The sequence below is a fragment of the Acomys minous genome, assembly GCF_964271855.1.
Source record: "Acomys minous genome assembly, chromosome: 7".
Classification (NCBI taxonomy): domain Eukaryota; kingdom Metazoa; phylum Chordata; class Mammalia; order Rodentia; family Muridae; genus Acomys; species Acomys minous.
Genome location: NC_140488.1, coordinates 91137710 through 91209798, shown reverse-complemented (window position 1 = coordinate 91209798; position 72089 = coordinate 91137710). Strand labels below are relative to the sequence as shown.

Below are 72089 nucleotides of genomic sequence, written 5' to 3'. Positions count from 1 at the left end.
GAGAGACAGAAGCAGAGAAATTTCACAGCTCTCTTTCCCCTTTAGGGGAGGTCAGGGGAGTGGGAAAAGCTATACTCTGTCAGTCTTTGTAATGGAATCTTGAGGAGTGCCCCTTGGTTGAGGGGGGAGGAGAGATGGGGTTCTTAGGGTTTATGTGGCATTTCTTTCCTCCCTCAGAGAGGTCTTAAATGTGTACAGGGAATATATTGCTTTGATTTCCTGCATAAAGGTTGTGAGATCTGGAACAGAGCAGGCTTTAAGACCCTGATCCTGATATTCACCTGACTGAGGGAATGCAGCTTTCTCAGAATCCTGTTCTAAGCAGTTCTATACATTGGCAGATTGCAGCTATGACAGGAAGGAAGTGAGGACAGAGAATTTTCCCTTCTTGGGTGTGCATGCACCTCACTGTGTCCATGAGTCAGGATTGTAAAGATAACCCATGGCCATGCATAGTGCTGTTTCAAGGACCTCCTCACAAAACAAGGCCTGCCTTTTGGTGAGACTTACTCCACAGAATTTTCAAAAGGCTCCTATTTTCCTAATCTGAGGGGTTCTCTTTGTTTGTTTGCTTTTGTTTGTTTTTATGTGATGAGAACTTTCCCATGATAGAGAAAGTTTTGGAACTGCCTTTCCCAGGGCAGACACCTAGGGGTAGCATGGGGTGGGGATGGGGCCTAGAAAGGGGAAGGCGATACAGCTCCATGGGAGATTCCTTGAAGTCCCCAAATATAAGCCTTGCCACAGTTTTAAGAGATTCAGCCACCAACCTAGTCACATTTACTGGTCCCTGCATTTCTGATTCTTTTTTTCAAGGAGAAAAAAAAGATAGAGTGTTATTGCTGATGCCCTAAGGGGCTGTTGAGGTTCAGATAGAGGTTTGAGGGCCTCCTACCAATACCAAGGAGTGCCCTTGCCAGAAGATGTCAGTTTTCCTTTTAACATGTCTGCAGTGAAAATAAGAGTATTAACTGAAAACCAACGAGGAAAAGACAGACTGATAACCCTCGGAGTATAGAGGTTTGGGCCCTCTGGGATAAGGCCAAAGGCGAGGGAACACTTAACTTTCCCCTGCTCCTACTGGAGATCTTGCCACACCCTGTCACACCTTAGATGCCATTTACTGTTCCTCCTCAGCATAAACAGGCCCCATATGTACTGGGCAGGGCTGGAGGGAGGGAAGCTTGCCTATGGGAGTGGGTGCAGGCAGGATCTTGGTCAAAAAGGTGAGTCCACAGGCAAAAAACAAATGCCCTGGAACAGTTTTGGAAAACTGGTTCATTTATTAGGGGTAGGAGTATTTATACCCCTGGAAAGGTGGCCAAGGTCTCTGGGTCAAGGTTTGTGTTGCTCTGTACAATTGGCCAGGACAGGGGTACTGGAAGATACTCCATCTACATACAAAGAGGATGAGGGTTGGATGAGAGGATTGTATAAGATCAAAGAAAGAATAAAGCCTGATAACCGTGAAGTTAATACATTCTGGCTAGGATTGATGGTGGCGCAACCATCTTTATTGCACCAAGTTAGGAGGGGAGAGGGAACCAACTCCTTCCATGTTCATCTGAGGTATCCAGGGTTGAAGCTCTCCTTAAACCTTCCTCCATAATCCTGGGCCATTAAAGTCCCACAATGTAATACCCACATATGCAGCATGATTTTTACAAAGTCAAAAGCCTGTGCACAAACCCAGTGGGAACTTAATTTAAAAAAATAAAGGTTTTTGATAGAAAAATTATTCAGCGTTGTCTAAGCCACAGGAAAGTTGTGGAGGTTTCTTCTTAAATAATGTTAGGACCGTACAAAACTTATGAAGATCTTTGGCACCATGATCTCAGAGACTGATCCTTAATTTTACTTGATCAATTCATTTTCACTCCCACCTGGAGTAAGAAAAAAAAACATGTTACTGGAGTTTAATTTTGATTTGACACTTCAGGTTGGAAGATGATTGCCTTTGGTTTGCCTAGGTTCTACTCAGGGAGCATGCATTTCTTCCTTCATATACATTTACTTTTCTATCCATATAAAATAATATATATATGTATATATATTCAGAACCTTTCATTTTATCTTTTTATGTGAGTAGAGGATGATCATACACCTACATTAAGTTCAGATCTTTTAATTGAATATTTATAGGTATTTATGAGACCAAATACAAACCTTTAGGGAACTCAGTATAAATATTGGTATGACTGCAGCTGTCAAAAAGATAAAATAATTTTAAATTTATAGTGAAAATTTATATGTAATGTAGCTATATGTAGAATTACTGGTTTAGTTAAAAGCTAGAAATAAAAAATTAAATAAAGGTTTTATAAACTTAAATGCAAATTATACATATGTTAAGATAATAGTATCTATGTGATATTAGTAACTTTATTTATCACCCCCAATTGACACAGGTTGTTTTCAAGACTATTGATTATTCTTCCCAAGCCAATAGTAAGGCCTTATTGGTGAAGAAAATACTTACTTACGCCACTGAATATGGAGAAGTTATACTAATGCCTAACTAGAAGTTTCATCCCTACTGACTAGCGTTCATGCTGCTGCAATGTACTCTTCACACCACCAAAGAATTAAGGTCATCATCAAAATCACTCAGCTACCAATCCTGCAACCTTCAACAGTGACCTGCCGCAAAACATACTGGTACAATAGTAGCACAATATTAAAGGAGTGAGTAACCACCTTTTGCTTAGACTTAAGGCCCATGACGTGAGATAGAGCTGATACCTGCTACTCTTAAAGTAGCCAAGAACATGAGACGAGGTAAGACATAGGCCTAGAACATACCCATCAAAATTCCAACACAAATTTATCATAACATTTTCATAGATTCTTTTTTATTCATTTTCAGGGATTCATCTCTTGATTCACCATGTCCCTCATCATACTTATTTCCTAGTCCTTCCACACCTCTTTGACCATCTCTTTGCCAAAAAAATCAAAATAAGAATAAACATTCGAAAGTCTAAATTGTGTTCTCTATGTATTCACTGGACTATGTTCAAATACTCAGTGCCCTGCCTCTTAAATAGAATGGAGTCTGCTGTCTTTTGGACCCCTGCCAGAAGCCATCAATTGCCAAGGTAATTCTTTACAGATCTTGAAAGAACAATACTCAACTTCCTTATGGGAGGAAAACAAAACAAGCATTGAACTCTGCTGTTAAGGTTGAACTTTGGCATTACAGGAAAGCCCCTCAGCTCAGTACTTAAATGATGGACTCTCTGCTTCAGTTTTGTTCCCTCCTCTCTGCCTGGTTTCCCCAGACCCTCTTAGGTGTGTCACACAGCCCTCAGGGAAATTATAGGCCCAACCCTCCCCCCATTTAAAACTTATTCAGTGTGCACTAGGAGATTCCTGGAAATACCCTCTCCGGTGCTAATGAGATGTGTTTGTAGCTTAACTTTCAACCCATGTCCTTTTTTCATACCTCTAACTGTATCTGGAGTTCTTCCTCCACCCCTTGCTGTCCATAGGATAATTAATGTACTGTGTTCCCATTTTTATGATAGGACTATGAGGCTTCATGTAAATGAAGTATCCCTTGCACTCCTAGCCCCAGTCAATCAAACATAATCACCCTCGAAACCCCTCCTACTGTCCAAGATTTATAAGTCCCTGTTATATATGAAATAAAGGGAGCACCACCATCCATTTTGCCAAAGATCCTATGAGACTCGTTCATTATTCTGGGAAATGAAGGGTTCCTTCCTGTAGGACTTTGGACCCAAAACTTGACTGTGAGTCAGGCAGCCACATCCTGCTGGCCAGCACAAGCTTCCTCCATTTACTGGCCTGTCATGACTAACAGCTGTAGCTGCCTTTTTAGTGCAGCACCCACCAATGCAGTACCCATCTGTGAAAGCAAACAGTGCACTGTTCTCAAAGCAGCCACTCTGTCCACCTACACCAAACAAGGATTCCCGCCACTGCCTTTTGGTTTCAGAGCTGTGAGCCTCTGTTACCAGCTGTTCTCTAAGCAGTCACTGACTTGCCTGAGTCAGGTTAGGCCCTGAGCTCCTCACTGACAACTGGCCTGGTGCTGGCAGCCCAGCTGAAAGATCAGTAACACTTATTTCAGAGAAATCTTTTCTCTTGTACCTCCAGCTGAACTGGAGATCTTCTGGCTCAGATCTTGGTTGTGTGGTGTCCCGGCCTCCCAGGAAATGTGGAACAACTGAGGATATCCAAAAGAATCCTGAACAATAAAAGAACTTCCAGTGGTATCAACATACTTGATTTCAACCTGTTCTACACAACTATAGTAATAGAAAAAAGCACATGGTACTGACATAAAAACAGACATTTTGATCATTGGAATTGTATAGAAAACCCAAATATAAATCCACACACTTATAGACAGCTAATAATTTATTTAAAAAGCCAGAAATATACAGTGGTAAAAAAGAAAGCATCAAAAACAAATATTGCTGGTCCAATTGGATATCTACATGTAGAATAATTCAAATGGATCTATATGTATCACCCTGAGCAAAACGCAAGTGAAGGTGGATAAAGCACTTCAGTATAAACCAGTTCCACAGGACCTTATAAAAGAGAAAGTGGAGGATAGCCTTGATGCATTGGTAGGAGACAACTTCCTGAACAGAACATGAATAGTGTGGTCACTAAGTTCAACAAATAATAAATGGGACCTCATAAGACAGAAAAACTTCTGTAAGGCAAAAGACACTGTCAATAAGAAAAAATAGCAACATACATAATGAGAAAAGAGTTTCAATAGCTCCGTATCTGATTGACAGCTAATATCATATATATAAAGGGAGCACCACCACCCACTTTGCCAAAGATTTTTTGAGACTCATCTATTATTCTGGAGAAAGAAGGGTTCCTCCCTGCAGGACTTGCCTTTGGACCCAAGAAACTATACAGCAACAAACCAAATAATCCAATTTAAAAATGGGGTATAGCTCTAACAGGGAAGAGGAATCTTATGTGGCTGAGAAACACTTAAAGAAAAAGTCAGCATCCTTAGCCATCAGGAAAGTGCAAATCAAAACTACTTTGAGATTCCATCTTACACCTGTCAGAATGGCTAAGATCAATAACACAAGTGACAGCTCATGCTGGCAAGGATGGAACAAGGGAACACTCCTCCATTGCTTATGAAACTGCAAAATTTTACAGCCATTATTGAAATCAATATGGCAGTTCCTCAGAAAATTAAGAATTGATTTATCTCAAGAATCAGCTTACCCAAAGTATACTCCATTCTACCACAGGACATTTGCAGACGAATATTAATAGTTTATTTATAATAGCCTGAAACTGGAAACATTCTTAATGTTCCTCTCCCGAAGAATGGATACAGAAAATGTGGTATATTTAAACAATGCAGTATTACACAGTTGTTTTAAAAAATGACATGAAATTGCTGGTAAATGGATAGGACTAGAAAAAAATATCTTAAGTGAGGTAACCCAGACCCAGTAAGACAAACATTACATGTACTTTTAAGTGGATGTTAGCCTTTAAGTAAATGATAATCAGCCTGCAGTCCACAGACCCAGAGAGTCTAAGGAAAAGGAGGGCTCTGGGGAGCATGCATGTTTCCCCCTGGGTAGGAGAAATAGAATTGATTTTGCATGTGCACTGGGGACAGTAATAATAATAGGAAGGATCAGTTGTGGATGGAGGGAGAGTACAGGGAGAGATGATTGGACTTGGAGGACATTTGTGGAGCAATGTGGATGACTAGGTCAGTATAAACTTTCTGGAATCTACAAAGCTGTCTCTACAGAGGACTTCTAGTAATTAAGAATGAGGAGCCTAGACTATCTATCTTCTGTACCCAGGCAAGGCTTTCAGTGTTGGGATACACACCCAGGCTCAAAATCTTAGACCTACAGTCTGTCCTGCCTGAAAGATGTACTGGGGTAATGGTGGTGGAGGAATTGTGGGAGTAGCCAACCAATAAGTAGTCTAATTTGAGCCCTATGGCATTAGAGGAAAATCATGCCCAACAATTCCTGGATGACCAGAAACCAGAGGGTTAGTAGCCCAGAGATCTAGGTTAGAACCAAATAGGACTAGCAAAAAATCAATGAAATGATCCATAATGATATTTTGTTATACTTAGAGATTTGTGTCTAGTTTAGCTATCATGAGAGACTGCCTTAGGCAGCTGATGGGAACAAATGCAGAGACCCACAACCAAACATTAGGTGGAGAGAGAGCCCAAATTGGAGGTCTCCATCAGTTCCCTCCCCTCAGATATCTAGGAAGCCTTTTGAAGGGGATAAGAAGAATTGTGGGAAACAGTGGCATCAAGGACACCTGAAGAGCATGGCCTAAGGAACCACTCTAGCAAGGCTCATAGGAGACAATTGTGGAGAGTGCATGGGTTGATGCTAGGCCTTCTTCATATATGCTACAGTTGTTGGCTTGGGATTTTTCTCGGATGGCTGACATTGAGAATCAAGGTGTCTCTGACTGTTTTGCCTGCTCCTGGGACCCTTTTTTATCCTAATGTGTGTGTCATCCAGTCTTGACATGAGGATTTGTGTCTGGTCTTATTACATCTCATTGAATTGTTTTATTGATGTTCATGGGAAGTCTGCTCTTTTCTATTGGGAGACGGGAGTGGAGGGAGTGGGAGGAGTAGATACGGGTGAGAAGGGATGAGGCAGGGTACAGGAAAGAGTGGAAGGAGGGAAGCTATTGTCAGAATGTAGTGCCTGAGAGAAGAACAAATAAAAAATAAAACAAAATAATCATTATTATTAGTAATGATGACAAAGAAGATGATGATAATAAAACTATGTACAATGATATCCTATTTAGAGCTATTTATACCCCTCACATTTGACACCATTAATGCATATGATGACATTTATAATTTTGATACTGTGGATAGTCATCTTTATGCTGTGTTTTCATTTTATTACACAGATATTTTTTAAGTGCTGGAGACCTGTAGCATACTAACTAGGCATGTATTTTACCACAGAAATACCATCTCCAGGACAATCAGCTAGAAAATAGTACCTAAAGAGATTGTATGTGAACCCAAAGTCAACATTAAATTCTTTATGACATGAATATGAACAGACAACCATGAGTTTTGTATGATTTCAAAAAGGAGTAGTTAGAGGAAGATTTTAATACACTGATTATGATTAGAGTGACCTTGGAAAAAACAGGGAAAGTATTATTTTGACTTCTGCTGTTTCAAAGTAGCAAAATAATTTCTAAGTTCCCACTCTTTAGGCTCTACACATGATATTTTCAAAGATGCCTTACATTTTGTATTCAATGTATTTCTACATTTTATTGCTGTCAAATCCTTCTCAAATCAGTTATGCATCTTAGAATAAACCTTGGTTCAAATTTTCCTTTCTCCAGTTCTAAATTACTTTTGATCTCTTTGGATTTAGGCATCATTAATCAAGAACACCAAAACTATTCTAGTTTAGGAAAACAAGATGACAAATTATTCTAATGCTCTTTTTTGGTGGTTCAGTCTCTGTGAGCCCCTATCAGCCCAGGTTATATGAGTCCGTGTCCGTCCGTATGTGTGTGTGTGTGTGTGTGTTTCCTCTCCCTCATCCACTAGATGATTCCCCAATCTCCACCTAATGTTTGGCTATGGGTCCCTGCATCTGTTTTCATCCAATATTGGGAGATTAATCTCAGAGGAAAGTTATACTACGCTCCTGTATGCAAGTATACCAGAATACAGTTAGTAGTGTTAGGTGTTTTTTTGCTCTTTCTCATAAGTTGGGTCTCAAATTGGGTCAGTCATTGGTTGGTCAATCCCTCAGTTCCTGCTTCTTATTTATCCTGCCACATCTTGTGGGGAGGAGAAATTTTGGGAGGAATGTTTTGTTGGTCAGTGGGTGTCCTGATCCCTCCATTGGAAGTCTTGCCTGGCTATTGGAGGGAGCTATTTCAGGTTTCATATCCTCTGTTGTTCAGGTTCTCAGCTAGGGTCATCCTCATAGATTCCTGTGAGTTTCCCTTGTCCTAGATCCAGGAGATGCACCCCCCCCCACACACACACAATTTCAATTTTCTCTCTCCCAGTTCTCTCTCCCTCTCCCTCTCCCTCTCCTTCCCTCCCTCTCCTCTCTCTCTCTCTCTCTCTCTCTCTCTCTCTCTCTCTCTCTCTCTCTCTCTCTCTCTCTCTCTCCTCCCTATACTTGATCTCTCCTGTTTCCTTCCCTTCCCCACCCTTCTCTCACCTAATTCCCTTAGGTATCTATTTTACTTTCTCCTCTACATGAGATTCAAGCTTCCTCCCTTGGGCCCTCTTTATTTCTTACCTTCCTTTGGTACATGGATTGTAGTATGATTATCCACTTATAGGTGACCATATACCATGTGTGTCTTTCGGGGTCTAGGCTACCTAAGGATGATCTTTTGTAGTTCCATCCTGCTTTTAATAGACCAGTAGCATTCCATTTTATAAAAGTATCACATTTTCTTTATCCATTTTTCTGATTGAACCACCAAGAAAAGAACATGCATGTGATGGACCTAGGTTTCCTACTCATATGGAACACATGTGTATCTTAGTCTTCATGTAGGTTCCATAAAAACTGGAGTAGTGACTCTCAATGACTCTGTTGCCTACCTTTGGAACACTTTCCCCTATCTGGATTCCTGTTTCTAACCTCTATATGAGATGTGCCTAGTGTTACTGCATCTTGATATTCCAAGGCAGGTTATTATACATGCAAGGCCTCCTCTTAACTGAGGAGAAAAGAAGGGGAGATTAGGGGAAGTGAAGGTAAGAGGAAACCGATAGGAGGAGATGTAGGAGGGGATTGGGGTGTAAATAATAAATTAATGACAAAATATTGTAATGCTTCTAGAATGAATGGTAAGAAATAAAGAAACATTCAAAGAATGAACAGTACACACATGTAGTAGGTATTATGAGACATTCAAGTACAATTGGATAAGCTTTTGAAAGAATAAATGTAAAAATAGAGTAGTGACAATGTCATATGTGGCTTCATAATTAGAAATTTTGAAAATATAGATGAAGAGATGAGTGTTTATTTTATAGTACATTTTCAGAAATCCTATATTCTATATTCAGCAAAATGTCTTGAATTTGAATTTTAATATTTTATCTAGCTATTTTTTATAATAGCTAGTTTGTCTAACCATGCACCCTAAATTTGTGTTTGGTAAAGATGCTGTTTGAAATGACAAAAACAGCATCACATTCCTCAAAGTGGCATTAGGAACAGTCTCCCAATATTGCTAAATTATTTTTAATGTGATGAAATGTGATTATACTTCGAAAGAGTGTTGGTATACACCTCTATTAAAGCAGATCAGGGACATTTATGAAGATAAGATATAATAAAATAAACAAAAATGTTTGAGTGCTCTCTCTTACTCTGTGTGTGTGTGTGTGTTTGTGTGTGTGATTCTATGGCTCAAACCTATGGTCTTGCATATTATAAGTATATGTTGTACCACTAATCAATATTCACAGCTTATGAAACATGATTTTAATGAGAAAAATTAAGTTATTTATATACATTTATGAGTGCCTTTTGATTTTTATCTATTTCCGTCTTAGTCTGGTTCTCCCATTATAGAATTTAGAGACTGGAAATTAAACATTAAAAGCCACTAGGAAAACATAAATTTAAAGAAATATAATGAATCGATGTAGAATTAAGAAGAATTAAAAAATGGAAATTTTGTAACAAGTCTATGAATTAGTAAAACCATTGCATTTTCATTTTTAAAATAAATTCATTCATTAATATTTTTTCATATATGAATGTATCATATATACAATGAATTCCTACTGTTCTCTTTTTTATCTTCCCTTGTTTTCTTTCATCCCTATGAAATCCTTTCTTCTCCCCATAAGTCCCTTTTCCCTTTCTCTATACGTGTGTCTTTGAAACTCTCTATTTGGAGCTTGGTAGAGTCACACATTTTTAATCTACTGAAATCAGTGACTCCCTAATTCTGAGGCTTTTTCATTGGCTAATAGTTCATCAGAAGCAAGACAAAGGCCTCCTGAGCCTCTCTCTCAACTTGTTTGATTATTCTCAGGCTAATTCTTGCATAAGTTTATCTTAAGCAAGTACTTTTGGACAGAGTTCATGAACAGAATGACTGTATCATATCCATATTATGGTATTAAATAGCTCTTATTCTTGTCTTCCAGATATTATAATTTTTTTCTACTCCTTATTCTGCAATATTCCATGAGTCTGAGAGGGGATGGTATAAATATATTGCTTATGGCTGAGAATTCAACTTTCACTTATTCTTAGCTCTTGAACTAATCATAGGTCACTGCATTTGCCACCTTTCACTGCAAAGAAAGGCTTCTCTAGTTATGGCTGGGATTAGCATTTGTCTATGGATATAAATAAACAGAAAGTAATTTTGATGTATTTTTAGCTGAACAACAATTATTGGTTCCTCACTATGACCCTTTTCCCCAGACATGGGCTTGTGATAATAATTTACATTGCCAGAATGGATTCTCTCTTGTAGACCACACCTCAGGTTCTAACAAAGAGTGATTTATTACATCCACAACCATTGTGCCACATTAAACATATCTTGAGTGGCAGGTTGGTATGTTAGTTCATAGACTATTGGTGCTTTATCTCCTCCAGTAGCCTGTATAATAACATATGGTACTATAGAAGCTAGTCAGTACAGAATGAAGCTTCCATCTCAGTTCCAGATTTGTTTTCCTTTATCTTATAAGAAAGAAACACAATGTATTCAGTAATAGGATACTATCTTTTTTCAGTGGATGCCATTTAATACAAAGAGTCACAACTGATTAAAGTGCTGAAAATGAGTATATACAAAATGTTTAGTAATAAATGGTGTATTTATATCAAATTCCCTCTTCTCAAGGCTCATGAAACCTCTTGAAGAAAGGAGAGGAATGATTATATGAGATGCAGGTTTGGAAGGACTGTTGTGAAACAGTATCTTTAGAGCAAGATGAAGCTATTGCAGTAATGAATCACATTAGCCAGTGTAAGATCCACACAAGATCAAGCCAGTCAATATATTAACACGGAAAAGTGGAAGGCATTTGAGGCTCCACACCTAGCTAAGGCACTATTGTTAATTGAACAAATTGAATTCAGACAGACAGACAGAAAGACAGACACACAAACACATGAAGAGAGAGAGACAGAGACAGAGAAAGATAGACAGACAGACAGATAGAAAAACAGAGAGAGAGAGAGAGAGAGAGAGAGAGAGAGAGAGAGAGAGAGAGAGAGAGAGAGAGAGAGAGAGAGAGAGAGAGAGAGAGAAAGACAGAGACAGAGACAGAGAGAGACAGAAAGAGAGAGACAGAGAGAGAGAGAGAGAGACAGAGAGAGAGAGAGAGAGACGGAGAGAGAGAGAGAGAGAAAGAGAGAGAGAGAGAGAGAGAGAAAGAGAGAGAGAGAGACAGAGAGAGAGAGAGAGAGAGAGAGAGAGAGAGAGAGAGAGAGAGAGAGAGAGGAGAGAGAACATTAAGGTAGGAGGTCAACATTATGAGTGTGACTCCAGGGAAAGTGGAGTTGACATATCAGATTTAATTATATATATATGGATTAAACTGTCTACAACAATTAAATTTATAAAATAAAAACATGATTTGGAGATAATAAAACCAAAATAAATGTTTTTTATTTATTCTCTGAGAATTTCATATATTTACACAATATAATTTTGACATATTTAGCCCTATTCCCTTCCTTGGAAATCCTCCCAGACTTTTCCAACCATGTTCCTTCTTCTTCTCCTCTATTTTCATCTTCTCCTTTGCCTTTCTCCTTTTTCTCTTCTCCTTCATAATCCACTGATCTAATTAGTGTTTCCTGTATGTACTTGGGTTTAAGACCATCCATTGGAACATTGCAAACCTATCAAGACCCCCATAACTGCTGAAAATTGTCTCTCCCACCCCTGAAGCCATCACCTGAGACTTTGTGAGAACAATGCCAATTGATGTTGGAATAGTGATAACCTTAGTATTGTGTAGATAACACTGAATGAAGTGAATTCATGCATCTAATAGCCATATCATTCCAGAAGACATCATTTCACAGTGGCGTTTTGAAGAAAGGCATAAACAGTAGCATAGTATATCAATTCAGTCAAAAATGTTTAAAAGCAAGTATGGCAAGAGACCCTCAAAGGTGCAATAGTGACCTTCACATGTTGGCAGTAACCAACAGATTTCTAATTGGACTTAATGCCCTTCAACAGGACCAAAGTCATTTCTGGTACTACAAATTTTGCTGTCTATCCATAGCTAGTTAGGTTATGGATCTTAGAAGAGAATCCTGTACCAACCCTTCATTGGACCAGCATAATTATTAACTACATTCTAATTTTTGACATCATACCTACAAATAAAGTTATTGTGTTCCTCAAAGAAACTTCTCTTTTCAGCAAATGGAAATAATTACAAAAGATATTGAACATAATACAGAGACCTATGGACCATTAAGGGCTTATCTCAAGATATATCTGGAACTCAACTATGGCTTGGGGAATACTGTAGAAGAGATCATTAAGATTATAAGAGTCAGAATACCAGGAAGTCTGCTGTGAGAATGTCTCTCCTACAAATGGCTATCTAAACATTATCTTCAATGACAATATCAATATACATGGTAATGTGGAATGGGGACAGTGTCTCACTCCCAGACAAAGAATTACAAGCAACTAACAAATGTGGAAAGCAGGAGACTTAGTCATTTTTAGGATGAGCCCTTTAATTAGTTATCTAAAACTATTCAACTCTGAAATTTTATACACAAAAACAAGAAAATTTTTCTGGGATTGACTCTGAGGATGTGTGTGTGTGGTATGTGTGTGTGTGTTACATGTGAATGCTGCCACATTCTCTTTGAGTTTTGAATCTGGAAAAAAACTGTTCTTTTGGAGTCTCTGGATCTTACAATATTTCTACCTCCTCTTTCCCATAAATTCCTGAGCCTTGAGAGGAGGAATGTGATACAGATGTCCCATTTGGGATTTAGCATTCCAAAGTCTCTTATTCTTTGCATATTGACCAGCTGTCAGTTTCTATGTTAACTACAGTTTACTGAAAGAAGAAGCTTCTCTGGTGAGGGTTAAGTGAAGCACTTACCTGGAGTTGAGTTTGAACCCTGGGTTCATAGTCCAAGCAGTCTTACCTCAGCTAGATAGCCTGGGTGGTTAATAAGGGAGTATCAGGAGAGGATGGAATTGTTTCTGAGGTTCTCTAATTAGGATTCTTGTTCTGGTTCCATGTCCTTCTGAGGCTCAGTGGTGGGTAGATTGGCTCATAGTGTGAGAAGGGGAGAGCAGAGTCTCAATCTAAAGTTGTGGTTTGAACTCTGTGTTCATACTCCAAGCCCAAATACAATTATTTAATTTCTGATTGTGTTTAACTTTTTTAAAAAATATTCTTTCAGTCATTTTGGTTAATACATATCTACTTATTTCTTCTGATTGTCCTAAATCATTTCTATATCATGCTTTTGTATCCACAGACAGGTTTTATTCTCAACACTGTTTATTGTCACAGTAGTTTTTATTTGTAAATTAAGCTATATAAAAGATTTCAAATGTGATCACATGGCTGGCAACACGTAAGGATTTTAAAAGGAGCCACTGGAACAAATGTAGTTTCATTTTCTTACCTTACCTCTAGCTATTATTTCTAGGCAAGTGATACTTCCTGTTTAAAGGACATTATCAGTAAGGATTAGTCATATTTTTACTTTGTTCCATGATGTTCTTTCAGATACTTTGGACTGAGCTTCTTCCATGTACTTCAAATATGCATTGTAGTTTACAGTATACTATGAAAGTTAATGAATGTTCCAAAATGATTTCCAAAGAATTGTCATTCTTTGTATTCTTAAGTCATAAAATTGATTTTAAAGTCATGTTTTAGGGGTATAATCATTTATAATTAGTATATTAATACATCATCAGAGTGAAAGCATAACAAAGTATGTGTTTAAGATTATTGAGCCAAGAATATACTAATGCCAATTAAACTAGTTGGCTCAATTATCAATGGGACCAAAATCACTGACAAAGACAGCATGTTGAGAAATTGATATAAAAAAATCTCTCATTCTCTTGGTTAACACATAGTACGTTAAAATGTGAAAAAATATTCTTTATTTGATTCATAGCTGTTTTGATATGGATGCTTCTGAGTAGATGTTGAACCCTCAGAATGTGAGAATCTGACAGATCAGTGATTCATAAATGTTAATAATAACTTAAGAATCTCATTGTACTATAGTTTGAGGTGAGATACGATATAAGCATTTGTATTGAGCTTCCCGGTAATGCCAATACTGCTTGCATCTGAAAGTCAGGTAGCAAAGAATAAGAACCCTAGGGATAGAAACTATGGAATGAAATGTATCCTTTGGGAAGGGAGAGGATATTAGACAGAAATAGATAAGAAAATATATGTGAGCTCTGGTTAGCATAAAAAATATGGAAGCCTTTTCTTTTCATAGTATTGCACCCCTTACCTATGGCATCTCAAATAGGGATGTGAAGGTTATCTGAACGCAATGTCTATCAACACACTGCTTCATAGAGTCCATTCATTTAACTAGATGAGTGTTACCATCTCTCTCCCCCATGACTCTATATGTTTCCTTTCCAAAGCTATGCATTTTATTAAAAAGAATCACTCTACCATATACAGGAAGTCTTTTGTTGTTTGTTTGTTTGTTTGTTTGTAGACAAAGTTGTAGAAGCAGCTGTGTATCCCTGCTAGAACCTCTAAATAAACTCTCAAATAGTCACAGATGTTTCAGAAATTCAATACTATATCATGACTTTTAATATGTTTTCCAGAGAAATTTATGAAGGGACACATTTTGCATTTTCCTATGAGTAAAGTATTTGGATAGATAGAGATGCAAATAAAATATCTCAAGAGGCAAGAATTTAAAAAATGATTTTAGATTGTAAAGGATCATGAAATTAGAGGTTTGAGGAAAATGTATAACTCTCCTAGGGGCTGGAAGGCCTTAACTGACATCTGGATTTTAATAATGTAATAATTATGATCAATGCCTAGCATATGCTTGGCATAACATTTTATGGAAATTACTTTATTAATCCTTACAATAATTCAGTAGTATATAATTTTGTCTTATAAAGAAAGAAACTAAGGTTAATGGCATGGGCAAAGTTACATAATCATTAGGTCCCATGAATTTTCCACTGTTGTTTACCAAAAACTAGACAACTTGAAAGAAAAGAGGGGAAATAAAAAAAAAATGATAAGCTTAAGAAAAGTAGAAAAAATACTGAGAGAATGGAATAAACTTCATATTATTCTGGTATATTTCTAACTATGTTTATTTGGAACCCAATTCGACGACATTTTTAATTGTGCTAGATGGCAGATATATCCTACTTACTCACTTTGCAGACTAGTTTGAAAAGGTGAAATTAGAGGTGAGAGCTACACTAAAATAAATTTCTAAAAAGACTTCCTTTTCACACTAGTCTCAATCCCTTAACATTGTTGGCATTTAAGACCCCTTCTTGAAAGCCCCAGAGAGTAATTGTTTTGCTTCATTCTTCTATTTGGAATTTTGAGTAAAAATTGTCCTAGGTATCCTTTCATTGTAAGCTTTTTATACCTTCAACCTTTTCTTCAATTACAGCAAAGCATCATAGTACTTGAAACGTTCAGATTTGCTCCTTAAATATGTGAATCCTTCAGACCACAAAGGAAGGGAAAGATCCATACTCCCCTACACACACACACACACACACACACACACACACACACACACACACACACACACACACACTCACTTAACTTTTTAGTGAAGGATTTTCTGATCCTGCAGAATCCGTCTCTGCCACAAGGTAAGATAAACTTAACCAGATATAATAGGTTTGAGATATTTATGTCACAAAAATTAATTCATGAAAAAGAATACAATACTTCTTATTAACATAACATAGATAAAAAAGTTCCAGTCAGTTATTTTGATACAAAGTCTCATGTCCTAACTTGACTTAAAACCTTTTGTAGTTGTTGGTAACACTGAACTCCTCAGCTACCTCCCTCCACATCTGGAGTACTGGGATTGCAAGGATATGTAATCATGCCTGGTTTATATTTCTGGGCATAGAACTTATCATTTTATGCATGCTAGGAAAGCACTCTACCAACACAGCTATATCTCCAGCCCTAATTTCTTAAGTTGGGAAATTGGTGCTATAAACTGATGATTCTTTGGCAAACAATCTAAGCAGGTCTTTCTTATAAATTCCTTCCTTTCTGAAAAGGCCTCCATTTGATTGCTAAAATTAAAACAGGTCTGCATGAAAACAAATTTATGAACATTCACCTGAAATGTAAAAAGACAGTGTTAGACTGAATTTGTACCAATAGAAGATGGTTAGCTAATGGGTTCCAAGGTAAGCAGGAAGGAAAAGGACCAGATATTCAGCATGACTTCTAATGTTCTCTTCTACTTTCATCTTCATTGGCATGTACCCAAGTTCACAGCTAGGTCATAGTTCAATAACATGCCCCTTCCAGCTCTTTTCACCAAATATAAGTTATAGTTTCTCATCATATGAATGTCTCAACTATGAGAGTAAGCATTTCTGAGATTTTCAGCCTTTCTTTATCAATTAGTTTTCAAGCTAAGTTACTCTGAACCACATACTGAAATGATGGGTCTCTATGATGATGTCCAAATAAACTTCAAATCATTTTAAGATCAAGTTTCTGTTGGTAGAGTATGCCAGACTATATTGACAGACAGTGATAGAGACAGAGAAATAAAAACAATAATACTTAGGCATGGGTAACTTTATTAATTTTAAATGTCTTTATTACCACTGAGAATATTTTAATTTCCCCATATTTCCACCTTCTGTACTTCTGACTCAGACTTTTTAATTATAATAAATATTTATTTTAGAACTAATCATCCTTTCCCTCCACTGTCCTCTAAGGCCTTCACTTTCCTAATTTATTTCTTTCCTTTGTGGATTAAAAAATTATAATGGTCATGGGTATTAATATGAAACATCAATTAACATGAAATCAAAACATCAGTACAACGTGAATAATGAGTATACTATTATTGACTGAACTGAATCCACATATAACACAATTTTAAAACCAGAAAATATATTGAAACTTTGGAATTCAACTTTTAGATGTGGAATTCTTAATTTTTATAGCAGTTGTTCTTTAAAATTCAGGATAAACAATTACCAATCATACTCATTTTGATAATCCTAAGCACAAAATGTTGCATAACACAAGAAATCCTACAAATAAAACAGAATATATATAAACTAGAAGTTTTCTGACCTCATTCATTTTCTTAAGTAGCAGGCAGGCCTCATTATGATATGGTGTAATTCACTACATACTCTTATAGAGCGACCTGGAGAATGGACTTAGAAGTAAAACAAGTAAGCCTCTAAAGTATTTATTTTGGTTCTGATCCCTGGAAAACTTGTAAACCTTATTGCCAACAGTGTCAGAAATACACTTCATAGGTATTCCTGATCTGTCATTGTTTTCCTTTCAGAAAAAATTGTTTCCTCATATCATTTTTTTCCTCTCTAGGAGCAAACAGTCTCAGCCATGCATGTCTAAAGTAATCCCAACATAGAGCATTTTTAGGGTCTAGAAAGAGAAAATCTGTCTGAAAGTGGCCCTGTACTTTATAGGGAATGTTTCATGTGAATGGTAGATTGAGTTTAAAAAAGATGGAGGATACCTTCACACAGCTCAACTACAGAAGATCTTAGGGTTGAAGGTAACCAGTAGCTGTCATGACAGTTACAAACTGAGGACTTAAATAGTATATTAAATTTGTTGTGTTCCTTCCTGAAAACAATACACATTTCCCCCTGTTAACTCTTCCATTGAATTAAGTAGTCCCATACACATTTCAACTAATAAGCAAACATAAACATGCTGTCTGTGGATGTTTGAATAAGTTGGGCTATCATAGACTCATGTATTTGAATGCTTGGCCATAGGCAGTGGCACTCTTAAATGGTGTGGCTGAGTTAGAGTAGGTATGTCACTGTGGAGGTGAGGGTTTGAGGTCTTAAATGCTCAAGCTAAGCTCATTGTGAAAGATATCCAATCTCTTCCTGGTTACCTTCAGATCAAAATGTAGACCCCTCAGCTTCTCCATCACCATGTCTGCCTGCATGCTGTCATACTTCCCACCATGATTTTAATGGACTGAACCTCTGAAATTGTAAGCCAGCACTAATTAAATTTTTTACTTTATAAAGTTGGCATGATCGTGGTGTCTCTTCACAGCAATAGAAACCCTAAGACAGGAAAGTGTCCTTGCTTATAGGCTATGATGAGAGAGTGTGATTTTTTTATACATTAACATTAAATTTTATTTTATTTTTAAATTTAATTTTATTAATTTATTCATATTACATCTCAATGGTTATCTCATCCCTTGTATCCTCCCATTCCTCTCTCCCTCCCATTTTCCCCTTACTTCCCTCCCCTATGACTGTGATTGAGGGGGACTTTCTCCCCCTGTATATGCTCATAGGGTATCAAGTCTCTTCTTGGTAGCCTGCTATCCTTCCTCTTAGTGCCACCAGGTCTCCCCATTCAGGGGACTTGGTCAAATATGGGGCACCAGAGTTTGTGTGAAAGTCATACCCCACTCTCCAATCAACTGTGGAGAATGTCCTGTCCATTGGCTAGATCTGGGTAGGGGTTTGAAGTTTACGGCCTGTATTGTCCTCAGCTGGTGCCATAGTTTGAGTGGGACCCCTGGGCCCAAATCTGCCTGTCATAATGTTCTGCTTGTAGGTTTCTAGGATCCTCTGGATCCTTCAACTTTGCTATTCTCCCATGCTTCTCTCATCTAGAGTCCAAATAGGATGTCCTCCCCTCTGTCCCAATTTCCTGGTTAGTGAAGACTTTCATGGGACATGCCCCTTGGGCTATTATGCAGATATAAATGAGTATATACCATTTAACTCTTTCAGCTTCTGGGTTAACTCACTCATTATGATCATTTCTAGTTCAAGAGAGAGTGTGAACCTAACTCCCTTTTAATATTAAAGACATGCTAAATGGTGTAACACATTCTCTCCTTATCTCTTATATTCTCTCTCCCTCCCCGCCCCCTCTCTGTGACACATTCTACATGTCTGATAGACTCTCTAATACCTTTTTGCAACATGAGTTTTCACATTGCTAACCCTTTTTGTTTTTCTTGCTTCACTGATTCAAATTTGGGGGTATCTTAGGGTTTATTTGTTGTTTGTTTGGTTTTTTCTGTGTTTATTTTTTTTCTGTGAGAAAAGACTGAACAAAAGCAACATGGTGAGGGAAGGATATATTTCAGTTTATACTTCATCGAAGGAAATCAGGGCAGGAACTTGGATGCAGGTCCTTTAACAGAAGCCATGAAGGAGTGCTACTTACTGGCTTGCTGCTCATGGCTTTTTCAGCCTACTTTCTTATATCATTCAGAACCACCTCCCTAAGGGAAACACAATCCACATTGGGCTAGGACCTCTTTTATCAATCCACTAACCAAGAAAATTCCATACAGTATTGCCTATGGTCAATCTGTTGTGGGCACTTTTCTTAATTGAGGTTTCTTCTTGTCAAATCACTGTATCTTGCTTCAAGTTGACTAGCTAGCACAGAGGCTGACCTCTGCATTGACTTCTGAGTCTATAGAAAGACTGCTTTTCTATCTTTACTTTGCTATCCAATACACATACTTCATTTGCGTAGAGATCCTATACCATGAAACAGAGTTACTGACTCCAGCTAGTAAATTTTTTCCCTTGTGGTCCAGAGACAGGCATAATTAGCCATCAATACTTTCTGTGATATGCTAGTACTGAACCAATAAAGCTGTCCCTTCTAACAGATTGCTGTTAGGTCTCAAGGAAACCTGGAACAATTCACACTGACTACTAGTGGTTCCTCCTAGTACTTCTCACCCCACCCCCTACCCTAAACTTCTCAAGTCCCAGGGCTGGACTTCCTTTCCCCCAGCTTCTGATCCCTATATTACTTCAGCTGTCTTGGTTCCTGGCTGCTTATGCTTCTGTATTTCTTTTGGTCTCTCCTCACTTGCTCTTACCCCACTCTTTCTCATGACCCAGTTTAGTCTGCTGGTCATGTTCAGCCTGTACTCTTCCAGGTGCCTCTTTTTATTCTCTACCTCATATCTACAATAAACCTTCTCCTCAATCATACCATGAAGCAATCATGCCCTCATTTCTCATTCATTTGCGAGTCAATTTTCATGGGCTAAGATTTCTAACTTTCTTCATATATCACTGTGGACCCATTTCATTTCTTAATCTCGATCCATTTCTATTCTAGTTAGTGCAACAGACATTTTATATATAATATGTACATATTTGTGTATATAGTGCATATGTATTGTGATAGCCCATAACATATATAAATATATATGCATGTATATTTTTGGATATATATATATATATATATATATATATATATATATGGTGTGTATGTGTGTGTGTGTGTGTGTGTGTGTGTGTGTGTGTGTGTGCTCAAGAGCATGCATGTGCTCAAATGCAGTTCAGTTGCCATGTCTTACCCTACCTCTACTTCTAGTCAGGTATCTTTTTTTTTTCTTTACTTGGCCAGTTTTAGGGTAAATATGGGTCTACCATTCCCTCAGTGAGGTTTTGGGAGTCAATTGAGATAATAAAATCAAAATTTTCAGGTGCATAAAGGATAGTATTTTGTTTGTTCCATAAGTTGCACAAAACTCTACAGAATCTCTGATTTTCACACTGAAATAAATCAAAGCTATAGTTCAGCACAAAATAGTTTGAAATGGAATTTCCTAACAAATGAGTTTACTAAAAATTTATTTTGAATAAATAGTATTTTTGGTTTGAAATATTTAGGTACTTTAAAGGTGAACTCTGGGGATGGTTGATCAATACTGTGTTTATCAAACTTTATAAATGTCAAGTAGTTCAATCAAAATATTTTAACAGAATTTGACTTTTTGTCCTTAGAGATAGTTTACTTTTATAAAGTTTGAGGATAGCAATTTTTAAAAACAGTACAAAGAAGTAACTCCAGCAAGCAGTTGAGAACATTCCAAAACAAATAAAGTAAGTGTGGGGGTTGGAGTAGGAGTGCTGTAGAATGAATAATAAGCATGATGAATAAGAAAATATTAGTTGACTCAGAAAAGCAAGGTGATAAAATTTGGAGGAAAAAACAATGTCATTAAAACCTGGAGAATGCTCAAGAAATTTTCTTAAAAATTATTTTTGGTGCTCACTTTGGCAGCACATATATTAAAATTGGAATGATACAGAGAAGATTAGCATGGCCCCTGCACAAGGATGACATGCAAATTCATGAAGCGTTCCATATTTTTTAACTGCATGGATACATAAACAAGATCCAACATTCTTCTGCATTCAAGAAACATATCTCACCCATAAGGATAGACATTACCTCAGGGTAAAAGGCTGGAAGAAATATTCCAAGCAAATGGTCACAAGAAGCAAGCTGGTGTAGTCATTTTAATATCTAACAAAATAGACTTTCCACCAAAATCAAAAGGGATGAGGAAGGACATGTCACACTCATCAAAGGTAAAGTCAACCAAGTGGACATCACAGTTCTGAACATCTATGCTCTCAATACAAGGGCACCCAGAATAACAAAGCTTAAACCACACATCGATCTCCACACAATAACAGTGGGTGACTTCAACACTCTACTCTCACTGAAGGTGAAACAGAAACTAAGCCAAGAAATAACATCATTAACCAATGCCATGATTCAAATGGATCTAACAGATATCTACAGAACCTTTCACCAAAAGAAAAAGGAATATACCTTCTTCTCTGCACACCATGGAACTTTCTCCAAAATGGATCACAAAGCAAGCCTCAACAGCTGCAAGATGACAGAAAAAAAATACCCTGTATCATATCAAATCACCATGATCTTAGGCTGCCCTTCAACAGAAATAACAAAAATCCTACACACACATGGAAACTAAACAACTCTCTCCTTAATGACACCTTGGTCAGGGAAGAAATAAAGAAAGAAATAGAGGACTTCCTGAAATTCATTGAATATGAAGGAACATCATACCCAATTTTGTGGGATACACTGGAAGTGGTGTTAAGAGGAAAATTCATAACACTAAGTGCCTTTAAAAAGAAAATGGAAACATCTCACATAAGCAATTTAACAACACAACTGGAAGCCCTAGAAAAAAAGAAGCAGAAACACCCAAGAGGAGTAGACATCTGGAAATAATCAGATGCAGGGATGAAATCAATAAATTAGAACAAAAGAATCAACAAAACCAAGAGCTTGTTCTTTGAGAAAATCAACAAGATAGACAAACTATTAGCCAAACTAACTAAAAGGCAGAGAGACAGTATCCAAATGATCAAAATCAGAAATGAAAAGGGAGACATAACAACAGACACTAAAGAAATACAAAGAATCATAAGATCCTACTTCAAAGGCATATATGCCACAAAATTAGAAAATCTAAGGGAAATGGACAATTTTCTTGATCTATTCCACTTGCCAAAATTGAGTCGAGAACAGATAAACAAGCTAAACAGTCCCATTTCCCCTATAGAAATAGAAGAAATCATTGATAGTCTCCAAACAAAAATAAAAGCCCAGGGCCAGATTATTTTCACTGCAGAATTCTTCCAGACCTTCAAGGATGAGCTACTCTAAAAGATAGAAATGGATGGAAAGGATCATAATGAGTGAGTTAACTCAGAAGCAGAAAGACTCACATAGTATGTACTCACTCATAATTGCACACTAGTCCAAGGGGCATGTCCCATGGAAGTCTTCACTTACCAGGAGATTGGGATATATGTGAGGACATCCTATTGGGACTTTAGGTGAGAGAAGCATGGGAGAATGGGAAATAGATGGATCCAGAGGGTCCTAGAAACCTACAAGAAGAACATTATGATGGGCGGATCTGGGCCCAGGGGCCCTGCTAAACTATGGCACCAGCGAAGGATAACACGTACAGTAAACTTGGAACCCCTACCCAGATCTAAGAAATGGACAGGTCATTCTCCTCAGCTGAGTGGAGAGTGGGTACTGACTTTCACACGAACTCTGGTGACCCATATCCGACCACGTCTCCTTTATGGGGAGGCCTGGTGGTACTCAGAGGAAGGATAACAGATTATCAAGAAGAGACTTGATACCCTATGAACATATAGAGGGGGAGGAGGTCCCCCTCAGTCACAGCCATAGGGGAGAGGAGTAAGGGGAAAGCGGGAGGGAGGGAGGAACAGGAGGAAACAAGGGATGGGATAACAATTGAGTTGTAATATGAATAAATTAATAAAAATATTTTAAAAAAAGAATCACCCTAAGGGAAAAATGGAAACAATTATTTTTGAATTAAAATGATAAATCTCTGAGTAACATTCCAGGTAAAAGGCAGTAGTATCCCAAGCCTAGTCACCAGAGTTCATCCTCCAGGTTTGGAATTTTCAATGTTCCATAAGGATCTGTTTACATTAAGGAATGGGGCAGGTAGCATTTGGGAGATCTAGGTAAACGAAGGAGCACTTTTGAGTATGTGTCTTGGTTTTTTTTGGTGCGTTCTCAAGTAATTAAGATGATAAAGGTTGAAAGGTAGGAAACATGGACAGCTCTTCTATTTATAGTTGTAAGAAAACTTTGAGTTTTATTTTACTTGTGGCTTCTTTTTAGTCTGAGGTCACCCGATACTACCTTGATTGCTTCTTCCACTCTAAGTGTTTGTGTCAAAATGTGCTATGCCTGTGGAAAGAGGCAGATATAAGAGAAAGATTTTTAAGTTCTTCCCTAATCCATCCCTCCACAGAAAGCATAAGAACCATTAAGGTTGAGGATGGTATTATGTGAGGGGTGGGGAGCATGCCAGGGGGCATTCTTCAGGTCATTATCCTCATCTTTTACTTTAACACTAAGTTATTGAAATGGTGAATGACCTGGAAACATCCTTAACCACTGCTGTAGTCATTAAATTGCTTTTGTTTTTGTAGGCAAAATGGAGAGTAGTTTTAAAAAGGACAGGAAACAGCCCTCCAATCTCGTTGAATTCGAAAATTACAAAACCACAAATTCAATTTCAAAGGTGTGCACTTCTCACAAATTGGCTAAAAGCATGAAACTCCTCCTGAAGAACCAAGACAATGCCCTCTGAAAGAGTCCTTAAGTCAATTTCCTGGAAAAAAAAAAACTATGTTGATGCATTAGTTCCCCAATCAGGAATGATATATCACTTCTTCCTTTCTTAGGCCCTGTAGTAGAGTTTGCTGAGGAACAAGACAAGCTTAACACTGAGGGTAGGCATTCAGATCTAGCAAACAGAGTGGGGAGATATTTAGGGATTCTAGCCAAAGTACAACGGAGAGAACAGAAGAGATGCAAAGAGGGCTTGCTTTACATTTTGTGAAATCTCTCATTTCCATTTTTTATCTCCCTCTTGTCCTTCAGAGGGAGAGCAAAGGCAGCTGTTAGCTTGAGGAGAATTGACTTAATACAGAGCTGGAAGGTAGGCATGGAAGGGTGGCTCCTGGGCTCATTCTGGGTTCAGTGTGTGCAAAGTGTTACTTTTCTCTTTCTTTCACAACATCATTCCGGATGTGAATTGTCTGGGAAGAAGGTATAAAGTCGCTGAGTAGGAAATATATGTTTTCTCCAAAGAGCACTGGCTAGGACGCCTTCTAGAAAAATGGTCAATCCTTGCTCCCAACGAAAGGGAAAGCCACGTGACCGGGAGACATCTCCAGGGAGTGACCCAGGAGCAGCCCTGGCATGGCCAGCAGCAGAGAATTGCTGTGCGCAGTGGCCACAGGATTAGTGGCAAGAAGGACAGGAGCCCTGGCGCCAGAAGCTAGAGCTTTCCGCCGCTGGGGTGCGGACCCTCGGCTTCTCTTGCAAGGCGCCGCCTCCTGCAGCCTGGGGCGGGGCTGGGGCGGAGCCAGCTTGGCCGCGCCAGGGAGGAGCAGGCGCGGGCGAGGGCGCGGGCAGAGCTCTTGGGAAGGTTCCTTGTACGTTTGCTGTCGCTGCAGCTACTGACGACCTCCTTTGGTCCAGCATTCCCAGCTAGGCGAGTCTCGCTGGCTGTTTGGCGTGCGGAGCAGAGACCTCGAGGATCGAGTTCTACTCGGGTTGTGCCACCGTTTCTCTAGTCGGGAGGTCCGGCTCCAGGCTCTTTGGACCCTCCTGGCGTCCTCGCCTGCGTCGGGGAGGCGGGCAGCGGCGCCCGGGCATGGCTTCGGCCGGCAGTGGCATGGAAGAGGTGCGCGTGTCGGTGCTGACCCCACTCAAGCTGGTCGGGCTTGTATGCATATTTTTGGCGCTGTGTCTGGACCTGGGAGCCGTGCTGAGCCCGGCCTGGGTCACTGCGGACCACCAGTACTACCTGTCCCTGTGGGAGTCCTGCCGGAAGCCCGCCAACCTGGACATCTGGCATTGCGAGTCCACTCTCGGCAGCGGTGAGGCCCCCGCGCCGCGCCCTTCGCCCGTTGATCCCGCGTGGCCACCCAGGGCTCCTTTGCTGCCAATGCTACTCTGGGTGCCTCTCCTCTCCCCTTCCCCCTCCTTCCCTCCCTTCCTTGGCCTTCTCAGACCCTCCAGCCCTGGGACCCTCCTGCATATGCCCCTCTATGGAAAGGGTCCGGGTAGCCAAGACTCCAGAGACCTCCCACGCCCTCACCTCCTCCTTTGCCGGTCCCTCGGCTTTGGAGTAACACATATGCTATTTTGAGCAATTGTTATCATTGAAGGCGAGAACCATGTGGCTGTGTAAAAAATGCAAAGACTTCCACACCCCCGGTTAAAAAAGAAATGGGCAAAAAGCTCCAAATCTAAGATGTGTAGGTTCTCAGCTCCAAACCAAACCTCTGTCTGCGAGCAATTTGCCCAAGTTTTCCTCTTGGCCCACATTTCTTTCTGTTCTCTTTCACTTCACCTGGGTTTTCCCTAGTTAATTTTCGTGTGTGTGTGTGTGTGTGTGTGTGTGTGTGTGTGTGTGTGTGTGTGTGTATGTGTGTGTGTGTGTGTGTTTCCCCTTTAAATTTTGGGGAGGGATACCGAGAGCTAGGAGAAACTGATGAATTTCCTTTCCTTTTTTGGTGACACCGTTGTTGCTTCTCAGTTGCTTTTCTTTAACTCCAACAGTAAGAAACTCCCCTTTCTTCCAGTCCGTTTCACTGTGAGTTAGTTACTCACAGTTGCCTTGGAAGTTGTGCTTTATTCAGCAAGCAGTGAAAATTGCTTGTAGATGGGTAGAGTAGGCGGTAGCCATTGTGGTTACTAGCTCCAAAGGGACTTTATGGCTTTATTCCCTTAATGACCCTCCAAGTTTGTTGTTGTTTTTCTTAGTTTTTTGTTTGTTTGTTTTACCATTTACAGCCTCATAGTAGGAATTTGCCAACTTCAGTTTCTTGCTGAAAACTATTCCCACTCGAATTCTGTTTCTTCAGCAGCTGGTGTGTGCACAGATTAAGGAATGTAAAAGGAAGGCTTCGAGGGTGCTCTTCTATGGTGGCGAGCGCACTCACAAACAGTCAAACACAGTGACCTGAGAAACTCATTAAATTCCTTCTTGATAGTTTCATGTCTTCTCTGAGACTGTTTGTAAAGCTTTGTTGGAAACCTTTCAGGTTCCATAAAGTTGAAAAAGCACAAAAGCCACCACCATCTCCCCACCCCCACCCCCAAAATCCGACTTTTCTTTGTCTTACTTTTTTTTTGTTATAAGAAAAATTAGCTCACTTGATTAAAATCTTTCCAGAAATTTAATTTTGTACTCACAAAGGCTTTTTCTTTGCTATTACCTCAGAATACCTATTGAAGGGTTTCTTTGTCGATTGATTCATAGTGAAGGGACTGGCAGCAGGAGGTCAACACTTAGGCCTTTTAATTCTTTCAGGATTAGTTGTTTACAACTGAAGAGAAAATAAATCCACAAAATGCCTTTCTTCAGTATCTAGGGAATCCAAATAAACTTTCAGAAAAATATCTTTGTCTTCAATAGAAATGGAAATTTACGTAGGAATGCCAGCTTCAGCAGGTCTCCTTAGCAACGGGAATCTTTTTGCCCCCTTCTCTCTGTCTCCTGAAATAATAGCCCTCTGATTGCATAAAGACTTTTCAGATAGGTTGGAGAAGTGAGCTTCAGCTCCCATTTGCTTTTCTCTTGGCCTGGAATGTGGGGAATGGAGTAACGGCAGCTCCAGTTTGTTTGGTGATCTTTTCTTAATTGCCTCCATACCCATTGATTTCAGCTGCAAGGAAATTTGTAGCTGAACAAGAAGAAAGTAAAAGAAAAAAAGATTTCTGCTGGACAAATAAGGAGATATAAGCTTAATGCAAATATGGTATACCTAGGAGAGTGCAAAGGGAAAATCAAAGCAAGAACACTTTTTGACACCTCCTCTCCCAGCCCTTCCCTTATTTCGTCTTCATGCCCTTCAATTTGGGTTCCTGAAATCAGCTTTAGCTTAATTTAGCTTGAAAAAACTAGTTTTCTATCCCCTCAAAAGGTAACAAGATAGGTTATAAGCAGAGGTGGTTTTCTTTGAAGTTTTGTGGCAGAAGTTCTTGACTTTCTGTTGTAGCAGAAAAGTTGTGAAGGGAAGGGCTAAAATACAGAAAATTGCTGTACTCACTTAGAAAATGTGCTCCTAAAAATGTTATGTAGAATTGAAGCTTCTATCTTCCAGTGTTTTGAGACAAAGAGAGATACTAGGATCAGCCCAGGAATCCTGTCCTTTTTGTTTGAAAAGCTGGGAGTTTATTTAGTCTGTTGTGCAGAGTAGCAGAAGGATTGGAGCAAAATATCTTTCTGAATATTTTAAAAGATCCACTTCATTCTTTTAGGAAATCAATTACTTTGGGAAAACCTACCAAGGATAGTTTTACAGAAGGTCCTTCCCCAGGATCTTCAGGGCTTAATTAAAAACCTTTGTCTTAATTAGAATTAAAACTGCCTTGAAGAGGCAAGGTTTTATTTCAAGGGGGAAATTTCAAGAATGTTTTTCTTCTGAGGATAGCATTTCCTACTTAGGCACAGTTTCTACTGAAACATTCCCTTAAGCCATTATTTTAAACTTGCATTTGAATTTTGGTACCAAATATGCCTTGTTTGCTGTTTATAGCCATTTTTGTGGTTTTAAGCTGGAGCAGAGCCATGCCTCTTGTGTTCTGGTATATTGAAGGTTGCGTCAGCACTTCTAGTATGAAGCAGTGATCTGGTTGTCAGTCAGCCGGAATGCTTTTCACTAGATTCTCAATTGGTAGCACTGGCATTCATCTTTACTTGTAAGTTTTCTAGGAAGACAAATGAGAAAAGAGTGAATTGTCACTGGTATTAGGGAGGGGAATTTTGGAATACACAGTAATCACACTGCTGGCCTCTATAGAAATCGTTTCTAATGATGATTTCCCCCAGGACCTTTGGACAGCTTTTTAATAAGTCTTCAGTCTTATTCAAAATGTTTATAATGTTTTATCCATTGCTTCCTGTTTAGTTTGATAACTTTTTCCCTACAATATAGTAGTTAGAGTTTCACAGCCTTGAGAATTAAGCAGAATATAGAACGCAGGTTCCCTAAATTCCACATTATGCAGCTGTGTAATTCCTAGGATGGTTTTATGTTTCTGTTCAGAACAATATGTTGCTAATTCCTATGAAACAGATGGCTTTTTACTGTCTGATTTTTGACTCAGCAAAAAACAGGCCATATAGGTAGCTCAATAAACATATTTAACAGGGAGTGATTTGGGACTTTAACAAAGGTATGCTTAACTATTTTTTTTAATCAACAAAATACTTGACCAAATACACCCTTCTCAAGAAATATTATTAGCATCATTGGTGCACTGCCCTAAGAATAGCTGCATTTGTAGCATGAGTCATTGGTAGTTTTGAAATGACAGGGAACTCTATACTAAAACAGGTGAGTATTATTATTTTCATTTCACAGAAGGTTCTTTCAAGACGGGCTTACATGTAGGTCATGTTTTTTAACCTTAGTATCAAAAGTCCCTTTAAAAGGAATTTATGAATAAATCCATATTAGGTGTAGTTTAAGACAAATGGAACTGCCTAAACACTTGGGATACTTAGAAAATCAAAGATACATTGACTCTATGTTCAGATCCATGTCATCTGTGCATATGTTGAGACTACACCTTAATTTGGAAATGGAATCTCATCAGGAATCCTCACAATGTGATGTGAATCAGGAAGGTTTAGGTGTTCCCGGAGATGAGTTGACACTGACAAATGTGTTTACACATAGCAAGCTCTGTAGTCACTAAAAGCATACCCTCTTGTAGCTTCTTCTAAGAAAGAATCACCAGGACAAATGGATTAATGTGTGAGAAGGTACTAGTACTAGCTAGCACCCCAAATTTTTAAACTAATAAATCAAAGAAAACCCAGGGTCAACTAGATCAAGATGTTCGTGGTGATTTTTTTTCTTTTAATGTCTTCTTGTATTTCAAATTCCCCAAAGATATTTTAATTTGTGGTCAAATAGAATCCCTCTTTTTGCTCACTTTCATAGAAAGGCTATAATCCCTAGGGAGTCCCTTAGTGGAGTCTTTTGGCAGCAAAGTGGTTTGATGTAAGTGTAAAAACTGGCATTTAAAACAAAGTCTGGCATGGCAAAACAACGGAAACACAATGTAACAAACAAAAAAAAGCTTTTCTTAAATAAAAGATCTTACCTGTTAACAAGAAATACACTTCAGGATTTTGTTCATTTCTGTTTATTAATTAGACAGTTTAGAAAGACCTAAGATATAACCAACATTTCTAGGATCTATTAATGAAAGTGCTTGAGATATTTCAAAATAAATATCTACAATAAGCTTCTGTATGAACCATGCTAAGTTATGGCATAGTCTAATGGTAGGACAAAGTACTATTTTGAAGACTACATGAGACTTAAGCTTTCTTCTGGCAAGAAGTTGGCTACTCACCAATGATGTCAGAACATAAAATATACTTAACTTCTTCAGATGGCATGTCATAAAGATTAAATACATGAAACATTATTTTTCTTTCACATTATATCTTTATAAGAGCAAACTCAAAATTATATTTTTCAGTGGTAGTAATTTCCCTTTTAAGTACTGTAAGTTTTTGCATTGGATAATAAAGTTATTTTTCATATCAGATTTAATTAGTCTGAATTTTCTAACATTTAATAAAGCTCCTGGTAGGTCATGGTCAGAGAACTATTATCTTAGTAGCTACTTTTGATTCAGTACTGTTTAAGGCCAGATACCTCACTTACTCCCAGGGTCACATTAATGAATGTACAGTGTTACCAAGAATACTATGGATTTTGATAAGTTTACCAGGCTCTTTGTTTGTGAAAGAGATGAGGATTTATTCAGTTTAGTAATTCAAGGAAACTAACTGGATCAAATGTTAGTAGTATGAAATAGCCATACTAGGGACAACTGAAGGTCAGGAGTGCAGATAGAGCATAAGGAGCCTAACTTGTCCTTGATCCAGATATCTATGATCATAGCTGAGCATAACTTTTACACTCAGAGACCAGAATGTAGGATCCTGTTCTAAGTATTTCGAGCAAAGGTTTGACACTTCTGTAGGAATAATTGTCAGGCTTATTTTGGCTGAAACACATCCAGGGAACATTTATAGGTAGTCTTTTTAGTGTGGTGATCTCAGGATTATTAGACTAGTTACCAACAGAGTGAAAATGTTGAGAGCTGTGTTCTTTCAGCTCTCCTATTCCATTCTATTGGTTACAGAGCCATGTGGCCAGCTGAGATTTAAGTGAAGATCTGGACCCCACCTCTCAATGAAGCATACCATTTGATATAGTCTATTGACACATCTATACAAATCTTTATTGTCTCTGAAGAACAAAGAGAACCACATATGTAGCTTTTGCATTTGATTTCTCTACTTCATATGTAAATAACGCCTGGCTTGGACAAATACTGCCCTTGTCCATAACATGGCTTTAGTGATTGGTCACTTAGAACAATTTAGAATTTTTTGTTGTGGGATGAAATGATGGGTAGCTAGATAGGCACATTTGGACACAGCTGTCTTTGCTCTATGAGTTCACAGAACCATGGTTCAGATTCATTCAGAACGGTTTAAATATTTCATGCCAAAGGAACTGATAGTTGAAACTATCATTATTTTCAGATTATTAGATCATCTTCCTTGAAAATTAGAGAAGGACACTTTAACTCTTTTACTATAAGGTTTATATTGGATTGGGGGAAATAGTAAAACCTCAATTTTCTATAATATAGGAATGGATTCTTGGCTGCACAAACAATAAAGACCCTCAGTTATAAAATGCACACACACACACACACACACACACACACACACACACACATATGTGTGTGTGTGTGTACTTACATACATATAAGAAAAAAAGACATTTGCAAAAGTCTCCTAAAGAAACAGAAAAACAAACGTGGCCCAGTTTAGGTTCTGTCGGAATTATTATTAAGTGTTCTGAAGTTTGAACTGATAATTTAAGGAGTCATTTGATGATAATGCAACAAACTTTGCATTGTCTGTTTAAACTGTGTCTGTTTAAACTGTGTTTATTAGAAAAAAACATGTAGGAAAAATAGAAGTTGTAATCTCAATTCCATATTATTTATATCAAAACAGACACTAAAACTTAATATTTTTATCAAGAGAATTTCTTGATATCATGTTTAAGAATTCTAAACCAATATCCACCAAAACTTTTCCACAGTCTATTAGGAATGAAATCTGGAGTCTATTCCTAGCACCATCTCCACCTTCTTATCATCTCACAAAGCACCAGTAAGTTAATTTCATTAACAGTGATTCAGTATCAGGGGGCAGATTCCAAACTGAACTTAGTCAGAAAGTCTGTGTTAGTTGAGGAGACTAACGAGATAATGAAACAAAGGATATGATTTAAACTAATGCAATAAATTTACAACCTGCTGAAAATGAAGCAATAGAAGTTCTTCCCGAGGGGAGTTGAAAGAAATAAGGAGCTGTTTGGGATTAGTTCACCTGTTTTCTTCTCCCATATACACAAGGGCATTATTTAATTTGAGTGACTATTTGAATATCTCCCTTCTGCTTTCTGAATGTTATTAGCTGTCCAATACCTATTTTCACAACTTATAGTGTCTAGAAGGCCACACACTCTTAGTCCCACCTGTGGGTTTGCAGGTTTCTGCGTTTCCTAAACAAACTCAGGTTTTAGATTGAAACCTTGGCTTTTAATTTTTTTTTTCGGTTTTGAGACAGAGTTTCTCTTTGCTGCTCTGGCTGTCCTTGAACTCACTCTGCGGACCAGGCTGATTTAGAACTCACTCTGCCTTGGCTTCCTGAGTTCTGTCCTGCCCCTAAACCTTTCTTTTTCTTTTCTTTCCCTTTTTCTTTTTCCATTCCATTCTGTTTATTTTCTTTTCCTTTTAATACTAGAAAAGAGATGGCCTTCAGTTTACCCTACCTAACATCTCTGTACAAATACCCCTTAGTTGTTATTATTGAGAAATAATAGTGCTTGTAAACTTATAGCATCATCTAATGCCAATGAGTTTACTCATATAGCACATGAATATACAGCAGTCATTAGGCATGATGTTGGCTTTCTTTCTGTGTAAGTGCTAAAACATTCTATAATACCAAGTTCTTTGCTAACCATTGTAAAAAAAACAGTTTATTTGAGAGGAAACACGATTACGTTACTCAGATTTTAAATTATATTTCTACTGAGTTTTCTAATACAACTATGTGAACTACCTAAGAGGTCCCCTTGTTAAAGAAAAAAATGTTTATTCTTTTAAAACTACCTAAAAACAACTGCAAGGGTTTGGTCAAAATTCTCATGATTGAACATTAGGAATTCAACTGCTACTGAGAATTTTTCTCCCTTAAATATATTACCTTGGTGTTTTTAGTTCCTAATGGTAGAAAGGAATGTACAATAATGAGATAGCTTTCAAGTTGCCATCAACATAATTCAATTGAAAGGTTTTGTTATAAATATGTCCTACAACTAAGATTAACTAGAAGTTGCCATTTGATAAGAATGAGTGAAAGTGTGCAAACTTATCTAGGTAGATTAGGGAGAATTTGGGGAACATTTATGTAGAGTGAAATAAAAGTCACTTTTTTAACAGCTCTACTGAGTGACTTTCACTAAAGTTATGGATTTCATCTAAATGAATATAATCTTCTCTTGAGAAATTAAAGATAAAAATACAAGTGGTTTCCAGACAGATTTTATTGTGATCATACAAGTTTGTAAAAATCCATACCTTAATTTGTTTTTTTTGTTTTTTAATGTATTTTATTAACATATTCATATTATATCTCAATTGTTATTTGTAATGAGAATTGTAGAAAAGGTAGAATAATCCGTCAGTACATTAACACATTATATTAATAAGTAATGTAAAAAGTATAATACATTTACAGCAATACTATCCACCCAAACAATGGAACTTGAATTTTAAAATAAAGGTACATTTCTTTATTGCTCTTTATGGTACCTAGTTTTGTGAAAGAAGTAACAGTTTGGGGTTCAGAGACTTATATAATAGTAGAACTAATCTCAGCATAGAGACGTTGTAAGTGGAGTTAAACAAATTTGTCAGTATTTGTAAGTTAAGGTTTGGAAATAAGTTGAGGAAGTGTACGGTGTCTTGACCTTGGCTCAAAGTAGACAATGTATTTTTCTTAAGATTTTCCTTTCCTGGAAATTGTTAATGAATTTTGACTATGAATTCTCCTAGGAGAATACAGTTCTACACTTGGGCAGTTGTTACATAGGCTATAGAACTTTCATAATGTACTGGCAACTTCTGACCAGTCTCACATATTACACTGCTAAAATTAAGCCAGCACAATTCTGTAGAATACTAATGTATTTATAGACAATGGAGACTCTGATGCAAGTGAGTAAAAATACCTTGAAAGAGGATTCAATTTAGTGTCTGATGTGCATGTTAATATTGAACTTAGTGCTATAATTCATGGGCTTCCTGATTTTTATCCTGTTATGTGGAAGGAAGTACTTGGGGTGTGTGTGTGTGTGTGTGTGTGTGTGTGTGTGTGTGTGTGTGTGTGTGTGTGTGTGTTTGCTTTTGCTTTTGTTTCTGTTAGGAAAACTACGAAGTTGTCTTAGGTTGTTACCTCCCTGAGTTCAGTTCCTTTGTCACTTTTGCCCATATGTTCTCTAGTGAATGAGGCATGTAATATGGCACCTTTATTTCAGTTTAGTTTCTAGATCCAAAATATGTTACCTGCTCATGTAAGCCCTCGCCAGTTTTATACATAAGAACATCCAGAATTTTCTCAGGATTGATTACCATCTGTTCTCTCACATCTTAGGAAAGCAAGTTCAGACTTGAAGTCAGCTGCCCTAATGTTAAACAGAGAAGTACAGTGTTTAAATCAGTGCGATAGGCCACTGATGCTGTACAAAACATCACTACTCCACTACAACATCACATCATCATTTATAGAAATGTGTAAAAAGAATACAGAATAACAAATCTCAGGTTTGTATACTTCGTGTTAGTCAGTTCTACAAAGCATTTAATTGGAGACGAATGATCAATATAGAAAATAATGGGTAGTGAAAACATAAAGCACGTAACCCTTTTTGTAAAAAGTAAGCCTGAAAATTGCAAATGTTATGATATTTTAACTTGTCTTTCAGATATTGAACGTGGTATAGCACATCTTTGTGACATATAAACTTTAACTAAAATACCATTAAGGTTGAGTTTTGGTCACTTTTTAGTATATTACTCTAAAATTGCTCAGGTTTTTGTATACATGTGTGCTAAACTCAATCTTTATACTTTGGTTGAGAAATAAATACTATGAACCTCAGGCTGGTACTTTAATGACCTAAGTATATGTAAATCCTATGTAATTTTCTTTTTAATTCTCCATATCATTATCATGTTGTTCAGTAAGAGAAAAAGTAAGGATTGTTAACTATTTGTCCATGTCTTAGCTTTGTCTTAAAGCTTAAATTATGGATTCTAGATCTTTATTAGTACACAAAAGAGAAGCCCTGTTCTTAGCTCTCAAGGCCCAAGCAGATCCTAAAAGTGCCAACTGGGCTGCTTTGATTATAGTAGCTGTTCTTAACCACTGTTGTAGCCTGTGAATTGAGTCTTCTCTGGCCAGGAATGTAAAATTTGGGTCTTAGGAAACCAACCAGCCTGAGTGAATCTTTCCAAGTCGATATTCGGACAATAATTTAAAAACTTGTCACTCTCCACCAGGCATATAGTCTTGGTTTTCCAGTTCAAGCCCCAGCTTCTGGCCAGGGCAGTGACAGTCATGGACCATTTCTAGTCTCCCATGGAAAATAAAACAGCTTTTCTGTTTGAGCTGTAACTCTGGTTGCAAACTAAAGGGAAGAGCAGAAATATTACAACAATGATGATGGTGGCTCTCCTTGTTGACTCTGAGTCTAGAGAGATGTTTTTCATTGCTAAAAAGCCAGCACTAAAATCAAATATAGGACATTTAGTAGAAAACCCAGAACTTCTGTTCATCTGCTTTTAATGTATTTCCTGGCCTGCAAGGTGTTCCTTTCGTAGTTTCTACTTTCCTGTGTCTACTACTACATGAAATAAAATACCATTGTTTGAGAAAATTCAACCTTATGTGAAATTAGAAATATTTGTTCTTTTTTTTCAAATTTGCATGAGTATCACTTAGTATTGCAGATTTATTCAAATGACATTACTATGTGATTTCAGTTGTTTGACTATACTTTGCCTAGAAAGAAAAATGCTTAACATTTGAAAATGAAATAGACCACAGCCATAAGAGTCCAAGACAGGGTGAAAACCAGCCTATTTTTTGTTTTGCTTTAATGTCAGTTTGTCTGTGTGTCTCTGTGTGAGTGCACATTTTTGTAGTCTGTGTGCTCATATAGTCAGCTGTCTTCCAACCAGATAGTTTTCAGGGATTGAACTCAGAGCCCCAGGCCTGGCAACATGTGTCTTTACTTGATGAGCCATGAAGTTGGCTCACCATTCACTTTTGTAATATATTTTTATTAGCATTTATTTATTTATTTATGTGTGTAGCCACTTTAGCACTATGTCACAGTTAAGCAGGTACAACAGAGACCATAACCCACAAAGCTGAGAATATTTATGTGGCTTCTTTTCTTTTCTTTTTTTCAGAAACTTTGCTGAGTGTCTTTCCTAGTGTGTCATTACAAAATGAAAATAAATGTGTGATTTGGGTATTTGAAGCTATTAAATTTAGGCAATATTGGCCTAATTTTGAGTTGAAAGTAAAAATACTGAAAACTGCCATTTTATGCATATTTAGTTGCACGAAAGAACTTATGAGTAAAAACAATATTGTAAGCTTGCATTGATTTTTTTTAAGGGAGTGCCTATTTAGTTGTACCTTTATTTAAAGAAAGCTAAGACTTATCTTAAAGTGATAATCATTTTCTAACAGTAATAATCCAACTAAAATCACCCATCGTGTAGCTGGTTGAACGCCAGGTGTTTTATTGATCCGTGAATGCATAGATGGATATTGTTCTTTGCTTTGTTCTCTATTTATTGCTTTAGTGTAATTATACTGATTTTTTAAATCAGAAATTTCAACTTATAAGTTTCCATTATGCCAAATAGTGTACTATACATAAACTTTTCCAAAATAATTTAGAGGCTTCCAAGTACAAGGATTATTATTACTTTTTTTTCTTTTGCTTTTTAATTCAAAGCTACATGCTGTTAGGGAATAAAAATGCCATATCATGGTTATCCTTTTAACTTCTAGTTGAAAGCCTTGAAATCCAGATACACTTTTGTTTGAAGTTAAATGGCTTTGTTCCAAATAGATGCATTAAAAATCCCCCTCAGGAACAGTCATAGGGGAGGGGAATAAGGGGAAAATGGGAGGATACAAGGGATGAGATAACCATTGAGATGTAACAAGAATAAATTAATAAAGGAGAAAAAAAGTAAAAAAAAAAGGGGGGGAAATTGGAGGGAGGGAAGAATGGTAGGATACAAGGGATGGGATAACCATTGAGATGTAACAAGAATAAATTAATAAAAAATTAAAAAAAATAAAAAAAATGTTCTCTACTTTCTTGTGATTCATGCTTATATTTTAAGATGTTTGGATCTGTTTTATATATTTGTTTTCTGATTGCTGTGCAGGCTGTAGTTGAAAACCAGGGTAACATCTAGAGATTTTTGGAGCCAAGGATGTGTAAAGGGTGTTCAAGAACAAATACAAAAAGAACATCTGAAGGTTTCTCTGCTAACATTTTCTCATACTTCAATACTTGAGAAGATCTCTAGAAGGGAAATTTCAGAGGGAAGCAGCAAAGTGTCATAGATTATGGATTTTGAGTAGAATGCATTGCAGTTTAGCAATACATGAAAATCTACACTGTCATGTGCCAATCTGTATAGCATTCTTTATGTGATGCTTCCTGATCTATATGCACTTTATAAATTCATCTTTCTTTTTCTTGAATGGGAAGTGCATCATCTTTCTGCCATACCATTGCTACATCCTTATAAGAAACGATAAACTGTCTCAATGAGGTTTATTTTCACTGAATCAGACATGCTAAGTAGCCCAGTACAGCTTCACTTTTTCTTCATTGACGAAAGGAGCTGAGCAATTGTTTGGAGTCTAGTCTAACTCTGTGAAATTCCTTACTTCAGAAACCAATGTGGTTATGGTGACTACAACAGTCACAGACACATGAAGCGAAAATAAATAAAACACCAACAAACCTTCCTAATGCAAATTGACTGGGGAATTGTTTTAGCAGTGAGAGAAGGTAAAATAAAACATGGCATATTTATGAGGTGAAGGAAAGCTTTCCAAAAATGGAAAGAATTTAAAAATTTTGTATTTTTGTCACATAAGATGATCTTTAGATGCTTTAAATAAAAACACAAAATAGTTCATATTATTTATGGACAGACCAAACTAGATTGGTCATGGCACTGGATCTTTTCACTAGCCCAAGAAGTAAGGTAGTTATTGACTGGGAAATGGCACAAGGAACATTTCTTGGTGATACAAATATCTAAAATCTGTATATCAATGGTGGTTATATACAATCCATCTTTATTCTTACTGTCTCTACTTAAAATTCATTAACTTTATAGTTCAATAAAAATAGTAGGTCATAGGGACGGGCACTCAATTTAACATTAGGGGAGCCCATGTAATAAGTGTGGCAAACCTCTGCCCTAGAAACTCTCCTACGCTTAGCAGAGGAGCCATTTCTGAAGAAGGGCATTAATATTAATTTTTGTCGCAAAACATTTCAAACCTCAAAGGATGGTTAGCATGAAGTAAAATCACATCCATTGAGCTGCATCAAGGTAAAAGGTGCTGAGCAGAATTCTGTCGATTCTTTGCAGGCTTACTGCTTAAAAGCCATGCTTTTCTTTTCTTTCTTTTTTTTTCTTTCCAGATTGGCAGATTGCTACTCTGGCTTTACTCCTGGGCGGTGCTGCCATCATTCTCATTGCATTCCTGGTGGGTTTGATTTCGATCTGTGTGGGATCTCGAAGGCGCTTCTACAGACCTGTTGCTGTCATGCTTTTTGCAGCAGGTAAATATATTCATTACGTTCAAACCAGCATTAAAGATTCATGATCCTTTCTACCATTTGCCCTTTTATGCATCAGTATGTGTTTGCTACTGAAAAGTGAGAGACGTTTGTTGTATTTTAAGGTAAATTGGCTGAAGGCTTATCATAGTATCAGTTTCCAGCATGTTAAGCATTTCACAGAGCAGTGTCAATTTCTAAACTTCTTACTAAAACGTGAATAAATAAAACTTCTTAGGCCGAAAATACTCTAGTAGTAGAGTGCTTGCTTAGCGTGCCTTGAGGCTCTAGGATTTAGAGTCTAGGTTCAGTTCCCAACTTGCAAAAAATAAAAACCCCAAATCCAAACAAAACAAAAAACTTCTCTCCACAGGGCTGCTGAGATATTGCTTTAGAAACTGTAGCAGATGCATTTATCAAGTGTTTTTTAAGGCATCTATTCTCCCTGACCCCTAATCTCCTTTGTGATCACAGGGCAGTAACAGTATCTTTTTTTCTTTTTAAAAATTCTGACATGAAACAAGAAAAAGACATTTTGAAAATGTACTCTTAAAGGCATATGTGTTCTGGAAAGTAAGCATTGTTATATGGGAAAAAATCATGACAGTTAACATGAACTATCAAAGAAGTTAATTGTATGAGGGCAGTTGGATGTCTATTAATTTGACAGCCTTATTCCATGCAGAACATTTTAAATCAAAATATCAAACAAAAGGCCAGCAGCTGCATTAATAGGGGTGGGGCTTGTGGACTGTTACACATACTATTTTCATTTTCTGATGTGACTTTTAATTTTCAATTATAAGAATATCCTTGAATATATTATTCATTTTGACTCCTAACTGTAATATTCTTGCGGTATCTTCAATTTTCCCTGTCAGTCATAACCGATTTGAAGTCTGCAAAATAAGCCCCTCTGACTGTCAATAATGAAGACACTGACAGAACCATCTAGCCTGTTAGATGGAGTTTTAAAGGCTGCTTAAAATTGGAATAGATTAAATTTCTCAGGATTTAAAGTGTAGTCTGAAACTATAACTACAAAACTCAAAGAGTTCTACTGCCCCCTGCTGCTTCTGTTCAACTTATAACAAAGAAACTGATTAGAATGTAGGCATCATAAAAATGAATATCCAAAGGGCTTAAGAGGAAGCTAGAAATATGTCTAATTTATGTAATTAAATGACCTGGTCAAAATCAAGTAGTGACTGACAGACCTGAGACTAGAAAAGAAGACAATGAATCTGAAACAAGTGGTTCATTCATTACGCTCTTCCTCATGCAGCCATTCAACCATTCCTGGGATGTCTGTTATGGACTAAGTATTGTATTAAGACAGCTCTAAAAGTGGTCAAAAAACACCACAAAACTTCTTAGCAGACTAAAAAAGCATGACTACACAGTATAGTTTGAAATGTTTGTAACACCACAGTATTGTTGCTGCCATGTGGAATGATAACCTCAATTGGGAATGATAGAATACCAAATAAAAACCACCCTTGAGATGTATCACTATTTGCCAGCCAATTTCTTAGTTAATTGATTTACCATTTGGGTCTTTTTCTGTTTTAGGTTGAAACAATGTAGGCATTTTAATTAGGTGTGAGTTTGTCTTTGAAAGTAGGAACTTCAGAACAGAACAATGAGATAATAAGTTGAATTCTTCTAGATAAACTGTATCCTGTGATATGAGAGGCTTTAAAAATGAGATTGTTACAAGCCATTTTTAGAATAGTAGACATTTTTTATTGTAGGGTGGCAAAAGATATTCTAGTTTTTTTTTTTTTTAACATTCAATGTTACTGTGAACACCTAGTTTCTATTCCATTTAGTGGTTGACTCACTGCATCATGACTAATGAAAGAACTCCATTGCTGGCAACAACTAGAAATTAGCAGAAGACTAACTAGGTTTGTTTCCAATATACATATATACACATGTATATGTATTCCCTATATATATATATATATATATTCCAAGCATAGAAACATTGATGAATATGTTAATTTAAGTATTGACTATAGTAAAGTATGATGGAAATTAACAAAATAATGGAAATGGGTTGGGTCAGAATAAACTTTTGGATTTTGCTTTAGCTATTACATATTAGTAAATGATAAAATAATGAAAGGAAACCCTTTAGCAATTTATATACAGTGTCACTTCATGCACTGAGGCCTAAACTGAGCATTATACTGACTGTTGCACTTTAATAATGTACATGTCTTCAGATTTAATTGTGGTCTTTTTTGGCACTGATTATAGAAACCTGATTTGAAAAATCCTTTAGTTTAATATTAGCTTTTCATATAAGCAAGACTAAGCATATTAGTTATTTGTAAAATGCACAGAAAGCCAGCAAATCATTACATCTTGTTGAGTTTTTGAAAGTGTGTTCATTGAACATAGTAATCAATTATTAATCTGGATTTAAAATTGAAAATCTACATAATTAAAACTAAGTGTATTGAAGTAGTTGGCTTACCTCACATGTAATTCACTTTAGTGACTCAATGCATTTCTGGATGCATTTCATTGTCGTTTATATTGGATTTGTGAAAATAGTATTCATTTCTCTTAACAAAATGTTTTCTTCTCCAAATATCAACAAGCCTGTGCCACTAAGCAATGTTAGTGACTATTCATATACAGAATGAGATCTATCAAAAGAAATGTTTCTTTTCTTCTGCTCTGATGGGCAGTACCCGTATTGAAAGCAGGCATACCACTTCCAACTCGGAAAACAATCTACCCAAAACAGCATTCCTTGCTATGCTTGGTATTCATGGATACAAAAGAAATAGTCTTTGAATGAGTGTTAAAATATGACGGCATGTAGTGTAAAAAATCTTGTGAGGGAAATCAAAACATGGAAACCACTTTATGCGATTCATGTAATATAAAACCCTTTTCTCATTCAGGCTTAGAAAGCAACAGGTTTCACTTGACCCCAAAAGAGGTTGGTTTTTTTTTTTCTTTTTCTTTTTCTGTTCTAAAACCAGCCAAACAAATTTCCAAAACTTTTATTTTTTTCTTCCTAGAATTCTTTTCTTCATGGTGGGCTTGTAATTAACTTGAGCAGTTGCTAACAGAGCTGAAGGTTAGCCATCATCACAGCTCACTGAACAATTGCTCCATTTCCCATAACTCTCTTACCGGCATTAAAACTCTAGATTTACATCCAGATAGTACTTGTAAAAATAATTAACTGAACAGCTGCCATATGCCACAGTGTAAGATACTTAAGCATATTTTATTTCTGATCTAACAGCTTTTATTTTTTTAATTTATTGTATAACTTTAAAAAATTTTAACATATACATTTATTTTATTACACATGGATAAAACAAGCTACATACAGCAGGGAGAACCATGAGACAATTATGAGTAATATAATTGTTACATTCATAGTGATTTGTCTACTTGTATTTGTCAAACTTGAAGTAAACATTTTTTCCTATCTCATTGGGTCTAAATTTCTGAATGAAATTCAATATCTAACATATCTCATCTCCATTGACTTAAATCCTTTATCTTGTTCTAAAAAGATCTTATCCCCTAACCAACTAAGTTTGATTGTAAACTAAACTACTTGGCGAATAAGTCTGCCAGAGATATTGGGCTAAAAGGCTGAAGATGAGACTCCAGTGTTATAGACCGTGTGGGGTGACTGTTCAGGCAGTAAACTGTCCTGGTCATTTTTTTCATTTTGGAATCTACTAACCTGCACTACCACTTCACTCAGGCATTTAAGTATTATTCCTTCTCAAGTCTCTGAGGGGGTATTGAAGACCAGATAGTTTAGTTTTACTAACAGCTTTTATTATCAAAGAAGAAATAGGTTTGGAAAGGTTAATTAAGCACCCCCCCAACACACACACACACACACACACACACACACACACACACACACACACACACACACACACATAATTATGCAGCTAATATCTTGGAGAGCCAGGGTTTCCATTTAGGGTATCTATCTTATCTGAAAGAGTAAGATTCCTGAATCATCTTACATGGTACCAATCATTAAAAAAAAAAAAAAGCAGAGGAGAATCAGCCCTAGGTTTAGTTTTCAACAAAAATGTTCTATCTTCTGGCTGCCCTCTACTTTCTAGATTCCTTAGATTCCTTACTGTAGCCCTTACCTCTCCACTTGAGTCTATCCTGTAAATGCAGTTGTTCTGTCTCTCAGAAATAATACTCCTTTAAGAAATCAGAGTCTTGAAATGTCATAAAGACCACATACTGACATGTACTAAGTGACTGACGTGACTGAAGCATATCCCACAATGGAAGTTTCTTGTCTTTGCTGTGGTTGACTACTTCTTATTCCTTTTTATATAGCTGACAGTGATAGATATGTTGAGATTCTGCTACCTGGCCTTAAATTTGCCTTACAGATGACTTAGCAAAATTGAAAGGATTGTTCCCTTCTTGGTTCTTCATTGTCTGCTTTTATACCCCACTGATAGTTAAAATGAGTGTTTTTTTGTCACTCATAGATTCTGGGTAGAAATTACAGAAAATATTCTATATTTTATAATGAATTCATTATATTAGTAAAGATGCTCCATTTTTCATGTCTTCAAGAAGCTTCCCATAAGTATGATCTTGCAAGTAATTTTTATTTCTAAGTTAACTCTTATCCCTGATTTAAAGCTTGTGTTTTCTACCCCTTGGGATCATTTTAAAGTTACTGTGAGGTGTTGGCAGTGTGTTTGAGTCTATATTTTGGATGAAAAATGAGTCTAGCTTAGATTCCAAATTAAAACGATACTCTACTCACAAGTCTTTAGATCTATGTTTCTTATATCCTACTATACTTTGGTTAGTGTCTTTTACAATAATTAATTTCATACTGTTACTAATTTCAGAGTTACATATTTAATTAATTGATAGCCTCATTTTCCATTTGTAGGAAAAAGTATTTTTGTTCTGCAAGTTATAATTTCCTTTATAGTCAATATTTAGGAACCCAGCTGGAAGATCTGCTACCTTTATGTTATCTACAGAATTTGCCACTTGTTTTTCTGCAATATGATTATTGCCTTAGTTGAGGTTACAGTTGTTTCTCAAATGCCACATCTCAGTCCCTAAATGTGGTCTTTTGTTTTACTTTTTTTTACTAGTAATATCTAACTTAAAATGTTGATGTGATTATTTTCTTTCCCTTTTCCTTCATCAAGATGTCATTCTTCTTAGTCATTTCTTTATATTTCCAATTTTCCTTTTCTACCTGTATCTTTTCTGCCTTAGCTCCCACTGTGCATGACGATACATGGACACCTACTGACCACTTGGGCTTTGTTATTTTTTAATATATTTTATTAATTTATTCTTGTTACATCTCAATGGTTATCCCATCCCTTGTATCCTCCCATTCCTCCCTCCCTTCCATTTTCCCCTTTACTCCCCTTCCCTATGACTGTGACTGAGGGGGACTTCCTCTCTTCTTGGGCTTTGTTATTTTGTCTATTTAGTTTTTCTTGTATACGATCATAAAAATTCCACTTCTAAAGTATGACTCTAGTCTTTTCTCTTGCCAACTTGGTTCCCACAGAAGCAAGCCCCAAGATAGTAGATTCAAGGGCAAACAACTCTCTTGGAGAGGTAAAAGAACGACTGCAGTAAGGAAGGTAGAAGTGAAAAAGGCTTCAAAGGACAACCAGGAGAACATCTTCTAACCCATTGTTTTAGAAGCAGAAGCAGCTGGATTTTATTCCTTATTAGACCAAGTTTAGAAACTGGTGCAAAGCACACACTTCAGGATTTCTAACATTGAAAAAAATGGAAAGTTAGCGTATTTAAATCTCAATTTTTATGAGTAACTGGTGGAGCCAGTTAGTTGTCCGTAAGGGACTTCTGCATTGGTTCTCTAGAGTTTGTCATCGGCTTACAGGCAAACAAAATAACTGGAGTTACTAGAGGCAAAGAAATGTAAGTGCTAGAAACTGGAAGTCAGTTTGCTATGTGAGAGTGGGGAGGATAAAAGTTTATGGTTGGGACTTTAACAGATTATGTAACAGAAACAAAAACCTCAACCAAACCATAATAAGTACTCCATAAATGTTTCTTGAAATGATAAAACATTCTCTTAGAAGAAACAGTGAATATTTTGAATGTTTAAATTGAGAAACACTTGTTTAAAACTGGGTAATGGGTTTTTTGCTTGTAATCCCAGCACTTGGTAGACATTGGTATGAGGCAGGAGGATTAATACAACTTCAAGACAAATTTGGCTTACATATCAAGTTCATCTTATCTCAAATCTAAGCAAGCTTGTAAAACAAAAACAAAACACATGTAGAAATTAGTAGCTTTAAGTTCCTCTCATATTTCTAGGCACACAATTTCATAGTCATAATTTTCATTGCATCTTTTAAAGAGGAAGTACATTCCAGATTGTCCTTAAATTCTGAAATGTGCTATAACTTTCACAAGTGCTGTATTTGATGAAGGACACAGAATACCACAGAGAATGCCCATTATACTTATATTTCATTGATTGGTGGTAAGATAGAAATATAGCATGATGTCATTTTCTTATGCTGCAAATGTTGGTCCCTCCCTCCCCTTTGCAGAAATTGTAGTATATATTTTTATTAAATAGAGAAACTTTTTGTTTTTCCTTTTAGGTTATATCTTTTCTCATGTTTTCTATTGCACGCATTTTTCTCTGGTGGTCCAGAAAGAATAACACAATTGAGAAAGCTAAATCATATTCGGGTAATTTTTTATTTTGCTGCAACACAAGAAATGTCTAAGCAAGCTGCTTAAAGAGAGTTTGCCACTTGAGCCTTAATGGGATTCTATTTCCTCTTGCCTTCTACCAGGAAGTTATGTCACTACATTAAACTATGTGGGCTCAGATCTTTATAAGTGAAATACATTGAAATGAACCTTTGAAGCAGCCTTGGTGAGCACCTTACCCTAGAGACCGGCTGGTTGCTTTTTGAATAAATTCATGTTTGTTATTAATTCTCTGCTCAAATATCTCTAGCCGCTGCCTGTAACTTAGAGTGGAAACCAAAACCCTAACTGTGGTCTTCAGGTTGAAACCTAACCAGGAACTGATGCTTGACCATTTTGTTTTGGATTTTGTTTGGTTTTATTTGGTTTGGTTCTTTACCCTCCCTGCTCTCTCTGATCCAGGACCGCAACAGCATTGGCATCTTCATTATTCAAGAGGCACAGGAATTTAACACTGCCTGTTCCCTGAACATTCTTCTTGCTGTGTTGGCCTGCATCTCAATTCATGTTTGTGTGCTTATCACCTTCCCAGAAAATTCTGATTTGCTTACAAATCTAAAACACAGCTCTCACCTCTTTATCTGGTCCTTCTGGGATCTTATTAGTACTTGCTTTTCTATTCACAGTAAATTGATTGGTTGAATGGTTGATGACTTGGTGTTTTTTTGTTTGTTTGTTTGTTTTTGACACATTCTGGCCTCCAGTACATGATTCTCCTGCCTCAGCCTCCCCAATGCTATTGTGAACTATAGGCATGCACCAGAGTGGGCCAGCTTTCTAGTTGGTATGAATTTTACTGATGGAGTGCCTATACATGAGACTAGCAGCTTTGTTTCTGCTGTTATCAATAGTTACTTAAACTGTATAACTCAGAAACATGCAAATATTCATTTAACTAAATTTATCAGATAAATTTATATATATATGTAACTCAAATTCTTACTTTAATTGTTCTGGGCACTTTAGCTATGATTCAGTGATGAGAGTATAAAAATCTAAGGAAACAATCCTTTAAAAGAGAAAGAAAACCATGCCCAGTCACCAATGTTTGTTTTTGTATGTTGAATGGTTGTAATTGATTCATTAGTTTTTTGACATTTAAACATGAGAGTTCCGTTTCCCTCACCAAGGCAGAGAGCCAATCTTTTTTTTTTTTTAATTAATGCACATTGTACCACTTAGTGGTTAGAAATAGATGAAGTGAGGTTATATAATTCTGCTGTTGGCAGAGAATTAACTGTGATCTAAATCTTTAAACCAAAAAGAATGTGTGGTTTCTATTTTTAGTGTCAAGAGATTCTCCTTTTTCCTGTTTATCCACTCTAAGTAGTAATGTGGAAGAATGGCAGGCAGATGCAAGCCCAGAATGATATTGAACTATCAGGGAAGCACATTTTGAATTTGATCTGAATTCTGATAGAGTCCTTGCTCTTTGTTCATTCTCATAGAAAGTAATCATTTTGAGAAGCATGCCCTACTTCATCAGTTTTATGCCAAAGGTAAATGAATACCATATAGACTTGCTAGGAACATTAATCATATTGGTAATGTGACCCTTTACAGATGCTGAGAACAAGTGAGAATAGATCTTAAAGTCTGAAATCCTTTGCTTTTTTTAAGTTTAATAAAATATAAAAATTATGTGTGTGTGTTTGTGTGTATGTGTGTGTGTGTGTACACTGTATCAAAGTTTGTAGTATTTAATTATTTACATTTTTATCCTTGAACTACTATAATTTATAGTAGTTTAATAACTAAATAATATTCAATATAACAAACATTGTTTCTTATGTCAAGGCTAACTTTAATGTTTTCAAATTAATCTTTATCTTGTTTTTCAAAGAAAACAAATACTTTGGGCATTAGAGATATTTGTGTTTTTTTTTTTTTTGTAAATTAGCTCTGCAGTGTAATGTGGACAGTGTATAAATAAATGAGCACAGCTGAAAATGTTCAGCCCCTTTTATGTATATCTTGACCTAGATTTTAAGTGGAAAAATCACCTTTCTCTGAGTGATAAAGCTACCATAGTAGGCAAATGTGCCAAATTTGGCCCATACATTCTAATTAAATTAATTTAAATAAAATATAAGTTATATAATAGTTGATTCACTAGGAAGTTATGAGTTTTAAATGGATGACTTCATCTCCTGTGTAATCCAGTGTAGAGACTCTCATATAAAAATACCCACAGGATATATGCCACTTTAATTTTAGATAGTTAAAACAAGCCTTTCCTTTCCTTGCCTTCCTGATTAATTGGTTTATTTTATTAACTATGACTCATCACAATTCCCCTTCACTCCTGAGTTAGAACTAAGAGCCTACTAGGAACTAAGATCTACATTTTGTTTCTGCTGTAGTAGTCTTGGCCTAGCTTCTTTTCTGGATCATTATTCCTCATTTCTTCATTTACTTAATTTTTTAGAAAGCCAATAGGAAATGTATATGCAAATACGTGTAAGATATAATAGATATAATTTGTTGTGGCTTCGTGACAGAGAGGACTTTTAGTCTCTTTTAAAGATGATAGGTCTGGACTGTATGAGAGGGAAATTGAAAGTAGTTTCTAATTAGAATAATAAAAACAAAAGCATCTAGATAAGTATAGAATATTGGACTTCGTCAGATGGTTGTGAACAAAAGTACCTCTTAAATTTAGTTACCTAGATTTATCACTGAAAATGTTAAATTCTTCAGTTCCTTAAGTATAGAAATAGTGAGGGTTTAAGTCTACATTGAGGCTACTATTGTTAGCCTTTTATAGATTTTGTATGAAATAGTTTTTAGAGATTTTGTATGAAACAGTTTAGCATAAGTAGTGCTGCTACCTGTCATTAGTGATAATTGTACATGTATTTGCAGAGCAAGAATCATTACTTTGTATATTCATGAATTACTATGTTTTACTAATTTCAATAATTGTTTTTTTAAATTTCAATAATTGTTAATGGCAACTCACCAGTTATTAACAGGGCAATGAATATAGTATTGTGAGAATACCTAAGTAAAGAAAAACTGCTGATATTTTAAGTGGTAACATTTAGAATTAGCAATGCTTTAATTTTTGGCCTTTATACTTACTTTATTAAAGATTAATTCTCACAAAATGTATATTTATATGTCTATGCTGTTTTATTTGCTGTAAATAACATCATAATTTTGTTTGCATTTTTTTCAGTTGTTTTGCAGGTCTGCAGCCTGGTCCTTTACCCAATCAAGTTCATTGAAACTGTGAGCTTGAAAATTTACCACGAGTTCAACTGGGGTTATGGCTTGGCCTGGGGTGCAACTATATTTTCATTTGGGGGTGCCATTCTTTATTGCCTGAACCCTAAGAACTATGAAGACTACTACTAAAACCAAGTCTCAACACACACACACACACACACACACACAAGACAGACAGATAGACAGACACACACACACACACACACACACACACACACACACACACACACACACGAAAACAGCAACCAAGCAACAAAAGGTTTATGTTGGCATCTTTTCTAACACTATTTTCTAAAACACTTGTGGAGCATCAAGCAGTTTGCTCAGTTGATTTAATATCCTTTGTCTTCTGGCTGTTGTCATCATAACCAGCTTTTACATGCATTTTAGGGACCTGCACAAATTAAGAGCACTGATTAGATGTAGGCACATGCTGCAAACTTCCAGTATGCTCATGCTATTTTTTCTTGACAAGTTAAGGGTCTATATGACAGCAACCATTGTGAGATGGTGGTTCAAATGAGAATTCCTGGAGTCTTTTATTGCCTGCAGGGAGCAGCTGGCATATGCAACACTTAAAAGTTCCTTTGCTCTGACAAAAATTCCACTGTTGGAGCCCTTATCACTTGTTTATACCAGACAGTGACTCCATTTGTTATTGTTTGCTTGCTTAAGTGAGCTTTTGAAAAGCAAAACTGCCCTTCAGGCATCTATTTAGAATCATAGATATAACTGGTTAATTCCAACTTTAAGGATATTATTTTTAATAGCAGGTTATAGTTTGCCAATTATAAGCTCCTAGAAAGGAAGTTAAAGTTTGGAGACATGTGTTTTTCATTATACAGTTAGAAAATTGTCCCTCAATGTCCTGTGGAATGGGGGCAAATTGAGGGTGTCTGCTTTCCCCAGGGGCAATCAGAAGGAAATGTGCATGAGTTGCTTTTGTACCCTTTTAAATCCTTTACCAAGTTTTGCAGCAAACAATTGTGCATACGTAACAAGCTTACTTTTCTATACCCTGAGCCAGTACTATAACTGGTAATAAGTTGTTCATTAATCCTCCACATACATGTACCTATCATGCATATAATCAGTACTTGCTCTAGTGAAGTTATTTGACCACTAACCTTATATACATTAAGAGACTTAGATTGGTATTCACAATTATTTACATTACAAAAGTTCATACACCTTAAAGCTTTTGCTCTATGTTCTCTACTGAATCACTGGAAAGTATTAATAGAATTGTTTAAGAAGAAAAGTTGAAATGCTGTTAATCTGAAAATTAATTCTTTTATAAGCACCGTAGTTCAAAAGAGAGTAGGAATTAGGATGATCACTCTGTGTAAAATTCATTAAAATGCAATGCTGCTATTTTTGCAAGTATTTTAAATGTCTTCATTTTGAAAGAACAGTGATAGATTTATATAAATATCTAAATGTCTCAGTAGATGAGTAGAATTTATTCACTTGTCACCTGGTCCTCTGAAGTTAACTGATGGGCTAACTGATTTGTGCACACAAGTATGATGAATTTATGTTGGGAAATCATTCACTGACTGTTCCAAGGGAAAGAAAATACCAACAATAATGAATAAGTTTGCAATGAATCTCCTACTGCAAACTTGTGTTAATTCTGTCTATTATACAAATCTGGATAGTTTAAGTATAAACCTATTTTTATATAAAATATACAATTCTGATATGAAAGTTATAAATGATTATTTTTGTTAACAAAGACATTAAAACGAGTTTGTTCTCGTTTGACCCTCTTGAAGACAGTAACATTGGGGAAAAACACTGAGGTTTCTCTATTTGCTAATATATTATACAATCCATTAAGAACAGGATTGTGTCAATAGTATTTAATAAGTTGCTTTACCTCCCAAAGCAGACTTCTGCTTTCAGCTTATTTTAAGAATGGTTGCCAAAAACAATTTCCTTTCCCTGCCCCTAAAGTATTTTACTTAAATGCCAAAAACAATTGTGAGTTTTCTATGGAGTCAAAGTAAATATGAATACCTTATTCATTCTTATTTTAGTAGTGATAGACAAAATATGTGATTCTATCAAGAATCATAGGGAACTGAATGGAAAAATTTCAGGAAGGTATTAGTATTATAGAATATTTTGAAACAGCTTTCTTAAAGTCATAAATTTGGGCAGACTCTCTTATAAAGTTCATTGCATATTGTCAGAACAGTATGAGGAATGTGATATTTGGATAGGGATTTCAGCCACTAACCACTGCTGGTTGTGAGATGATCTCTTTATTGTTGAATAATGGAAGATGAATACTGTGGTGCTAGCATCAGTGAGGCTTGTTGGAGGATAAAGTGTGCAATTAGATCAATACCTTATTAATAGTGTTATGAAATTTCTTTCTGTGTCCACATGACAAGCCAAAAAGTGATAGACTGTTACAGGTTGAAGCACACACATGGATGATCTACTGAAAAGTAGATTCCTTCAGTAATTTTTTCCTTTCCTAGTTAGTGAGCCTTACCCTGTTTTTTTTTACCATCACTAATATTTGGAAATTTTTTTTGTTACTAATAAAGCTTAGTACAACAGGAAAATTGTTTCTCGTCCAAAGTAGTATCGTGTCTATCAGAAAAAACACAAGTGACAATTTCAGCTATAGTAGCATTATGTCTTTGTAGCTGTAGGTTTGTTTGATGTTCTCCTAAGCAGAGTTGTTAATCATGAACCCATGGTTTATCTTAAAGAGATAATATTCTCACACAGAGATTATAACAGTACTCAGCAGGGCTAGCTATTCAGATTTCTTGCACAAGTATTTAGCTTTTTTAAGGTGAACATGTAAATTTTAAAGACAAATATAGAGAGACTTATGTGTTTGAAGTATAACTGATATATATGGATTAGCATGTACCTGTATATTATTAAAAATGCAGTGAACCTGGTAAGTGATTGTCTAATTGTATGGCTAGCAATGTAATTTATTCAGACTGTATTTTTGTACAGAGCAGCGCACACTAACCTATGCCTCTGTGTCCTCCTTAATGCCTAAAACTGTGCCTAGAAATTTCATCTGTCTTAAAGAAAATAAAATATATTCCACTCTGTTTTGTCCTGTTAGTTTCTCTCCTGCTATTCTGTATTTATTATTTTTTTTAAATATCTGATGAGTTTATAGTCTTCTGGTTCCTTTTTTTTTTCTTAGTCATCTGGGGAAACCTGTTTGCCACTCCAGTGATTCTTCAATGTGCAGTCCTATGATCAGTTCTTCATTTCATGATTTTTGTAGTTGACCTGAAGTTATCTATGTGGAGAAAATAAAAATAAAAGTGGTTTCACTGATAATGCTCTCGTTTGTGTCTTCTCTTTTGTGTGAACCCTTTAGAGAATTTTTCTAAATTGCCTTTAGTTCATTTTCTAACTTTTTTTTAGTCTAACCTTGTTTTCTCTCTAAATAAGACTAATAATAACTTGTAACCAACTCCCATTTATAATAACCTCTATATCCCATGAAAACAAACAAAAACCTTCTGACCCCTCTTAAAGGAAATGTGGCATCATTCTTTTAAGTTTTCTTCCGGCTGATTTGGGATGAATAGTACCTTTGTAGGGGCCCAAATAAAATTGGGGAAATGGTGGTCCAGCATTTGTGTTCCTGTTTCTAAATGTGGAGAAATTCCAGGCTTAATTAGAGTCATGTTTGGGACAGTCTGAAATACTGGACCAATTGAGCATTTTTTAACTTTAAATGTATAGAAAACCCAGCATAATGTAAAACATTTTACAGTTTTATTTTCAAATCATTAGTGTTTATGTATTGCACAAAGCAAATAATTTCATAGTGACATTTTTGTTCAAGTACATCACTTTGACTGTATCTTCAGAATTTCTGTCTTCTATCTTAGTATCTCGTACCTCTTCCCAAATGTTTTTTGTCCTTTTAATTGTGACTCTGTGTGTGTGTGTGTGTGTGTGTGTGTGTGTGTGTGTGTGTGTGTGTGAATGCGAATGCGTGCGTTTGCTGTGCTGTCGATGGATCCTGGGGCCCCTACACATGCTAAACAAGCATTCATCAAGTTACACCCTCCACCCAAAAAATATAAAGTTTTCTTACTTAAATCCTCATTTAAGGTCCTTCTTATCCTCTGCATTTGAATCAAATGGAGAATCAATGATAACATTAGGGAATATTGTCTTCTAGTTTTGAAGGTTTAGTGTTTACACTAAAGTGTACAGACAGGATATGCAATGTAAAGTATCGCCTTTCCTTACCCTATGGAGCTATGATACTTTTGTGTATATTTCAGTGTTTGCAGATAGTGTACTTCCTGTTTTCAATGGGAACTTGTAAATAAACTTCCACATAATGTTATGAAAAGAATTTTAAAATTAAAATAATAATCAGCCAGTAACCATTTATGTGTATGAATAGTATGCTTTGAAAATAATTTTAATTTGACATTCAGTAGAATTCATATATATGATTACCAGAAAATTTGTCTGAAGATATAAGTAGCATCATGCAATTGAGCAAAACCCCAGTTCAAATGTAAATGTATTTGTCACAAAGACTTAAAATCACATGAATCTTCAAATTGGAGGCATTTACAGTTTTTCTGCTAAGAAAACTAGTAATGTAGTGTTTAAATCACGAACTCAATTATGCATATTTAATAAATTCTAACATTTTCTCTATTTGTCTATTTGAATGGTTTTTCTTTTCAGTGACCTGGTATCACTCATTTGCTGTATTATATTTTCAATGTGAATGCTTACCAATTTCATGGAAAAGTCTTATGAGAAAAATCACCTTTATAAACATACCTTGCCTAATAATTATGCATGACCTAATTTCTCTAAATTTGCAAACATGGGAACATAGTTTCACAGGATGTAACACAGAAAAAATCCTTTAACTTCAGAGGTTTCAGTGTGAACATAAAACAAGAAAGCAATTTCAGTTTATTTTTTCATAATGGCCATGTAGCATGAACATTCAGCTTAATTATGTCAAGCCTGTAATATCAACAATATTCCATTTCCATAGTTTCACTCGTTTTATCAAATAGATTGATGGCAAAATTATGTATCCTGCAGACAAAGTCCCTTAAGCCACCATCAAATTTTCACATTAGGACTTATTGTTATTGGGTTTTCAGGTGTGCTATTTCAAATAAAATTGAAAGGGTAAATAAAAATTAGAATTTGAGGCTTAACAGTAGTTTTTCAGGAAGCCTAATTTATTTGAATGATTTTAAATCTTATATCCAGTTTTGAGACACTATTATAGCAACATAACCTCTAAAGCCGGACTTAATATGCAAACTCTGGATATGAAATGGAAGTTTTCTAATGTTAACAAGTTGGGTACTGTTTAACTGTGAGTAAACTTTACCCTGGATAAAAGTGGTGTCTCATTTAAAGTGTAAGGTGTACTCTCATCTATTTAAAAATTTGAATAAGTACTCACACTTGGAAAAATCTATCTTCGTCTTCATCAGCTAGGTGACTCACATTTATATTCCAGAAGTAGGTCTAAGGGTTCCAAAGTTTAGTTAAGAGAACAGCAGCTGAACTGTTCAAATGGAAAGGAAAATATGTGGTGTTCCTAAGCCAAGATTAACAACACACAAAGAATAGTCTTCTTTGTGAAACTAAGGCTGTGTTGAGTAGTTCACCAGAGGAACTCAGTTTTGGCAGGCAATTATTTCCAAGTTGAATGACTTCATAGAATGGCTATAAAAGAAGCTTGGAATAAGTACTGGAAAACCATGTCTTCAAACCACCAGAAGCCTGGAATACTTCAACCACATGTGTCACATATTGATGATCTCCCTCTCTCCTCTCTCTCTGTCTGTCTCTGTCTCTGTCTCTCTGTCTCTGTCTCTGTCTCTGTCTCTGTCTCTGTCTCTGTCTCTCTCTCTCTCTCTCTCTCTCTCTCTCTCTCTCTCTCTCTCTCACTCTCTCCCCACACTCCTCCCTCTTTCTCTCTGTGACTGTGAATTGTTACGTGACTGAGGATGCAGCTGTTGGTGTTCTTACCCTGTAGATGAGACATAAACTGACATGAAGTAAACTATTTTATGTGAAAGATGGTGGTACATTCAATTGCCCCTCGGTTTGCTTTGACTTATCATCATGAGGAATATCAATACCTCATAGAATTATTTTTACATAAAGAGATATCTCATAAGTAAAACTTTAAAAAATGCTTTGAGCCTGAACATTTTCTTAAGATTGTTGGGAATGGGAAGTTAAATTGTTAGGGTTAGGTGGTGTAGAAGTAGTATCTTGCTGGTTTTGATAACTGAATAATAATTACAAAGCAGATAATGTTATCATGCTAGTAAATTTCCTATGGAGGCTTCTGTACTTCACATCTATTTTTGTAGAGTAAGCTCCTTTTTGCTTGTACTCTGGGCTAATGTGGCAACTTGTAGCATAAAGCATAGGATTTCTAGCTATCGACCTTAGGTAATTCTTCCTCTTAAATATTTAGCTACTATGGTGCTTTTGATTTCAGATATGTAGTATGTCAAATGAAAACATGTTGCAATAAATGTCTTATCATATGTTCTTGAAAAATATGCTACTGTTTGACTACAAGCTATGATTTCTTTTGACCCTGGGAACATATTTGGCATAATTATCAAATGCTGTAGAAATTCTTTTCTTTAATTTTTTTAAAATTTTTTCCCTTTTTTAAATTAATTTATTCTTGTTACATCTCAATGGTTATCCCATCCCTTGTATCCTCCCATTCTTCCCTCCCTCCCATTTTCCCCTTATTCCCCTCCCCTATGACTGTTCCTGAGGGGGATTACCTCCCCCTGTATATGCTCATAGGTTATCAAGTCTCTTCTTGGTAACCTGCTGTCCTTCCTCTGAGTGCCACCAGGTCGCCCCCTCCAGGGGACATGGTCAAAGGTGAGGCACCAGAGTATGTGAGAAAGTCATATCCCACTCTCCACTCTACTGTGGAGAATGTTCTGACCATTGGCTAGATCTGGGTAGGGGTTTAAAGTTTTACGGCCTGTAAATTCTTATGGAGAAATACAATTTCATAGGTAATTTCCAGTTACATTCTCTGAATGAAGAATTAATATTTTGAAATGATTCATTATAATGAAGAATTGTGGCAAAAATATAGCTCATATTTCACTGAATAAGCTTCAATCTTTTGCACACATCTTTCTAGTAAACTTACACAATATGGAATTTTAAAAAATTACTTGTCACACTTACTTGGAATATTTTCAAAACCATCCCTGAAATTCAGAGAATATCATGACATATTTAACCAGGCATTTCAGCTTTAGGAAATTCCAGTATGATTCAAAGTAGAGTAAGCTACTGCTAATGATTGTATGATGTCTTCAAATCAGAAATGCATCAGTTAAGATGAGCTAGCAAACAGTTAAAATGTCTTCCTCTTCAAACCTAAAGCACTGTTTGACTTCATGAAGTGTGGACTGACTTTTATGATGTTTGGATGGATATAAAACAAATGGAATAAACTCTGGCTAAATTTAGCCAAGTTTTGATTCATAAGGGTAAATATGTACACATTCCACACATTTATGTACTTGGAATCATTTCACAATATCCATTTAGGATTTGGAGCATTTTCTAAATTGTTTACAATCTGTGAAAATACAATGTTGAAATCAAAAGTAAAGGTTGTGGAAAATAACCTACAGGAAAAGGATATCAAATGTTTGGCCCTTCAAGGTGTTGTCATTTAGTCATAATTGCATGCTATAAGGATGTGTAGGTATGAAACAGTGTAGAAATCCAAATACTTGATGTAATTTATTGATTTCTAAATTTATGGTCCACCCATAATGATTTCTCTGTGGACAATAGAAGATTTGGCAGGCAGCCATATTTGCATCAAATGATGCTGCAACCTGGTCAGAGATGATTAGAACAGATATGCTTCCTGCCTTAAGCTATTCCCCTGTTTCTCTTGCTCATTAATTTGGAATTAGTCTCTGCCTGCAGCTAGTAATAAAAGGAATAGAATATGGGGTCTAGCGTGTCTTCAGAGATTCAAGTAAAATAAAATAGAAAATAAATACACAGAGAAAAGTAGTGAACAAGTAGAACCCAGAAAGAGTCTTCATTATGTATTATGAAGCTATCTTCTGTTCCATGAAAACTTATGATTTTCCAATAATTTCTGATTTTAATTAACTAAATCTATTCAGACACAGGTGAACTGTGACAAAGAGCCTTGCAATGAAAGGACCAATATTCAGGTTATGTTAAGATTCCAAAGGGAATTACAAAGTATATGGCCATTTCATAACACACTTGTTATCTGATCAGAAGGTACCTAATGATCTTTATCAATTGAGATTTCCATTATCTTCACTGTAATATTGTAATAGTTCTGCTTAGGTTCAGGTGACTTGAATCCACATAAAAAAAAACCTGTGGTATAAGACTTGTTATTGTTTATTAGGAAAGAGTCTATTTACCCTCTCAATTTGGAGATGGAACTACATGGTTAACCCAAGATGAAGTCAACCCAACAGTTTAATTGTCGTACTGCACATATGAAACAAAAATATGTACAAGCCCATGAAACTGAACGCGTGGAAAGGACCTAATCTTTGCCATATGTGTATTCCCAATTCATCCTGGGGTTATATAAGTTACAGAGAAGAATTTTTCTCATATTTGCTTGTGTGTTGGACTTTCCTAAAGGTAGATTATTTTTTTAAATCTACATATACAATATTTATTTCAATTTCAAATGTACCCATGACATAAACACTTTTAAGGAAAAGGACAGTTCATTTTTAAAAGTGTTTAAATGATGTGCTATGATACTTTATTCATTCTCAAAATTAATAGACAGCCAAATTATTTGCTATCTTCATAGCTTTCATCTGGTGACTAAGGGAGGCATTTACTTTATTCCTTCTAATTTATTAAAAGAAAGAAAGCAACATTGAATAATATGAATTTTGGTCAATAGTTTTTTTATTATGTGGACAGCAAAAGAACTTAATATAAGATTAGTTATCAGAAGAATTTGCTAATATAACACACAATCCTTACATTTTTGTGTACAGTAAATATACTTATGTTATATACATAAAATGGAAATATTCAGAATATAAAAGAAAATAATGTTTAAGACAAATGGTGTAACTGAAAGAAGGGTCTCTATTGATTTAATGAAATATTTTAGTGACTGATGGGATATTATCTCCCTTCTAGTTGATACTACTAAATAGTATAATTTTCTCATTTATTTAAATTTCTCAGCCCTCAGGAGATTGGTGGACATATTTAAAGTCCAATTCTTTCACACATTCCTTTCCTGTAGCTGAGAAGCACATCCATTTCTTCTTCTTCCTTTTTTTGTCAAATAACAGGCAATTGCCTTATTTACCAGGTCAAGAGAAAATGCATGCATGTTATTTTCCATACTTACTTGGACCTAACAATGCAGAACAACATAAATGTTGCATTATGAATTCATTCATCAGTAAAATGATATACTGTTCCAAACAGCAAACTTAGAATGAGACATTTGAGAATGTTGTATTTTACATGCTATATTTAAATGTTGCAAGGATAAAACTGGAATCATATACATCTGGTCAAAACTTTCTTCATTCTCTACAGTCTTTAAATACAAACACATGTATACTAAGAACACTCAGAAAGCTAGATTTCTCCCTTTTCCAAAGGATGTCCTCTGTCTGCTATCATCTATTTATGGAATAATAGGTGGCTCCCAACTTCATTCTCACAGTGTACATTTAAAAGAGCAATTTCCATTTTTGAAGTATTGCTAAAAGGAAATAAGTCATCTTTTATTTCAGTGAGGAAAAGTCAGAAAGTCATTCACTTACTGATGGAAATATCCTCTTTCCTTCTAGAGCAGACTAAAATTGATTTTTTTGAGATTGACATTAATGCATAAAATGGCCAGTGCACCTAGCTATTCGTGGGCCATCCCTTATGTGGTCCAGAGACTTCATTTATTACCCATTAAAACTATGAATTTAGTCTGTTGGAGCAACCATTGTAGATGGACTACTCAATTCCTCTCAAGTACTCATAATACCAAATGCCAGCAAGGCGAAAATATTTTCATAATGATGAACAACCCTCAAGCACTCCTTGCTGCTGTTTACCAGATGTTGATTGTTCACTTTGGATTCAAACAGACACATGCACACATGTTTGTGTGCACGCAAACACAAACACACACAGATGTTTTTGTTTCTCATAAATGTTTCACATACCTTTACATTTTGCCTATCATCAATTTTTATTTTTTTCTCAATATGGATACAAAACTATCTGCAGTAGTAGAATGTTAATAAAGATATAAGATCAGATTTCATAGATATTAAAATCTTAGATGAGAACAAAGTTATAATAATTCTGGCTTATATTGTGAACTGAATTTTCTTTAAAATAAATTTACTAATTTTATGGCAGCCTCATTCTGTTAGTAATAATATAGGGCATTAAAATATAGGGTAACCTTCCTGTATCGATTCTATTTGCTCTTCTGAAAGAGAATTAAGCATCCTTCCTAGCGTCCTCTTTGTTAACTTAGCTTCTTTGGGTCTGTGGTATGTGATATGGTTATCCTGTATTATATGGCTAATATCTGCTTATAAATAAGCATATATCATGCATATCCTTCTGAATCTGGGTTACTTCACTCAGGACGATCTTTTTCAGCTCCATCCATTTGGCTGCAAATTTCATGTTGTCCTTGTTTTTGATAGCTGAATAGTATTCCATTATGTAGATGGGCCACATTTTATCTCTTTACTGAGTATTTGTGTGGCTAAGGTATTATAATGCCTGTGGCTTCATAGAATGAGTTTGGTAGTAATTCTTCTGTTTCTATTTTGTGGAATAGTTTGAGGAGTGTTAGTATTAGCTCTTTGAAAGTCTGGTAAAATTCTGCACTGAATCCATCTGGCCCTGGGCTTTTTTTAGTTGGGAGACTTCTAATAACTGTGTCTTTTTTTCCTTTTTCTTTAAAAAATTATTATTAATTTTTAATTCGGCTTACATTTTGACTGTAGCCCCATCCCTCCTCATTTCCCAGTCCCACCCTCCTTCCCTGTCCCACATCCCCCTCCCTTATTCTTCAGAAGAGGTGATTCCCCTTTCCTATTCACTCTAGCTCATCAAGTTGTATCAGGGCTGAGCATGTCCTCTTCCCCTGTGGCCTGCCAAGACAGTCCTGCCAGGGCGCGGGGGGAGTAATTGAGAAGCTGGCAACAGAGTCCATGTCAGAGACTGCCTCCCAGCTCCTCTTACATTTGGATCCACATGAAGCCTTAGCTACCCATGAGATATATCTGTCTAAGTGCCCTAGGTCCAGTCCATTCAAAGTCTTTGGTTAGTAACTCAGACTCCACAGGTTCCTCTGGGCCCTGGTTAGTTGGCTCTGTTGGTCTTCTTATGGAGCTCCTATGACCTATGGGTCCTTTTCTCTTTCCCTTTACTTTTCCACTAGACTCTGTATGTTTGGCTATAAGTCTCAGCATCTGTTTCGAACTGCTGTTGGGTGGAGCCTCTCAGAGGACAACTGTGCTAGGCTCCTGTCTGCAAGCATAGGAGAGTATTGTTAATAGCATCAGGGATTGATTCTTTCCCATGGGCTAAGTCTGGTGTTGGGTCAGGCATATTTCTTGTGTGTGTGTGTGTGTGTGTGTGTGTGTGTGTGTGTGTGTGTGTGTGTGTGTTAAAATCATAGTGCTTGTGCTTTATTTTTAAAAAAGAAAGAATATATTCTGAAGCCCTCCAAATTAATTTCCTTTGTCTGCCATGCCTATCTCAGCTTTGCTCGTGCTCTTCAATATCAATGACAAATCATCATTTGTCATTCCACTACCACTGTTAAATTTTTTCAAGAAAATAATCATCTTCAGAGGTTTCAATATATGGAAAAATGAAAACTCAAAAGGGATTTTTAAAATGTAGGCTGGTGGAGACTATTCCATGTAAATAAAATTGCAGCATCTAAACATAATAGCTATTAGCATGTCCAGAGTTTTTGTTTTATATGTTTACTGAACATTAAGGCATTATCAGCTTCTAGTTTTGCATTATTGTTATATGCATGCTTCCTGATGCTCAGGAATAAATGCCTTGTTTCACTGGGATTCCCAGAAATTGTTTTGGTTCAAAGATGTATGTAATTCTTCATAAATTTAAGAAATACCTTAATAATGCTTTCATTTCTCCCTTTAGGTTTTTTAGTCTGTGTATTCTGTGTTATAGATTACATTTACTACAAACCTCTTGGTAGTTGTCTAGAAAATTCTAGAAGTCTGTCACAGATTCAGAAGGAGGTGGCTTGTTGTTGAATTTCACCACTTACACATTTTCCATATGTAACTAGCATATCAAAGAACTACATTTTAAACCATCTGATACTTGCTTTGGGTTTCTTTTTATGTGAAACTTAGGGATTATTTTTAGGTGAAACTTAGAATTCAATTAGCTGGAATTTTATAACTTCCCTGAAAAGGAGTTGCAGTCTCATAATAATGCTTTATATTTTAAGTGTACTTCAACATTGACAAAGAACTTAAACAATAATCTCATTTCATCTTCAGAAGAATAAAGCCAGTCAGTATACTGGGTAGAATAATGCCTCTGGAGCTAGACCTCCTCATTTCTAATGGTCTCTGTTATTTGCTATCTGGTAAGGAGACTTTGACAATTCGCTGAAAATTTCTGTGTCTCCCTTTGTCTAGTGTTTTGTGAGTAATAGTGCCCACAGACTCGTTGTGTGAATGAGTAGAGTTAATTTTATCTTCTAGCTATGAATTCTATGATATGAGTACCAAAATAAACTCTTAAGTAGTTTACAACTGTAAGCTTACAGCCAAGGATTGGTGAGAAGTTAGTTATGAATGGCATAAGCAGTCTCATTAACAAGTCTGGGAGTGTTGAGTGTCTATAGACCTAAGGTGGCCTGCAGTACATTGACTTAGTGTCTTTGACTATATTTCTTCATGTGTCTTATTCCTTGTGTATCCCATGGGAAATACAGCATGCCCCTATTGCATATATTCATTCTAGGGCTCTGTTTGTGCACACATCCAGATAACCTATTGGACAAAGTAAATCAAATTGTCAAGCCCAGACCAAAATAGACAAGGTAAATATGCTGGGAAAAAAAACTGAAAATGATTGCCGAAAAAAGTCCAGATAAAAGGATAAATGAAATATTGATACCATCATTGTGGTATGTCCCGTGTAAACATAAAAATTTTCCTATAACAAAGAAGGTTTCTATAAATGGATAAGGTAACTATCTCTACTAGTTTGGTTTAAATGAAAAAAAATGATCACATATACATGTAATTTTATTTGATCTAATCTCAAATTACTATTATAATATCACATGATAGGGAATTATTGCCCACAGTCTCTGGTTAAAGAAACTGAAGACTAATTTTCCAAGTTACCCAGAAAGAAAATATTAGTTTTTAAAATTTCAATGTAGTCTGGTACTTCTAAATTCAGTTGTTTTCAGCTATATTGCAACTGCATTTCAAGATGTGTGATGATAGATACATAATTCTGGCAAATAACTACATACAGCACACAGACATAATTTTCCAGAACTTTATCCTCATAAAATTCATGCACTGTGCAGATAGTTAAAAAGCCTGGACTGTTGCCATCAGTAATTCTGTAGCAATCTATTTCTTGGTTACTAGCTGCTAGAAAGAGAAATGTAGCTGGTATAAAAATGCTATGGTAGTAAGCTCAGAAAGCATCTCAAAAACAATTTGAGAAATTGTGAAATAAAGCCACATATAAAAATTTACTCCTAAAGTTTGTGTACATTTCCTTAAATATGAGTGATATTTTTCATGCTTATTCCTTGAATGCATACGTAATTATATTGGGACCATGTGGACAGATACATTATTTGAAAGGAAACATATGGGCTGATTTTACATATGTGCCTACAATATATTTAGAGTTAACAGTGCCTCAAGATGACACTAGTGGTTTGACATCTGATGTCCCTTGGATGTCCTCCACTGAACCTCTGTGAATGAACTAGATTAGTATATAACCAAATAGTTGCAGTACAATTCATTCCCCTATATGGACATTCAAATAAGCCAATTATATGGCAATTCATAGAAAGTTATTCTTTAAATTATAAGGAATATTGCACAGAGTTCAATGTTATTTACCAATATAATAAGCTATTGAAAGCACCTTATTGTATATTATGAAATTAAGCTTCTTAAGCTATTAGTTATCTTATTCAAAGTAATCAAACTCTCATTCTGTTTTACCTGTTCTTGTTAACATCAGTACCATCAATGTGTTACTCATTTCCTGCCAAACTGAATTTGAGACTTCAGGATTTTCAGATTTAACTGCTCTATAAATTGAGTGAGGGATGGAGTATACCTCATCAATGGAGCGTTTGGCTTGCATGCATGAGATTCTGGCTTTGATCATAAGCAACATGAACAATTTGGATATATATGGTGATTTCTATTGTTCCTGTAATGAAACCAAGAAAGGGGTGGAGAGATGGCTCAGATGTAAAGACCACTGGCTGTTCTCCCAAAAGCACTGAGTTCATTCCCCGGAAACCACATGGTTCATAACCAAAATGAGATATGGTGGCTTTTTCTGTGCTGCACATATATATGCAATGTAGAATACTGTATACATAGTAAATAAACAAATCTAAAAAATATGTAAGGTCTTGTGTTGAGACAGGCTCAGGTAACAGTCTAATGTTCCTATAAGCCTTAACTCATAATGGGGGGCATTAACGAGATAGTGTGTATATAATTAACATTTACACAGTTGTTGATTAAACTGAGAAATAGCTTCTTTTATCTACCAAAGGATAAAATGAAAACACTGCACAAAGCCCTTTAATATTTTGGAATTACCAATTGAATCTGTTTTACTATTTCATTTTATACCTTTTTCATGTTATAAATAACACAGATCATTTTGACATGAGTGTAAACTGAAATAATCAAACTTCTTTTAAACAATAAGAAATGTATGTTATAATTCAGTGTACAAATGTTATGATCATGCACATTTGCTGATTTTTTTCTGTATTTTATCTAATGTTTTCTACTCTGTTATTCTAATGCAATTTAACTATCTTTCAAAAGATAAAATTAGTACTGTAGATATGTGGAACAGTATATGCTTAATATGTTAATGTAATATAAATCAGAATTTAAATGCCTAATCATGTACTTACTAGCAAGGTGACTAGCCAGAACCTGGAAACAGCCTAAGTGTCCCTCAGTAGAAGAATGGATAAAGAAACTGGTACATTTACACTATGGAATACTACTCAGCTATTAAAAACAAGAAATTCCCAAAATTTGTGGACAAATGGATTGAACTAGAAATGATCATAATGAGTGAGTTAACCCAGAAGCCGAAAGACTCAAATGTTATATACTTACTTATATCTGGACACTAGCCCAAGGAGCATGTCCTATGAAAGCCTTTACTTACCAGGAAACTGGGACAGAGGGGAGGACATCCTATTGGGACTCTAGATGAGAGAAGCATGGGAGAATGGGGAAACAGAAGGATCCAGAGGGTCCTAGAAACCTACAAGAAGAACATTATGATAGGCAGATCTGGGCCCAGGGATCCCGCTCAAACTAAGGCACCAGCCAAGGACAATACAGGCGGTAAAATTTAAACCCTTACCCAGATCTAGCCAATGGACAGGACATTCTCCACAGTTGATTGGAGAGTGGGGTATGACTTTCACACGAACTCTGGTGCCCCATATATGACCACATCCCCTGGATGGGGAGACCTGTTGGCACTCAGAGGAAGGATAGCAGGCTACCAAGAAGAGACTTGATACCCTATGAGCATATACAGGGGGAGGATGTCCTCCTCAGTCACAGTCATAGGGGAGGGGAGTAACGGGGAAATGAGAGGGAGGGAGGAATAGGAGGATACAAGGAATGGGATAACAATTGAGATGTAATATGAATAAATTAATAAAATTTATTTTAAAAAGAAATTCAAAATTTCAAATTTACCATTTACAACATGGAACTTATAATAAAAATAAATTGTATTTCCTATAACCCTTACAAAAGTGAAGTCATACATATATGAGATAAATAATAAAGCAAAATATCACTGTTTTCTTCTTTTTTAGTTTGAGAATGAAGTATTTTCCATAGGCTTCTATGTTGACTGTATAGTCCTCAATAAGTGGCACTACTTTTGGAGACTTTGGAAACATTCAGAATTGAGCACTAACAAGAGTAAATAGGGTTCTGTGGGCATGTCTTCATAGAATACGCCTAATTTGTTACCTATCAACCATAAGATAAGTAGCCTCTGACAAATGTTCATGCCACCATGATGTTCTGCTATATCATGGGCTTAGGATTAAAAAAAAAGTGATCATAGACTGCATACTCTGAAACCATGATGAAAATTGAATCCATCTTCACTTAATTTGACCGTTTCTGCTATTTCTTCGGAGAGACAAAAACAAAAACAAAACCACCACCACCACCACCATCAACAGCAACAACAAAATAAACCCTGACAAATGCAGGGACTTTGAAATCACTAACTTTTTCAATGTCCAATTATCTACCATGCACATGACCATGTGGCCTATCCTTAACACTTCTAACACAGACACACACATGCACACACCACCACCACCACCACCAACAACAACTCCAAAAATCAGTAAATTTCATTATATTACATATAAAATTTTAAATATATTTGAATTAGCTTTTAATTCAATTTTCTCATACAATATTTTTGACGTCATTTTTTTTCATTTCCCTAATTTATCCTGGACCTTTTCCATCTCTTTAACCACTCAAATTTATGTTTTTTCTCTCTTCAAAAACAAAAACATACAAACAGGAAACACACACAGACACAGGAAAACAGAATAAAACAAAACAACAAAACCACTCCAAAACATGAAAAGAGCAAATAAAATATATAAGCAAAATATCAATAATATAAAAATACACAAACAATGCAAAAATTAAACAAAAAGTATACAAAATATACCACTGAGTTTATTTTGTGTTGGATTGGTTTCATCAATTTCAGAAAATTCAACAACAATCTGGACTCTTTTTTGTAATGCTAAGGATACAACCTGGGATCATGTATAATTATAAGCAGGTAATCTCCTATGAACTATATCCCAATATCATTGAGGTTGGTTATCTCTTGTTGACTTTCATGAAAAAATTAAAAATAATTTAGGAACAGTAATATCCACAAGAAACGAATTTTATACATAAACCCACTGACCTAGTTTAGTGGAAAAGGGGCAATTGCCTAAAAAGCATCATGCTGAAGTTTATCAGGTTCCTTGCTGCTGAAAGCCATTAATTGGCTCTGTTCTAATATAATTCTGTTCCCAAAAGTTCTTTTAGTGGAAGTAAACATGTTTTTGTTTGGATGCCAAATGTGTGGTGTGAAACATACTTGTGTGAGGGTGTTCGGTGTTTTGCCACTGGAAACAGACTAGTGAGAAAACAGATGATATTTGTCCACCAGAAGAGGAACTGCCTCATGTGGGGGCATGGTCTTTGCCAACTGATAAATATCCTGCTCTGGGTTCTGGCTCCTGAGGGTTCAGTCACCTTTGATGAATTGCTAGTTAGCTGTTTAATGGGGCTTCTGAAATCCTGACTATGAAGAGTGGAATCTAAAAAGCTCTACTTCTCCTGTTCCCATTAACCTCTTTTCTCTCCTATCTAGAGTAGGTGGGTTGGAAAGGAGGTATAAAGTGATTGTGTCATGGTTCTTGTTATAGGTAGTTTACTGTATATATGTTAATAAAAATGTATATTTTAAAAATAAAAATTAATAAAAATAATGAAAAAAAGAAAAAGCTCAAAGCCTACAAACTCTAAATTCACATCAACATTTGTAAATACTAGCATACATCTCATCACAGTGTCATTCTGTTTTCTTTTACTGGATATGCTACTAAAGAGAAATGAGAAGGATACATTCTCTCAAGCATAATTTTCTAGTTAACTAGAAATATTTGTTCTATATTACACTCATCAGGTGAATCTCAGATAAACAATTCTCCACCTGTTTTGAGATACTCTAGTCTCTGATGAAAGACGACATTTATTTTGTTCTAATATATTTTAGCCACCATTTAATAAGGAAATTCCTAAAAATACTTTGTGACTTATTAAGTGATCAGGCAGCATTAAGAATGAAATAAGTTAACAATTGAAACAAATCCCATTAAAATCATTTATGTGCCCTGTAGTTAATTGCTAAGTCCTATGGGGAAAGATCATTACAAGATGAGATTCCCTTAGAGACTTAACAGCATGCACTTTAGGATTGGATCATTTTATAAGTTTAAAAGAAGAAGGAGGAGGAGGAGGAGGAAGAGGAGAAGAGAAGGAGAAGAAGGAGAAGAAGAAAAGCAAGAAAGGCTAATGTCTTCCTTAGAGTTTCTATTGCTGTGAGAAAACACCATGACCAAAAACAACTTTGGAAGTAAAGGGTTTTCTTCCTTCCTTCTTTTCTTTCTTTCTTTCTTTCTTTCTTTCTTTCTTTCTTTCTTTCTTTCTTTCTCTCTTTCTCTCATTTTTATCTTACACTTCACCTCCATCAATGATGAACGTCAAGGCAAGAACACAGGCAATACAAGAACTGATGGCATGGAAAAGTGCTACTTACTGGGGTGTTGCTCATAGCTTCTTCAGCCTCTTTTCTTATAAAACATAGGAACACCAGAGATGACATCATCCACAGTGAGCTGAGCCCTCCCATATTAATCATTAATGAATAAAATGCCCCATAGCCATGTCAACAGGCCAATTTGTTGGGAACATTTTTTTCAATTGAGGATCCTGATCACAAATGACTAGCTTGTGTCAAGTTACATACATTAAATATAAATAAATAAATAAATAAATAAATAAGACAGTCAATCATTCATATAAGCTGCTCCAATATGCACCAGTATTCTGTACCTTTTAAAATTATTTTACTACATCTTTGTGCCTATTTAAAATCTACCAAATGACAGGGTTTCCGTGTTGGTGGTAATACTAATCTTTTTGCTTAGGTCCACTGACTATTGTATCAGTCAAATTTTGTATCAATTGTTTTCATGATACTGTGGCTATTCTGATGATATGTGTGTATCACAAATGTATATTTCATGTTGCCATGCATATACAGCACAAATAAAAGGATAGTAGCCACACTGGGAATAAATATTAGAATATTTATGCCAACAACCAAAAATCCTAAATGCATGAAAGATGACTAGAATCATGAATTAGATAATCAACAAGCATGCAGAAATACTATAAATAAAGCTGGTAGAATGCAAGACATATTGGAGAATATTGAGGTGTATGTCTACCTGAGATGTTAAGATTCCTTTAGGTGAAAATACAGATTCAGTGTTGAATATGATGATTTGCATGAGAATGGCCCCAGATAGTCTCATATATATGAATGTTTGTGCCGATGCCGCTCCCGTCCAGCAGGAAAGACACCAACACCGGGAATTCTTCTTGCAGCAGTTTTTATTCAGGATCCTGGAGTGACCCCAGGAAAAGCTCCCACAGAACCTTTTATAGTGTGCCTGTCCTATCAGAAACTGCCACGTCGCCACTCCTGGTTGGTGCATTCAGATCACACCACCTCACACCATGCCTTGTCAGATCACACCACCTGACGCTATGACTTGTTTGAATCACGCCACCTCACGCCATGCCTTCAGGCATACGCATAAGGGGCTTGCTCACTGCGCATGCGCAAAAAGGGGGCGCATTGCGCTGGGGAAGCAGCAGGGGGCGCTGCTATCTGTGGCTCTCCACATGTTTGGTTTACAGTTAGTGGAACTGTTCAGGAAGGATTAGGCATTGCCTTGTTGAAGGAATTACATCATTGGGGTAGACTTAGAGGTGTCAAGATCACATAGCAGTCCCAGCTAGCACTCTCTCTCTCTCCATCTCTGCCTCATGCTTGTAGATCAGATTTAAGCTCTCAGCTACTGGTCTAGTGCTGTGTGTACCTACCTGATGCTATGCACTCCACCATGATAGTCATAGACTCTATTGCTCCATGGAACTGTGATCCCCAAATGAAATGACTTATCTTGTTCATGGTGTTTTGTCACAGTAATAGAAAAGTAGCTAAGGCAGCCCCTCTTCTAGTTTCCTGCTTTCTACAGTACTCCACGTTAAGCACATAACACTAAGATTAAAAGTTAGAATGTACATGTTAAAGGTAGTATGCATTGCTTGTCTCCCTGGAGATGGGATACTTCACTCCATCAAAAATCTTCCAGATCCACCTATTTACCAGCAATTGTAATAACATAACTTTTCTTTATAGCTGAGCAATATTCTATTGTATATATAAACTGCATTTTCATTATTGGTTCCCTTGTTGGTAGACATCTAACTAGATTCAATTTCAAGGCTATTGTGAATAAGCAGCAAGGAACATAATTGAGAAAACACCTCTCTGGTGGGAAGAGTCCATTGCGAATATATCTAGGAGTGGAATAGCTGGGTCATTTTATGAAAATTATATTTCTAGCGTTTTGAGAAACTTCCATATTGATCTCAGTACTATCTGTCTTAGTTGACATTCCCCAAAACTTTGGATAAATGTTCCTCTTTTCCACAACCCAAATCACTGTGCTGCCATTTTAATTTTTGAAAGTAGCTATTGTACATGAGATGAGATATAATCTCAAGTAGCATTCATCCCTCCCCTGTGATGGCTAAAGATGCTGAATGCATTTTATTTTTTGCTGAGTGTTTTTAACAGTGTTTATTGGACATTAGTATTCCTGGTTTTGAGAGTTATATTTGATTCCATAAATTATTTTTATAGGGTTGTTTATTTTCCTTATGCCACTTGTTGTTGCTGTTGTTCTTGCTTCTGTTGTTGTTGCTCAAATTGAAGGCAATGCCATTTATCCTTTTAAACAGTTCTTTGCTATTATAGGTGTTAATACTCAGGCTGCTGTTTAAGGAGCAAATATATTCTACCCTTTTCACTTCATTGACAGTGACATTTTCTGAATGCAAAGCTGTATTATACAAATCTTATATGTTCAACTGACATTTAGAAATAATCATCATTAATTTTAAATTAATTATCTATTTCTTCTATTTTATCTTTAAAATTTTCTATTCTGTGCTCTGTATGATCTATTCTTCCCATGAGGTTCTCCACTATAGTTTTCCAATGGCTTATTGAATTTTTCATATCTAGTATTGTTTCACTTTAGTTTTCTTTGATATTTCTATCTCTGGTATTTGAAGTCTGTTTTATCTCCTATGTTGATATCTTTATTAAACACAACTGTTTTCTTTTCTTAAAATTCATTTAGATTGCTCATATCCTCCTTGAACCCATTTATATGTGTATTTGTGTCATCTTTGAGGTCATTGAATTGTTTATAAGCATTCTTTTGAATTCTTAGTCTGCAATTTTATTTAAGTCACAGTCATTAGTTGATATTGCTATGGTGATTAAATTTGGAAGATATATTTTGTTTATTCTTTTTACGTACCTAGTGTTACATGTCTACCTGAAGTTAGTTTTTAAGATGTCCTTGCCTAATCCATTGATCAACCAGCCTATTGCTATGGAAGTACCATGCTTTTTATTCACTGTTGCTCTATAGTACATCTTGAGATCAGGGATGGAGAGTTCCCTATTCAGATCTAGCCAATGGACAGTGTGTCCTCCAGAGTTGTGTGGAGAGAAGGGACTGATGCTGACATGAACCCTGGTGCCTCCTATTTGACCACTTCCCCTTGGAAAAGAGTCCTGGTTGCACTCAGAGGAAGGTTAAGCAGGATACTAGGATGAGACCTGATAGACTGTGATCATATGGTGGGCGAGGAGGTCCCCTTTTGTCACAGGTCTAGGGGAGGGGAATAGGATGAAAAAGGAAGGGGAGGGAAGGGGAATGGGAAGATACAAGTGAGGGGATAACAATTGAGCTGTAAGGAATTCCTGGACCCTATATGTCCAGTGCACACTTGCAATTCTTCCATCACCAGCACCCACTACAGAGGGGTATATAGTCTTTGGATCATCTGAGTCTGGGAACACTGCCATCACCCTGCACAGTCAGATAAGTTATCCTCAGTCTCACACCTGCAATATACACATTCTTACCTAGCCCTAAGAAGTAAAAGTCCTTCAATCTTCTACCTCTATGCATGATTCTGTTATCATCTGAGTACTAGACCCAGAAACATATGAAGTCTCTGGTGCTGTGTCTTTAGGATACAATTTTACTTTTCTAGTGTTCCTTCCAGCCAGGCATTTATAAATGGACCTTCTACAGTAGCATCTTCTTTTCTATGGCATCGACACTTGTAGTGCCAGCATAAATCAACTTCCTTCCCAACTCCTGCTATGTACTTCTACCACAGAGAAGAGGAAGTAATCTACATTCACCTGGCACAAACACAATGCTGTGAAGTTTCAAGTTGTGGGTTCCCCAGCTTCAACACACATTTACACACCTTATGAACTTTAGCTCCGAAGGTCAAAAGAATCAGCTCCATGTGCTAGATAGGCATTGGAAGTATGCACTAGAGATAGAAGTCCTGGTACTCCTCACCTATCAAAGGATCTTTTCTAGTGTTATGGCAAGTGTATTTTGAACAGCTCTATATCTGGGTAGGTCTAAATGCATGTAATTTTCTTAAACAAGATAGCTTCTAATAATAAATTCCTGGATTGCTTCAGTTACTATCTGGGGGGTAAGCTTCTTGACTGGGCTTGAATCACATGTTGAACCCTCACTGTGTCCAATACTATGTGATACTTTATTAAGTTGAATAGAACAGGAAGACAAGGACTAAAGGCTTGGTGTTTTTCATACTTGTTCCAGAGGGGCTGAGATTAAGGGGAATTATTCCCCAAGCAGGTACCAGGCAAGTAAAAAACATGCTTTCTATATACTGTATCTTCATTGAATGTAGCAAAATGTAGCAATATTTACATGGAGATATTTTTCACCTTGAGTTCTATTTTCATGGACACTCAAGTACTTCATACATTTTCAATAAACAGATATATCAACTAAAACTCACCTTTATACACTTACCAAAATTATTTTCTTCAGAAAATCTACCAGGGCGCACAGTCTTAATCTCATTTAAACCCTTGAATGCAATGATATAGATCTAGTTTTAAATGGCTTTTGTAATTCTAATGTACCTTACAGAACTGTCTTTGAGGCTTTTCAGATTAAGCAGGGTTTTATTGCACTTTCAACATCATCCAGAGATGGCTCTTATGGCTTTTATGATAATCTTTGTTTTCTTGTACATAGATCATGAGGATTTTTTAGCGTTTTATTTCTATTTTATTTCTATTTCCTTCTTCTGATCATTTCAGAGTAGTCTAAAGCCTTC

General features: G+C 36.2%; 1 protein-coding gene across 1 annotated transcript; it reads left to right on the top strand.

Annotated features, from left to right (window-relative positions):
* Positions 1-25005: 25005 nt before the first annotated feature.
* Positions 25006-51978, top strand: TMEM47 (transmembrane protein 47). The gene is made up of 3 exons (XM_084789612.1): positions 25006-25527; positions 38527-38667; positions 48602-51978. The coding sequence occupies exons 1-3, from the start codon at positions 25302-25304 to the stop codon at positions 48778-48780; spliced, it is 546 nt and encodes a 181-aa protein (XP_084645738.1). The 5' UTR covers positions 25006-25301; the 3' UTR covers positions 48781-51978.
* The last annotated feature ends 20111 nt before the right edge of the window (positions 51979-72089 follow it).

What these genes read in the sequence shown, in the direction of transcription:
- TMEM47 (XM_084789612.1), top strand. Translation starts at nt 25,302, where the DNA reads ATGGCTTCGGCCGGCAGTGGCATGGAAGAGGTGCGCGTGTCGGTGCTG. An exon ending in CGAGTCCACTCTCGGCAGCG is followed by an intron (nt 25,528 to 38,526) that starts GTGAGGCCCCCG and finishes TTTTCTTTCCAG; the next exon opens with ATTGGCAGATTGCTACTCTG. An exon ending in TGTCATGCTTTTTGCAGCAG is followed by an intron (nt 38,668 to 48,601) that starts GTAAATATATTC and finishes CATTTTTTTCAG; the next exon opens with TTGTTTTGCAGGTCTGCAGC.